The sequence below is a fragment of the Ambystoma mexicanum genome, chromosome 10, assembly GCF_040938575.1.
Source record: "Ambystoma mexicanum isolate Mex_15411 chromosome 10, UKY_AmexF1_1, whole genome shotgun sequence".
In the NCBI taxonomy this organism is placed as follows: domain Eukaryota; kingdom Metazoa; phylum Chordata; class Amphibia; order Caudata; family Ambystomatidae; genus Ambystoma; species Ambystoma mexicanum.
The window spans coordinates 32,384,351-32,454,643 of NC_090932.1; positions in this window are offsets into that span (position 1 = coordinate 32,384,351).

Below are 70,293 nucleotides of genomic sequence, written 5' to 3' on the forward strand. Positions count from 1 at the left end.
GATTGGAGTCAGGAATTATTGGTGGGGTTGGGCTGGGGTGTGGGGAAGGCCCTTTGGTGGCCACGAGGGGCAGGGGGTGCAAACAAAACATAATTTGTGCGGTTTTTTATGCAAAAAAACCGTGTTCAACAAGATTAATACTACGAACAATAAACTCCCTTCTTCCAGGTGACGCTTGTTAGGAGACCCCTCGATCACACCTGGGCTTCATGATACAGTGCCTGGCACTCTAGGCAAATCCAAACTGTATGATACATGTACCCTTTAAACCAGTCTCCCCACATACCAACTAAATGCCCCTCAGCACCTGCACCATGCAAGAAAGAGGCTCAACGCAAGCCCAATATACCTAGGCCCAGTGGGGTCGATGCTGGAAGACGCTCACTGGTTCCCCAGGAGCATGAGATCAAGTTCCAAACCTTGTACCTCACCGGCACGACAGTGGCCAATGTCGCTGTTCCCCAGCCTCTATACCAGGCTTGCCAGGTGCATTGCAGAGGTCAAACAGCACCCACCCGCCCACACATCCTCCCACAAGAGGCTGATGCCTCTCCACGTTAGCTCCCAAACTATGGAAAATCAAAGACCCCACCCAAACCTCTTCTTACTTAGAAGAGACCTGAACTACAGGCAGTTCTCTCTCCCTAGAAGAGTGTGACTTCACCCCCTCCTCTCCGCTCCAGCTAGCGCCCAGGCCGCAAGAATTGAATAGCGCCAACTAGCGTGCCCTGGGGGGTATTGAGTCCGCAGAGTGCACGCAATGTCAACATTGCACACAGGAATGGCTAACCTGGTGTGGCTTAGAGTATATGTTCAAGCTTACAGGGTTTGGAAGGGAACGGCAGAAATAAAGGAAGCGTCACGTCAGTTCTGAGAGCTGCCAAGCACTGAAGAAAGAGGACTGTTTGCCTTGGCGAGGCCCCGCTGGGGAGTCTGAGTTCAGAGAGGAGCGGTCACCAAGACCGACTAGTGCCTGATCCATGACTGTAGGGTGCAACTGCAGTCACTTTCACACCCTCTGCGCCTTCTGGGTCTCGATCCATGTGTGGAAAAAAGACCTCCATGTGTTGTGGTCCTGGGTGTAAGGACAGCAGGCCCACCAGCACTTACCGGGCCTAGGGTTAGGTCATGCAAAAATAATGCACAGGAGCCAGCCTTCAGAACAACCTCTACTATTTCCCTCTACTTTGATTCTGCCCAGGCTCTGGTAGCCCCTCCTCTTCCTTCCTCGACCCTGACCCCAGTCCTTCTTTCTCCTCTCTTAAGGTCGTCCTTGATTTAAGGAGGCCCAACCTTGTTTGCTCTCCAACATCTTCCCCCTGCTTATCATCTCGGGGAGTCGGTGGCTTTTGCTACATTCTAGTGACGTCTCGAGGTGAGTGGTATCTTCCTGCTGGCTAAAGTGTCTTCTCTTCAGTGCCACACGTTCGCATCCCTCTCCTGTCTGCTCAGTGGCCAAGGGTTTACGCGGTAACTGTCATCTGGCGGATCCTTCTTCCTTCGGTCCACCCACAGATGAAAGTCTCCTCTCACTCTTAGGCTCCTCAGGCTGCCCGCATCTGGTTTGATGGGAAGGGAATCCCTTCCATGCACACTTGTTCAAAGTCATCTCTTCGCCCACATCTGGCGCACTGATGCCCTATTGCTGGGCACGGTCCGCTGTGGGGGAATTGCAGCCCGCATCTGTTGCACATCCTCTCCATCCCACCCACCTGCGCCATGTTGTCTTGCGGTATTCTATCATAGCTGTCTTGTTCACCTGGCCACAGTGCAGAATGAGTGGCTATGGCCGCTACCTGTTCACTTCCATTTGGCTTTTCCATCTCCGCGTCTTGGTGTTCGACCCTTTTCTATACTCGGGCTGGGTCCAGGATGGCCGCAAAAGGCGGGGGCTCCACCAGGAGATGTTTCCTGAATATGGGTGAGGTGCACCCCTCTATTATCCGTAGACTTATGGCCTCTTTGTCATGTAAAGTCACAGTGTAAGCTCATCTTTTGCAACCTGATGACGAAGGTGTCTATTGATTCCTGGGGAAGCTGCTGGCACTTGTTGAACACGTATCTTTCATAGTCTTTGTTTGGTTTGGCGAGCAGCTTCTTGTTGAGAGCAGTGATGGCCATCGCATAAGTCGCTCTCTCTTCTGGTGGGAATGTCTTGAGGATTCCTCTGATCTCACTCCCGCGATGTTTGTGAAAACCCCCAGGAGCGTCGTGGGATCATCTTCCCCTAGTGCTTTCATGTAGTCCTTAAAGTCGTCTAGCCACTCTTTCCATCTGGGTCATTGGTCTTGTTGCGTCTGCAGTTGAAATGGTTGCGGTCGTCTGAGGAATGCTGCTCTTGCCGTCTTCGCACCACTGTCCATGCTTGGGATTCTCTGTCCTTCCCCCATTCCGTGCTGTCGGCCAACATCTAGTTTGTCCCACGTCACCTTTGTGTTGCTTCCTTCTCTTCCTTCCTCTTTCCACAGTCCCCTTGGCCCTTCCTATGAGTTCTGCTCCCTCCTTGACAGTGCCCGCTCGCACCCCTGGTGGTCTTTTGCGTCCACTTCATTAATGTCCTCTGGGCGTGCTTTCCTTCCCCCACATGTGGGCCACTCACCCTCTGTTCTCTACTCACAGAGGGATTGCCCTACTATGCCAGGGTCAGCCTCTCTGTGGGGCCGAGTACCCTACCTCTGATGCACTGGCTGGACTGCCCTTGCCCTACAGCTGGGAGCAGCCTATCCAACTTGCGGCTGGGCGCAGTGCCCTTCCTCCACTCCAATGGGCGGATTGCCCTGGACCTGGGGCTGGGATCAGCCTGTCTGATTTTGGGCTGGAATCAGCCTGTCGGATTACGGGCTGAGATCATCCTCTGTGCGGGGCGGAATGCCCTTCCTCCACTGCACAGGTCGAATTGCCCTTGTTCTGAGGATGGGATCAGCCTGTCCTCCCTCGGGCTGGGATCAGCCTCTCTGCAGGGCAGAATGAACTTCCTCCACGGCGCTGGGCGGATTGCCCTTTACCTGAGGCTGGGATCAGCCTGTCGTGTTCCAGGCTGGAATCAGCTTCTCTGTAGAGTGGAATGCCGCTCCTCCATGTCACTGGGAGGGTTGTCCTTCCTCCCTGGCATCTACTGGGCTGCTACGCGAGGCGGCACCCTGCCACCATCCGTCTCCCTTCTGCGCGGTCCCCTTCGGTGCAGGATGGCTAATGTGGGGGTCCGGGCTTCAGCCGAGCGCTGTGCTGCTCACCTGTTTGTCTCAGAGCAGGGGGACACCACCTTTAATGCTCCACATGGCTAGGCAGCTCTGCCGCGGCTCTCATTTACTCCATGGCGTGCCACGTCCCCAATGCAGGCGCTCCTGTAGGCGTATCTAATTACGGCGGCCAGTCGGATGGACTGCATGGCCGGATCCTCCACTCGTCGCCAGTTGTTGTGGCCTCCAACTGGACCATTGTATAATGACAGCAGGCCAACCAGCCCTTACAGGCCCTAGGGTTAAGCAATAATCCACAGGAGCCAGCCTTCAGTACCTCTTCTATTTCCCTTTGCACCGTTTCTGACCAGGCTCTGGTAGTCCCTCCTCTTCCTCCCTCGACCCTCGTCACCAGTCCTTCTTTCTCCTCTCTTAAGGTCGTCCTTGATTTAAGGAGATCCAACCTTGTTTGCTCTCCAACACCATGGCATTTTGCCGCAAAGTTTGACACGAGCACTCGGCTTAAGACATTCTTTGGGCCCTATACCACACGCTGCATATTGACCATGCATTTACTCTCTGGCTAACGTTTGCAGCCACCTGCACCGTCTAAGATTCCCCTTCACCCAGAACCCCCTGCACGGCTCTCTTGGCATGCCTCTCGATAGATATTGAAAGACCCTCCTTCCCCCATGACCCACTGCTCTGCTCTCCTGGCATGTCTCCCAATAGACATCAGAAGACTCTTTCTCCTGCCCCCATGACCCGCTGCTCTGCTCTCCCGGTATGTCTCTGGATCTTTACACTACAACCCTTTCATCTTCACCCATGACCACCTGTGAAGAATTCGAGCATCCGTACGGTGGGTGTGCGCTCCTCTGGGCTTTTTAAAAAATGTTAAATGTAGTTGAATGATGGTAGATCAACCTCTGTAAAATGTGTGGGACTAATCCGCACAAATGTTCCTATGCTTACCGAACAACATACCCATAGACACATGTACTGTGAGTGGTGGACACACCCTACAGGTGCAGGCCACCTTATCATATCTAGGTGGGATATGTCAGCCAGGAGTACACCATTTCATTTCAGAAGGGAGAGGGCCAAACCTTCCCCCTGCCATGGCCAGCCTAATTAACTAACCAATGTTCCAAGGATCCACCATATCCTTTTGTTGAGCCATGTAACTCGTGGCAGCATGCACATACTAATCAGAGTTCAATCAAACAGGCCCACATGGGTCCTGGCTGCAGAGGCTAACAAAGGAGACAGGAAACCCAACACCCTTTCATATGCACTTTGTCAACCTGATGCCTGCTCCCGCCCTCACTATCGATTGGCAGTGAAATGTCATGTCTTGGACTGTGTGGTTACAGTTGTCAATCCCGCATGGAGACCCCAATCCATTCAAAAGGTACGAGTATGTGGATTAATGGAGCAAGAAAGTCTGGTCTCGCCACAGCTTCAAGGGAGACCTGCCGCTTTAATCAGGAACCACAGAGTGTTCAATTAACCAGAGGGACCCTTTGATCCACAACAGACAGGACGATGGGTGGGGCTTAGTATTACATGTTTTAACCCCTTTAACTTGTTCTGTTGCAAAGCACTCTGGTTATGACCTCATGCAAGCAGGAGATGGTTGTTGGGGACCCATGATTGTTTAATTAAGGCAGGCTTACATACACCAATCCCTGGTGTTCATTTAGCTTTAAAAGAGGACTGAGCCCCTCCTTTGGCAGATAATCTGAAGACTTGACCGGAAGCAGAAGCAAGAACTCATCAATTGACCCTGGCTGACGGCATAGTCTGCATTACATCTTCTGACAGTGAAGTAAGGCCAGGCCCTCCAAGACGAAAGCAAGATGCCTCCCCTAACATCTCCCAGGAAACAGAGTGAGATACTGAATCCAGAGGACCCTCCATCAGCTCCAGAACTGGTACCCAGCCAGTACACAGTGTGCCCTGCTAGGCTCTGCAAGCAAGCTTCCTAGGTGGGAAGTGCCAGAGAGTCTCTGAACCTAACCAAGGGAGCTTCCTGCAACACTCCCCTCAGCTCTGGGCCGTGCACTTGAAAGGACGACAGAACCCCAGTGAAGGAGTTAGGAGTGCATCAAAAAGCATCCACCGACGTCAGCCTTAAAGAACATTTTTGAGCCAATCAAGCCCCTCCACCTGCAACCGATTCAGCATCTCCCTCTGTTCCCTGGGAGATTTTTAGGGAGGGATCTTGCTTCCCTCTTTGGAAATCCTGGGCTTCCTCTACAGGCGGACGATGTAAGGCAGCCAGGGTCCAAATTAGATCTTCTTGTTACTCTTTGTGAAGTCTTCCGATGATCTGCCCAAAAGAGGGGCTCAGTCCCCTTTTAAAGCCAAATGGGCCACATTGATTGGTGTATGCTAAGCCTACCTTATTTTTATTTTTTTATTGGCATTTTAGTTTATTACAAACTTTTTAACCATCTTCATGTATCTAATCCTTTACTAACACGTTTCAAAGAACAGCCAGCTTTCCTTAATTTCTGAAAAGAAGAGAAAAGAAAGAAAAGGGGGCAGATAAAAAGAAAGAAAGCCCTCGTCCATATTTAGACTATTCCTTGATGTCCAAACCAGAGAAGAATGAAAGGGAGAAGAAGGAACCCTTACGCTTGGGTGGTCCATTTCTTTACGCAGGATTCAGGCCCCCATTATTCTTTGTATTTAGATTTCCCAATGGTTGCCTCGAGGAACTTTACGAGGGCATATATCACTGTTTGTTTTTTTCCCCCATAGAACACTTCTCACCAGCTTTCAGCATCCAGCCCATGCTTTTCGTTCATGGGTTCATAGAGATGGATTGTTCTCAGATCTCTCAATTCTGGGCAGAACAAAATTAGATGTCGCAGAGACTCTGTTGATGTATCACAGAAACGACACTTGTCGCTGTCCGTGTTATTTCCATATCTCCTTAGGACGACTTTAGTATGTTATACATTCAACCAAAATCTTGGGAAGAGATCTTGCTGTTTTCTATTAGGAAATCTTCTTAAATACTGGTGGGTGATGTTTGGTGCCACAAATATGTTCTTTAAGAGCATGTAGCCGAGTTTGATCTCCGCTGTTCCATTTCTCGCCAGTCATCTGCCCACAGAAGTTTTTTCACATGCATTGGGTTATTATTAATGTTTCTGTGGTGGTCCCTAGGTTTAGTAGAATGGTTCAGAACTGATTCAACCACATGTTTTATACCCAATCGTTCATATTTGTCCTCTTTACTTTAATCACCTTGAACATGAGTAACCTTCTGAAAAAGGGACAGAGCATTCCAAACTACTCTGGCAAATAAAGATATCAAACCCACCTCAAGTCAGATGACCACCATGGGGATTGATGTCTGGAGGTGCAGTACCCTCGGGGTCATCTTCGACTCCACACTCTCCTTCTCTCCTCATATATCTGACGTCTCTAAGAAGTCACACTACCAGCTGCACCTCCTCAGAGGTATTCTTCCCTTCCTCTCCTTCCCCCAGAAGCTCACTGTCTCCCGAGCCCTGGTTCTCTCAAGGCTGGACTACTGTAACAGCCTCTATCTTAATCTGCCTGCCTCCACTCTCCGCCCTCTGCAACGTATCCAGAACAGAACTGCGAGACTTGTCCTTGGCCTCAAGCCCAGGGACCGTATCTCTCCAGGACTGAAATCTCTTCACTGGCTCCCAGTGGCTGCGAGGATTAAGTTCAAAACCCTCTGCATTGTCCACAAGGCCTTCTGGGGCCTGGGGCCTAAATACCTTCAACTCTCTCTTCCTAAATATCTTCCTTCACGAGCCCTTCGCTCATCCGTCTCCAACTCCCTCATGGTCAGCCGCTTCTTGAAGCAATGAGCTGGGGGTAGATCTCTCTCCGCAGCAGGGGCTTCCCTCTGGAACAGCCTTCCTGCCTCCCTGAAACTTGAGGAGAACCATCTCCGGTTCCGGAAGCACCTCAAAACCTTCCTCTTCGCTTCTGCCTTCTCTCTCCCTCTCCCCTGCTAAACCTGCTTAACTCCCCACTGAATTTCTGCACTAAACCTGCATCTGGGCCACTCTCAGCGACCTCGGTCAGGGCCCAGCCACTCTCCACTTGCACTGCCTCCCTGGCTCCCCCTGCACTGTGGGACTGTCACTGTATCCCTACAGCCCCCCTCCCAGCACTTGCTCTGCACTTACCTCGCACTTGCCACCAGCTGGCCCTTTTATTTATTATCTATTATTTATTATTTTTTTTACGCTACTTACCTTGTACTGCACTTTCCCCCCCCACCTCCCCCCCCCCAGCACTTTCTCCTTTTCCCCTTACCTCTGCACTTGCGCGATCTGAATGACACCTGGCCTAGTAGGATCGTTTGTCTGTCTTCCCCTTGTTTCCCTCCCTCCCTGCCTCGTCGCGCCTTGAAACACTTGTGTATAGGCGCGTTACAAATACCATATCATATCATATCATATCATATCATATCATACCAGCCTTCCAGATACTCCCAGGTCCCCCACTTAAGTCCCAAGCATGCCTCCGCTCATTAGGTGAGGGCTGATACCACTTTTGGGTTGTAATAACTTATAGTTGACAAAAGTGAGAATGTCCCGAACTTGCGCTCTATCAATTTCCCTTGGTTAGTTAGATGTTTCATATTTTTCTTTAAACAGTGCAACCAAGGGGTTTCTCCTTTGATAACATTTATTGTAAGCCAAGGTATTTTATTTCATTTGTCTGCCAAAGACGCTTCCCATTCAGTTCCCAGCTTATCTTTTTAAGGCAGACTCTACCTTCAGCCAGAGTCCAAATGAGTTCTTCTTGTTACTCCTCGCAAAGTCTTCAGATGATCTGCCAAAAGAGGGGATCAACCCTCTTTTACAGCCAAATGTGCCACAGTGATTGGTGTAGGATAAATCTACCTTAATAAACCAATCCTGGTCCCCCAACTACAATCTACTGTATGCATGATGTCATAACCAGAGTGATTTGCAACAGAAAAGGTAAAGTGGTGAAAAAATGTAATACTAAGTACCCCCCATCTTCTTGTCTGTTGTGGATCAAAGGGTCTAACGGATCACTCTGTGCTTCCTGATTAAAGCGGCAGGGCTCCCTTGAAGATGCGGCACGAACAGACTTCCTTGCGCCACTAATACACATACTCTCACCTTTTGAATGGGGTCCCCATGTGGGGGTGACTACTGTAAATACATAGTTCCACACATGACAGTTCGCTGCCCTTGATACTGAGAGGCGCGAGCTGGCTTCAGGTTGACACAGTACATATCAAAGGGGTGTTGGGGTTTGCTTTCTCCTTTGTTAACCTCTGCAGCCAGGCCCCAAGAGGGCCTGTTTGAAGTATACTCTATTAGGATGTTAATAATGTTCATTGCTGCACCATCTGCAGAGGGTAAACAAACGGACAGGGTGGATCCATGAAGCCTTTGATATTAAATTAGGCTGGTCATGGCAGGAGGAAGGTTTTGGCCCTCCCCCTTCTGAGATGCATCATGTTCCCCACCTGTCGGATCACAATTACATATGACAGGGAAGACTGTACCTGTAGGCTGTGTCCACCAGAGTACAGAGGCCTATGTGTTTGTCGTGCAGTGAGCATAGGAAAATGTGTGCGGATTAGCCCCACACATTTTCCAGAGGTTGATCTACCATCATTCAATTTCATATACAATTTCAAAAATGCCCAGGGGACCGCACACCCACCATACGGATGGTCGAATTACTCACATGCCCACCAGCCTCAACATGTGAACCACTGCACTACTGAGGTTTTGGTTTGTCATCAAGGCGAAAGTACCGGCTGAGGCTATCTGCATTTCCTTGCTGGGAGCCTGTCTTGTGCTGGATGTCCATCCAAAAGTAAAGACCCTAGGTGTGTATCTTCAAGCCTCTCTTGGCGCTGAAGCACACACAAGCTACCTTAAAAAAAACTGCCAGTACCACCAAATTCTCCTAAAAAAGATCAGGCCACTGTTAGACCAAAAGAACAGCACCATCATTGCTAGGGCCACTATATTATCTAGATTGGACTACGGAAACTCCCTACTCTTGGGAGCCAACAGCAAGTGCCTGAAAAGATGCCAAACCATCCAAAACAACGCCATCAGAACGATCACTGGAAAATCATGGAGAGAACACATCTCCGGAGAAAGGAAAGCCCTCCACTGGTTGGCTATGGAGGAGAGAATTTCTTTCAAGTCTCTCACCATAGTACATCGTTGTCTTTATGGCACAGCCCCGGCCTACCTCAAGAAACAGTTTAAATGGTACGAACCATCCAGGAGCCTCAGATCATCAAATATAGGCAAATTACAAACCATTACCACTAAAAAACAACATGGCCTCGGCAAGGCTTTCCCGACAATAGTCATCGGTAAATGGAATGACCTACCCACTTCACTAAAACTTGAACCTAACTATCTCATCTTCAGGAAAAAACTGAAAACCTTACTTTTTAAGTAAATCCTGGAAACACACTGTACCACGTTGAATTAATTCAGGCCTCTTCCGCCTAGTCCCGTCTTCATTCTTTGTTGTCCTGTCTATATGTAAGCGTTCTGATGCCCGTGGGCTTTAACGCTATATAAACAAATAAATAAATAATCCCTGTAGGGATATGGCCCAATGCAAAAGCTTAGGGTTCTCCCCTTGCATGGCCATGAACCATCAAAAAGGGCGGTCATCTGTCTGGATGTTAAAGTGTGACCCAAAGATGTAGGGTTTCAGCTTTTTTACCGCCCACATGACAGCCCAGTTCCTTTCCCTTTTTGTCAATCACCTGTAATGTTGGAAAAAGGTTGCTCTACCTCTTGAGAGTTCAGAAGAGCCAACACTGCTCCAATCCCAAAATCACAGGCCTCTGTTTGGATAATGAACACTGTCTGGCACTTTCAGAACTGGTGTCCTGCACAATCCATTCTTTAAATCCTGAAAGGAGGGTTGACAGGTGGGTGTCCAAGTTATCTTCGTCAGACTTTTCTTGGAAGTTACATAATTCAGGGGCATGGCAATGTTCTCATATCCCTTGATGAATGACCGGTAGTGCCCGGTGAGACCTAGGAAGGCTCTTGTCTGTGTGGTGGTGATGTCCCACTCCTTCACAGCCTGTACCTTTGCTTCGAGAGGTTGTTTCTTACCTCCACCGACCAGGTGGCCTAGGTAAGTCACTGTGCCCTGAGCTATCTGGCACTTTGTGGCCTTGACAGTCAGACCTGCATTCTTCAGCACCAAAAGTACTTGTTTCAGGTGGGATAAGTGATCCACAGAGGTGTGGTTGTACACAGCAATGTTGTCTAAATAGGCAACACTGAAGTTTTCCAGACCAGACAAAAACTGGTTAACCATCTGCTGAAAAGTGGCAGGGGCATTTTTCAATCCGAAGGGCATCACAGTGAATGGATAATGTCCTTCTGGTATTGAGAATTCTGACCTCTCTCTCGCTCTATCTGTCATGCCGACCTGCGTAAACCCTGCCATGAGTTCGAAGGTACTCATGTACTTGGCACTGCCAAGCTTGTCAATGAGTTCACCTGCCCGAGGAATGGAGTGAGCATGTGTCTTCATGACAGAATTGAGCCCCCTGTAGTTCACACAAAAGCAGACTTCAGACTGTACAGGAGCAGAAGTACACATCAACCAGAGATCCTATGCCCCTACATCGCCAGCATTGGAGACATGAGACTGTGCCCTATCTAACACCAGCTATTGTACCAATACCACAGCAAGTATTTGGAAGAAGGTATCCACTAAGACAACCATATTGAATATACCCTTGAGTTAATGACGGCCTGCAGGAGGAAATTCCTGAAGGAATATGAGAAAAAGCAAGGAAACCGAACTGATGACGTCATAGGAAAGAGTGCACACCGTCCTGAAATACTGAATGAAGACAATGTACGGATCCTAGAGGGGAAATGATGAAGTGAAGAATCGAGTGAACCTCAAAAGTATAAAAGAAGAAAATTACATGTTAGAAAAGTGCTGCAGAAATCAGACATATAATGAATGTACAGACGGAGAAACTCAAGATAGATCAAGTCATCGTATATGTTTGTTACAAGTAGCAAATAGAATGCAGGCGGAGCCGCCATTGCACAGCAACTGGACATTGTTATCATGAAATAATTAAGCCAAAGAACCATGGAGAAAAGGTGAAAGTCTGTGTCGCAGTAGAATAGCAGGTTGTTGGAGCTGCATTGAGAGGCTGTCTGGCCTGAAGCTAAGATATGAGGAATCGAGGTCAGCTATCTACGCTGAAGAGACACACGTGTGCGGATGAATCCTCTCACATTAAGGTGCAAGAAAGAACACCGAAGTTGGCAAGTCTTAATTCATTTAAAATGTTTAAAAGCTTGCAGAATGAACAGAATCATGGTCTCTTGTCACGTGAGTGGAGGCTGAAAATAGGGCTTGAACTAGGAGTTCCAGACACAATGGCGAGTGCCCTCACTCCCGTTGCAACCCTAGGACAAGAATATTCTGCAAGGCCAAGTACAAAGAGAATTTCATGGCAGAAAGCATGGGTGATGAGAAATGTTGGGCTAATTGGTTGGTACGGTAGATTCATGTCCTAGCTAATTTCATCTGGGGCATGGCTTGTGTGCTGCTAATTGAACCGAATGTTCCAGACATGGCACAAGCGTGCCAACCAATTGTATTAGTCCATATAATAAAGGACCTTATAGCTTGAGAAACCAATGAAACACTGCGTAACTGATTTTTCTTAAAGTTACACATTTGAGGAGGTAGTCATGAGTTCTATCTTCAGTGTGCAGGAGGTCTGGTAGGGGATTGATCTCCTCAGTCTCTCCGTCTGTCACTAATTACATGACCAAGTCATCCCGGCTATAATGGGGTTTTATCCAGTTGATGTAAAAGACCATGCACATCTGTTTAGGTCCCTTCACGTCAATGAGATAAAATATCTCACTGACGTTTTCCAGCACACAGTAAGGCCCAGTCCACTTGTCCTGAAGGGCACTGGGTTTGACATGCTCCATAATCCACACCCACTGGCCTGGAGAATAGACTGTCACTGTGGCCTTCTGGTCGTGCCAGTGCCTCATCAGCTCCTTCCTGGTATTTATGTTTTTTTGTTGACTGTTCCATGTACTTTGCCATTCTAGACCGTAGGCCGAGTACATAGTCCAACTCATCTAGTGTAGGGGATTATGGGTTGCCCTCCCATCCCTCTTTCACTAGACTGAGGGGACCTCATACAGGGTTTCCAAACAGAAGCTCAAAGGGGCTAAACTCTACTCGGTTCTGTGGCACCTCCCTGTGAGCCAATAGAAGGCATGGCAGAAGAATATCCCATTTTCTCCTCAGGTGCTCTTCCAAGTCACCTATCATGCCTTTCAGGGTCTTTTTGAACCACTCAACAAGCCCATTTGTTTGTGGATGTAAGGATGTAGAGAACCGGTAGGCGACTCTACACTCTTCCCCCTTAGCCTCCATATGCTGGTATGAAGTTTGATCACCTCTCAGAAACAACTTCCCTGGGGAATCCAACATGGGAGAATATGACAATCAGAGCCTTCGCAACTATGGGGGATTTGATGCTCCTCAGAGTGACAGCCTCAGGCTACTTGTGGGATGGATGTGAGGAATTTGACCAGCCACACGGGTGCAGTGCGCTTGCCTGTGCTTTTTTGACTTTTAATAATGAAAATGAAAGATGGGATATCAGCCTTCAAGAAATGTGCGTTGCCATTCCGCACCCATTTCATCTGCTTCCCGCACAAAATGCATAGTCACTTGAACTCTGGCAAGACACAGGCTACAGGCGCTGTCTTCCCCTGTCATATTCAGCTGGAATGTGACAGCGACTGGTATATCAAAGCATTCCTAGAAGGGGGAAGGCACACCTTCCTCCAGCCATGAGCAGCTGTAACGCTCACCTTGTATCCACAGGGATGCCACCCGCCTTGGCTGTATTGCTTCTGAGTTGGATTCACCTCCCCCAGGTACTCGTTCTGCCGTGGATTTATTCTGGAATCAGGAGTTTTGTTTTAGCCACAATCTCCTTCTCTCGGGGCCCATCTCCCAAGTGCTTCCCAGCAACCCCCTTAGAGTCTTTCTCACCTTGTGTTTCGATAAGGTGCGCTCTTCGTCCTGCTGTTCTGTACAGGGGCGCGTTGTGGCTGTGCACCTTACTGCGAAGTTACTTCACTAGCGTGGGCCCTGGAGTCCAGTCCTGCTGCAACTCTGCTGTTGAGGTAATTCTTTAGTTCTCACAGAGTTTGTGTCCATAATAGTAGTCGCCCTGTTAATCTCCTCCTTCTCTCATAGGTGCAGAAAGGATGATGAAGGTGTCGAGCTGATGGAGATGGCGGTGCTCGAGATGGTAAGTGAATGCGCAGATAACCTGTGTTGATCTTCCTTTACAGGTCGCCAAGAAGTTCCTGGAAGAATTGCGATCAGATGGAAGTGGAACGTAGAGTGGAAGATGTCCGGACCGCCATCGAATACCAGGAGAGCTTCACTAGATAAGCGTGAGTCTGAGCGGCGCTGGAATCAGAAGACAAACGCTTACTAAAATTGTCCTCTTCTCTCTTCTCCCTAAAATGCTGCTGGCAGGCGAGGACGGGCTCCAGAGAAGACACTGGAGCAATCGAGGAGCTGGATTGCCGAACAGCTAAGGAGGACTAATGGTGTTCTTCTTCTCTCCTTATAGATGCAGGCATGGGATGCTGCGAACAGGTCACGGTGAACGTCACGCTGTGAGTGCAGAGCAACACGAAGCGTGTGCTCAGCTTGGGTGTGGCTTAAATAGCCTACAGGTATCCCAGATGCCTCCAGGGCAGACCACGCCCTAGATGCTAGACTCCATGGTTCAATTCCGAACTGAACCTTGTGGGGGCCGCCATTGTGTTCCATTACCCAATGGGAACCCCATCTGCCATATAAGCCTGGAGCCAAAGGTGCTAGGACTGGCTCCAGGACATCTGAGAGGGGCATGATTGGGCCCTTGGGGCCTTGCAGGAACACTGTGGCGTGGCCCAGAGACCCGAGTCCCGAGGCCAGGGGCTATGGCCGTGACAGCACTCCCCCCTATGGCCCCTCTCAAGGTGGTTCTTCTGTCCGGTCCCAGCTTGGTGGGGTACTCCTGATAAAAACATCGTATTAGACGTGGTGCATGAATGTAATCACTGGGTTCCCATTTTCTGTCCTGTGGGTCATACCATTTCCAGTCTACTAGATAGTAAAGTTTTGTTCTAACATACTTTGAATCTAGAATGTCCTTGACTTCAAATTCTGGCTCTCCGTGGATCATCACAGGCCCTGGTGGAGTTGTTACTCGTGTCCCAGGCTGAACTGGTTTCAAGAGGGATACATGAAACACTGGGTGTATCCGCATGTTGGTCGGCAACGTCAGTTTAACTGCTGCTGGATTTATGATGGACTCAATAGGAAACGGCCCAAGGAATCATAGGCGGAATGTCCGGATTCCCTTTAGAGGCACATGCTTGGATGCTAGCCACACCTTGTCCGCTACTTGGTAGTCAGGGGCCTTTTCACGATGCAGGTCAGCGTATTTCTTCTGGTGAATTTTGGCTTGGCGCAAATACTCAATGGCTTTTGTGAAAGCCTGCGAAAGGGTAGCATGTAGGGTCTTGATGGCTGCCATTTCGAAAGTCGTAGGAATGTCCAGTTCTGACGTGCGTGGATGTCTGCCATACACAGTAAAAAATGGAGTCTGCCCGGTACTGATGTGTAGTGAATTGTTATAGGCATATTCGAGATCCACAATAAGTCTTTCCAATCCCCTTTCACTTGGTGAAGCATGCAGCGCAAGTGTTGTTCGAGCGTCCGGTTTGTCCTCTCAGTTTGACCATCTGTTGGGGGGTGATGGCTAGTGGATAGTCGAATGTCTATTTGTGCCATTGAACAACACTTCCTCCAGAAGTTGGATACAAATTGGGTACCCCGATCCGAGATCAAGACTGACGGGAACCCATGGAGCCATACCACGTGTTCAAGGAAGGTTTTAGCCAGACTGGATGCGTTTGGTAGTCCTTAAAATGGTAAGAAATGGGCCATCTTGGAGAACAGGTCTACGATCACTAGGATGGTGTTATAACTTTGATAAGAGGGTAGGTCGGTGATGAAGTCAAGTGACAACATTTCCATGGAGCCGTTGGGATGTCCAGTGATTGCAGGAGCGCAGCTGGTCTTTGTTTTGACAATTTATTCTGAGCACAAATACCACAGGAGGTGATAAACTGAAAAACGTCTCTGCGTCACGTCGGCCACCAGTAACTTCGTTTCACCTTGGCCAGGGTTTTAGCAATTCCCGGGTGGCCTTCCATGAGGGAGTCATGATACTCCAAGATTACTTGTTCTTGAAGCTCTTTTTCAGACACGAATAGCCGATCCCTTTAGTAAGGTAATTGGTCCTCAACCCTATAGTGTTCTCCTCTCGAATTCCATTCACGTAGTTGTTCCTGAGTCATTACTTGTCAGATTTCTTGCAGCAACTCGTCTTGAGTCATGGTGGTTGTAATGCCTAAGAGCCTGTCACCCAGAATGATGGCCATGGGATCAGGAGGTATATAAACCCTCTTGTCGGTGCCCATGCGTGAAAGGGCATCAGCTTTGCCATTTCTGACTCTAGGCCTGAACATGATCACATAGTCGTACTCCGCGAAGAAAAGGGCCCAGCGTAGTTGTCGAGAGGATTGAGCCTTTGCACTCTTCAGATATTGTAGATTTCGGTGGTCGGTTATCACAGTGATAGTGTGTCTGGCTCCCAACAAATAATGTCACCAGGCCTTGAAGGCCGCTTTTATGGCCAGGAGCACTTTATCAGTGATGGCATGAGTGAGCTCAGGTGGTGAGAATTTACGTGACCAGAAGGCCACAGGATGTAGGTTGCCGGTGTGTGGGTCCCTTTGCGATAGCACAGCACCCATAGCCATGCTGGAAGCGTCTGTTTCCACCACATACGGAAGGTCTGGGCGAGAATGTCGTAAGATTGGAGCGGTAGTGAATTTTGGCTTGAGTTCTTGAAAGACCTTTTCAGCCTCTTCAGTCCATTGGAATGTCTTGTTGCACTTCCTTAACAACGAGGTGATCGGGTGTACTATTTGCGAGAATCGTGGGATGAATCGGCGGTAAAAGTTTGTGAAACCTAGCATGCTCTGGACTCCTTTGAATGAACTTGGAGCTGGCCAATTCTGGACGGCATAGACCTTGTGCATATCCATTCGTATTCCTTTTGGAGTGACGATTAACCCCAGGAACTCTACTTCTGTAACGTGGTATGAACATTTCTCAAGTTTGGCATAGAGATGGTGTTGGCGGAGCTTGGCAAGGACGGACCGTACATTCTTAACATGATCTTGCTCTGAGGCCGAGTATACTAGGATGTCGTCTATATAGACTAAGGCGCAGATGTCAATTAGCTCTCTCAGCACATCGTTCATGAAATATTGGAATGCAGCAGGGGCATTGCACAGGCCAAATGGCATTACTTGATATTCATATAAGCCATATTTGGTACGGAATGCTGTTTTCCATTTGTCCCCTTTTTTAATGCATACAAGATGGTAATAAGCCATATTTGATACGGAATGCTGTTTTCCATTTGTCCCCTTTTTTAATGCGTACAAGATGGTAGACCCCTCTAAGGTCCAATTTTGTGTAGATTTGGGCATCTTTGACTTGGTCTAACAATTCCGGGATCAAGGGTAGGGGGTAGCGATTCTTAACAGGGAATTGGTTTAATGCACGGTAGTCAATGCAGGTCCTCAATTCTCCTTCCTTATTCGGCACAAAGAAAAAGGGAGATGCTGCTGGTGACTTTGAAGGGCGGATGAAACCGTTGGCCAGATATTGTTTCAGATAAGACTTCAAATGTTGGTTCTCAAGTTCAGTGAGTGCGTAGATACGGCCACAAGGAATTTGGGCACCAGGTATCAGATCAATCTGGCAATCATAGGATCTGTGGGGCGACAAAGTCTTAGCTTGTTCTTTTTGGAACACATCTTGAAAGTCCTGATATTGGATTGGTAGGGTAGCAACCACACCTAGGACACTTGTTGCCCCTTCCTGAACTGATGAGCCAGTATTCTTACTCTTCCTTCCTTTGGGATAGCAGGTGTGTGTGTAGTCCTGGGAAAAAAAACAACTCTCGAGCAGGCCAGTTGATCCTTGGATTATGTGTGACCAGCCACGGCATCCCTAGGATTAATCAGAACTGCGGTGCTTTGATGAGGTCAAAAGTGATTGATTCTCGGTGACCATCCTGACATAAGAGGGTGAGATCAGTGGTACATTTGGACACGGGACCATCTAGAGTGGTTACAGTCTCTGTGGTGGCCTTAGAGCAGAGTGGGAGCCCCATCTTTGCTGCAATATCCTGATCCACGTATTTCCCCACGGCCCCGCTATCAATGTAAGCTTATAACTAATGCATATTTGATGGCTGTTGATGGGTGATCAGGATCACAGGTAAAGCAAAATGGGAGGTCTGTAATTGGATATCTTCGCTCGACAATTGGACCCCTACAATTGCCGGGCTTGGTATTTTTCCGACTCATCGCTTGGTTTCTCCGTGTCTGTGGCTCCTACAGTTCTTCTTGGTGGTTTTACCGGGCACTCTTTGAGGAAATGGCCTGCCTTTCCGCAGTACAAGCATAACTGCTGTTCCCTCCTCTTGTCCCTTTCTGCTTTGGATAGAAGGGGTCCAACCCCTCCTGGTTGCATTGGTTCCACAGAACTTTCTGTTCCTTGCTGGGCATGATCTTTGGGACGCACGAACATGGGGCGTGCATCCGGTTTACTTCAATCCATTCTCCGATCTTGCAACCTATGGTCAAGTTGAACTACCAGATTAATGAACTCAGCACAGTCCTTGGGTGGATCCACTACTGGGGCAAGTACATCCTTTAACTCCCCTCGCAAGCCACGGTGGAACAAGGTGGTTCTTTTGTCCTCTGGCCATTCTGCTTCGACCACAAGCCTATTGAAGGTAGCTATGTATGTCAACAGATCTTGGTTTCCTTGACGGAGGGACAAGAGTTCGTTGTCCAATGCCTGTCCATGAGAACGACGGGCGAAGAGCTTTTCCAACTCCTGTTGAAAGCCCTCAAAATTGTGTAGCAGCGGATCATTCTGGCTAATGAACGGTACCAACCAATCTGCAGCACTGCCGCTCAAGTAGGACTACACAAAAGCCACTCGCGACTGGTCATTGGGAAACGCCCCAGGTCGGCACAAAAAGTGGAGGCGACACTTTTTCATAAAGGTCGCATATCTTCGAGAATCCCATGAGAAACGCTCCAGTGGAGCTAGTGGTACTGCCCCAGGAAGGGTAATCTGTATCGGGTTGCTTGTGGGTGTTGGCATTGATGGGCTAATTCCAGGAAAAGGGGCTTGTCCAGCCGGTGATTGAAGGAGTTGTCTGCCAAGATCATCAGTTTGTTGTTTGGTCACAATTAGTTCTCTCTGCAAGGCATAGGTTTCTTGTCGGGCTGAATGTACCTCTGTGTGTAACTTCCCCAACAATTGAGCCAACTGGTCGATTTCCGAGGTTTCCATGCTGGGCGCCTGGGTGTATTATTATGTTTGGTCTTCGCGTTCTATAACGCTCACCTTGTGTCCACAGGGATGCCACCTGCCTTGGCTGGATTGCTTCTGACTTGGATTTACCTCCCCCCGGTACTCGTTCTGCCGTGGATATATTCTGAAGACAGGAGTTCTCTTTTAACCACAATCTCCTTCTCTCAGGGCCCACCTCCCAAGTGCTTCCCAGCGACCCACTTAGAGTCTTTCTCACCTTGTGTTTCGATAAGGTGCGCTCTCTGTCCTGCTGTTCTGTGCAGGGGCATGTCGTGGCTGGGCACCTTACTACAAAGTTACCTCACTGGCGTGGGCCCTGGAGTCCAGTCCTGCTGCGACTCCGCTGTTGAGGTAAGTCTTTAGTTCTCACAGAGTGTGTGTCCGTAATTGTAGTTGCCCTGTTTATCTCCTCCTTCTCTCGTAGATGCAGAAAGGATGATGAAGGCGTCGAGCTGATAGAGATGGAGGTGCCCGAGATGGTAAGTAAATGCGCAGATAGCCTGTGTTGATCTTCCTTTACAGGTCGCCAAGAAGTTCCTGGAAGAATTGCAATCAGATGGAAGTGGAACGTAGAATGGAAGATGTCTGGACTGCCGTCGAATACCAGGAGAGCTTCATTAGGTAAGCGTGAGTCTGAGCGGCGCTGGAATCAGAAGACAAACGCTTACTAAAATTGTCCTCCTCCTTCTCTTGTAGATGCAGAAAGGATGATGAAGGCGTCAAGCTGATGGAGTTGGCGGTGCTCGAGATGGTAAGTGAATGCACAGAGCCCGGCGCTAGGAACGTCTTTGTAATTGAGCTAAACAGTGTTGATCTTCCTTTACAGGTTGCCGAGAAGTTCCTGGAAGAATTGCGTTCAGATGGAAGTGGGACGTAGAGTGGAAGATGTCTGGACCGCCGTCGAATACCAGGAGAGCTTCACTAAGTAAGCGCGAGTGTGAGAGGCGTTGGAATCCGAAGACGAACGCTTACAAAAATTGTCCTCTTCTCTCTTCTCCCTATGATGTTGCTGGAAGGCGAGGACGGGCTCCAGAGAAGACACCAGAGAAATCGAGGAGCTGGATTGCAGAACAGATAAGGAGGACTAATGGTGTTCTTCTTCTTTCCTTATAGATGCAGGCCTGGGATGCTGCAAACAGGTCACAGTGAACGTCACGCTGCGAGTTCAGAGCAAAGCAAAGTGCGTGCTACAGCTCGGGCATGGCTTAAATCCTACAGGTATCCCAGATGCCTCCAGGGCGGACCACACCCTAGATGCTAGACTGCATGTTTCAGTTACGAACGGAACCTTGTGGGGGAAGCCATGTTGATCCATTCCCCAATTGGAACCCCTTCTGCCATATGAACCTGGCGCCAAAGGCGGCAGGACTGGCTCCAGGACAGCCAAGAGGGTCATGATTGGGCCCTTGGGGCCTTGCAGGAACACTGTGGTGAGGCCCAGAGACCCAGAGACCCCGAGTCCCTAGGCCAGGGGCCATGGCCGTGACAGCAGCCTAATTTAAATATCAAAGACTCCATGGATCTGCATTATTTTTGTCTACTCTGGCTATTGTCAGTGCATACTAATGAGATAATTGGGGCAAGCCTGAGAGGCTTGGTTGCTGGAAGAGACACCATGAAGATAGGACTAACAACCCTTTGGTATGCAATGTGTCAACTTGAAGCTGGTTCCCACCTCTCTGTATAAAAGGCAGTTAATGGTCTGTCTGGGTCCAACAGCTACCACAGATGTCCCTGCAGAGCAAACCCCTTTCAGAAGGATGAAGGATGTGATTTAGGGGAGACAGGATGTCTGCTCCCAGCACACACTTCAAGGGAGACCTGCACTTTATTCAAGAGTCACAGAGGGCTCAGTTAACCAGAGACACTTTGATCTACAACAAACAGGAAGATGGCTGGGACTTAGGTATATTTTGTCAGCCCTTGTCTGTCCTGTTGCAGAGCACTCTGGTCCTGACCTCATTCATAACAGAAGATTTTTGGTGGGGATCCAGGATTGGTTCATTAAGATGGGCTTAGCACCAATCACTTGGGACCATTTGGCTTTAAAAGAGGGCTGCACCCCTCACTTAGCAGATCATCTGACGACTTTGAAAGGAGTAAGAAGAAGGACTCATTTGGACCCATGCTGAAGGTACAGTCTACCTTACATCTTCTGCCAGTGAAAGAAGGCCAGGAGTTCCAAGAGGGAAGCAAGATCCCTACCCTAAACATCTCCCCGGGAACACGGAGCAGATGGAGGTACCGGACTCAGATGATCCATCCAGCAGCTCCAGAACTGGTACCGAGCCAGCACACAGTGTGCCCTGCTACGCCAGCAAGCTTCCTAGGTGGGAAGTGCCGGAGAGTCTCTAGACAAAGGACAAGGCTGTTGCCTGCAAACACTCTCCTGAGCTTTGGGCCGTTTGCCTTGAAAGGACGCGAGCCCTGCAAAAAAGGTAGGAGGAGTGCCACACAAGCATTATCCAGAATCCATCTTTTAATGACATTTTTGAGACAGTCGAGCCCTCGAACCACATCTGGCTACACTGCTGACTGTTGTCATGCCCCAGTCGCAAGAGCCGTCCAAGCCACCCCGACCAGCATTCCAAATCTGCCAACCAGCACAAAGACAACAATTCTTGACCCCGAGCCACAGCGCCAGAGAGCCTGCAGACATCCGTCCAGCCTCGCTGGCCGAACTGCCTGATGCCTGGTACCCACAGCTGTCTCCTGCCACTAACTCTCACTCAAGTGCTGCAAAGTGCCCTGGAACTGCCTCAATGCTGCCAAGCACCAAGAACTTCTTCAGCACTAGCTATAATGTGGTTCCGTCCCCATGGTCCTTCTTCAAAGGTCCCTAGAGACAGTTAAGACCCTTTGCCCCCTTGGTGCTGCAACCGAATAACCTTGAACAGTAAGACTGATTACTTTACCATCTACCCTCCTGTCAGTATCCAGAGTGCATCCCTTTCCTTCATGAAACTTTATGTCCTCTGTGTTCCTTTACAGAGCGGTTATATGTAGTGTGCCAGAACTGTCTGTTGTAGTAATAATAAAGTAGATATTTTCATATAACCTTGACTGGACAGTCCCTTTAATCAGTGGGTAATAGTTGTATTTTTGCTGTGTTGCAACTAACCAACGAGTGAAAACCTTGCAGAGATAAGCCTGCTGTTCCGTCCACAACATCACCAAAAATTGGACAAGGAGGTTTTATAATTCACTTGTGCTCCAATCTGTTTAGATCCCTTCTGGTGATTGATGGTGTAGAAACTGATATTCATCCCTGGACCACTGGTGCCCCAGGAGTTGATTTGTCACAGTGGTCTACCACTCCCTGAGCTGGTTTGAGAATCCAAAGGACACACAATATCCATGCCTATTCTCTCGAAAGGTTGCCCAACCACAGGTAGTGGAATTATGTGGGCCTTTGTGCCACTGCCTGACTTGCCAGAAGCTTGACAAGTCAGGTAGGACCAGACAAATTCCTTAACCTTTACGCTGAAATGTGGACAATACAAGTTTGCAGACAACCATTGTGATGTCTTAGTCGCTCACAAGTGACCCACTAAAGGAATTTGGTGAGCAAAATCCCAAAGCAACTTTCTGTGGCACTGGGGAATCACCAACCTTCTGGTGCCCTCGCCCTCAGAGTCTTTTGGCTCACTGTACAGGTGTCCATCCTCCAGTACACTTTGAACAGTCCAGGGGCCTTACCTTTAGCCTGCTCCCCAGGCTGCTTCTGCAGGCCCGCCAGAGTGGGACACTCTTTCTGGGCTTTAAAGATGTCAGTCTTATCTGAGCTACCAGCTGATGCAAACCCATCCAGCTTGGGCAGGCCCTTCAGATCTGAGCCCACCTGGTCCTCAGGTTCCTGCGCTACGCTGGCAACTCTGAAGTCACTGAGTCCCCAGCTACCAAAGTAGGGTCCCAAGTGGCCACTGGTGCCTCTCCTGCAGTAGTAGGCCACTTGGCAGTCCGTGGAACTGGGCTAGGGGCTACCAGCCACACCAGTCCCTCCAACAAGCACTCTGGAAGCACTCCAGGCCCTAAGGCTCTGAGAGTGTTCAATCTGGCGATCTCTTTGGCCCTCGATTGGGTAGCTGCTGCGTCTATCTCGGCTTCAGGAAGATCATTACCTGAAACACATGGGACAGGGATTGAGTCTTTCACCGCTACATGGTGCTGGGCCATTAAACTTTGCCAGATGAACTCTACTATTTCTAAGGGGCACTTACTCTTTCTGTCAAACCCACTGGCACTACATTCAGGCCCATCAATATATTGGCCTGGCTGTACCCACTGCTGGGTGACAAGAGTGATGCTAGCCGTGCTGTCTCGAACCGCAGGAGTTTTGTGTCATTTGATATAGACATGTTCTAAATAGAGTTCATTATTATTGGGAACTGGGATCTCTTCTGGAGACCCGGTACCATTCCTACTCAGTGTAACCATTACACATTGGGCCGCTCCCTGGCCTGGTGGCACGTCATCATCTAGGAGGCCCACACTAATGATACCCTCTTCCATGAGGTGTCCAGTCAAAGGGTCGAATGAAAAAGGGTTGAATACAATACGTTCGACTCAAAAGGATTGAAAAAAAAGGATCAAATGCCTTTTTTAAAAATGTATTTTCTTTTTTGGGGCCTGGTATAGGTAAAAAATTGTGGTTTTTGGGCAACAAAACAGAGAGAAATGCATTCTATTTTTTGGTTTTCGGTCCTTTTGATTCGAAACTATTGTATTTCACATCTTTTCATTCGACCCTTTCACCTACAACCCTCATGAGTCCAACATTAATTATGGCGTGCTTGGGGACGCCCATTCAAGCAGGATCCCCTATCCTATGGCCCAGATCCTCACACACAAAACAACCTTTGGGTGGTGAGAACGCAGGTGTCTCATTGTTAGGGGTGTGTGCGCTCTTCTGTTCAGTTTGTACAGCAAAACTTAAGTTTGCGGATTTCCCTTCATTCTTTTGGGGACCTGCCTTTGAAGACGAGTGGGTTGGACCTTTGTCCTTCCCATACGTGTTTACTTTTTCGTCTGAAATTTCTCTTTCGATTTGGGTGTGCTCGTCTGAGACTTTTTCTGGACTCGAGTGCTCAAAAACCTGTCGGCAGTCTTTGCAAGCTCCCTAGGGTCTGTGATAGTCTTGTCCACAAGATGCTGGTGTAGGTCAACCTCAGAATTATTCAATTCATCCTCACACGTAATCAAATTGTAGATTCCTTTAAATGGGTCAACGTGGTTACCAGCCGCCCACCCGCTCAGATATTTCAATGACAAGTGTGTGACCACTTCAAATGTCTGTCCACTTTTCTTTACGAGCTCTCTGAAGCTCTTGAGATGTTGTCCTGATATTGCTGTGTTGCAACTAACCAACGATCCACAACCTTGTGGAGATAAGCCTGCCGTTCTGTCCACGTCATCAAAATTGGACATGGATGTTTGTAATTTACTTGTGTTCAATCTGTTTGGATACCTTCTGGTGTACTAGAGGGGCAGGGTTGATTGATGGTTTAGAAGCCGATGTTCATCCCTGGACCACGGTGTCCCGAAAGTTGATTCGTCACACCGTCTGCTCTGCTTTCCTGGTATGTATCTTGATGGATATTGAAAGACTCTTTCTCCTTCACCCATGGCTCTCTGCTCTACTCTCCTGCATGTCTCTGGATGTATATAGTAAAACTCCTTCTCCTCCCCACATGACCCCCGCCGCTCTGTGCTCCCGATATGTCTCTGGATGGATGCAGTATAACTATTTGCTGTCGCCCTCGGAGAGATCTGCTGTGTGTCCCCTCTTAAGCGACTGTCCATCCTGTACTGAGTTTGTTTTCCAGGTGTTCTAATATATGCCACCTTTCCGTGGCCTTCCCTAGTTCACTAGAGCTGGTTCCTAGTGGCCCAGTTGGGCAGGAGCCCACCACAAGGCGGGTTGCCCATGTGCTACCCATGTTTTATGCCTGTAGAACCCCTGAAGGCCTTTGCTTCTGCCTTCTGCATTCCTGCTACCTGATGTGTGCGTGCCCCACGTAAACCTGGAACCACCCCTGGCAGAGGCAGCTGCCCTTCACTCCAGAGGTCACTGAATAGTGGTGTATGGTGCCAGGCTCGTGGCCAGCTCTCTGTCTCATAAGCAGGTTAAAAGGTGCAACTGGCAGGGCAGTTCTGGGCGTCAGAGCTGCGGTAATGCTGTCCTTATTTCCGTGCTGACCCGGAACCTACCTTTGTTTACCAGCCAATGTGCCGTTGATTCGGAATGTGGCGCGCAAGCGCCAATCTGAGGCACAAGAGACTGTAATCTTCGGCAAACAGTTGTCGACCTACTTGGCCTGTTTGCTTTTGCGTTTGATTGTTTGGATGGTTTATGGACTTTTTGATAACCTGTTGCGTTGTGAATGGCCGAGCCCCTTTTGTACTGTTGCAGCTAAACACAATTCTTAATGTTTGCACAGCTAAAATAGGTGCAGGAACCACAATTGTTATTAATTCACCGCAGGTTTGCCATTTCAGGAGAGACTGGCCTCCTTTAAATACAATGGCCCTCATTACGACCCTGGCGGAGATCCATGGTGCAATTTGCACCATGGACCATGGCGCAAAGCTGCCAACACTGCCATGGGGGTTGGCGGATTTACCGCCCCATTCCGACCTTGGCGGGGCGGTAAATCCCCAATCCCCATTTTGCCCTTCCCCATTCCCATTTTTGCCCCATAGGGTATAATGGGAGTGGGGAAGGCGTTAATTACGCCACCGTAAATTACGGTGGCGTAATTAACATCAAGGGCCCTCATTACGACCCTGGCGGAGATCATGGTGCAATATGCACCATGGAGCATGGCGGAAAGCTGCCAATACCGCCATGGGGGTTGGCGGATTTACCGCCCCATTCCGACCTTGGCGGGGCGGTAAATCCCCAATCCCCATTTTACCCTTCCCCATTCCCATTTTTGCCCCATAGGGTATAATGGGAGTGGGGAAGGCGTTAATTACGCCACCGTAAATTACGGTGGCGTAATTAACATCAAAGTCCCGTAGCGCCATGGATTTCTCCGCCCGGAAAAACCAGGCGGAAAAAGGCTCCATGGCGCTACGGGAACTCGTAGTAAGGCGGAAGGGTCCGCCACGATTACCGCTGGCGTAAACCCACTCCGCCAGGGTCGTAATGAGGGCCAAGGTCCCGTAGCGCCATGGATTTTTCCGCCCGGAAAAAGCAGGCGGAAAAAGGCTCCATGGCGCTACGGGAACTCGTAGTAAGGCGGAAGGGTACGCCATGATTTACGCTGGCGTAAACCCTCTCCGCCAGGGTCGTAATGAGGGCCAATGTGCCAGAGATGAAGGAGATCCTGTACTGAGCAAATGCCTGCAGGTGTGATGCAGTGTAGGGCAAGCGTTAGCCTAGGGTTCTGCACTGAATAAAGGCCTGCAGGTGTGATGCAGTGTAGGGCAAGCGTTAGCCTAGGGGTCTGCCTGCAGCTATGATACAGTGTACGGCCAGTTTAGCCTAGTGGGTCTGCATTGACTAAATGCCTGCAGGTGCGATGCAGTGTAGGGCACGCTTTAGCCTAGTGGGTCTGCACTGAGTAAATGCATGCAGGTGTGATGCAGTGCAGGGCAAGCTTCAGCCTAGTGGGTCTGCACTGAGTAAAGCCCTGCAGGTGTGATGCAGTGTAGGGCAAGCTTTAGCCTAGTGGGTCTGCACTGAGTAAATGCCTGCAGGTGCGATGCTGTGTAGGGCAAGCTTTAGCCAACGGGTCTGTCCTGCGTAAATGCCTGCAGGTGCGATGCTGTGTAGGGCAAGATTTAGCCTAGTGGGTCAGCCTGCAGGTGTGATGCAGTGGAGAGCCAGTTTAGCCTAGTGGGTCCGCACTGAGTAAAGGCCTGCAGTTGTAATGCAGTGTAGGGCTAGCTTTAGCCTAGTGGTCTGCACTGAGTAATGGCCTGCTGGTGCGATGCAGTGGTGGGCAAGCTTTAGCCTAGTGGGTCTGCACTGAGCAAATGCCTGCAGGTACGATACAGTGTAGGGCAAGCTTTAGCCTAGGGGTCTACACTGAGCAAATGCCTGCAGGTGCGATGCAGTGTGTGCACTGAATAAATGTCTGCCGGTGTGATTCAGTGTGTGCACTAAGTAAATGCCTGCAGGTGCGATGCAGTGTATGGCAAGCTTTATCTTAAGAGTCTGCACTGAGCAAAGGCCTGCAGGTGTGATGCAATGTAGGGCAAGCTTTAGCCTAGTGGGTCTGCACTGAGTACATGCCTGCAGGTGTGATGCAGTGTAGGGCCAGCTTTAGCCTAGGGGTCTGCAGTGAGCAAATGCCTGCAGGTACGATGCAGTGTAGGGCAAGATTTTGCCCAGGGTCTGCACTGACTACATGCTTGCAGGTGCGATGCAGTGTACAGCAAACTTTAACCTAAGGGTCTGCACTCAGTAAATGCCTGAGGTGTGATGCAGCCTAGGGCTCTGCACTGAGTAAATGCCACCAGGTGTGATGCAGTGTAGGGCAAGCTTTAACCTAGTGGGTCTGCAATGAGTAAATGCCTGCAGGTGCAATGTCGTGAAGGGCAAGCTTTAGCATAGGGGTCTGCACTGAGTAAATTCCTGCAGGTGTGATGCAATGTAGGGCAAGCTTTAGCCTAGGGGTCTGCACTGAGTAAATGCCTGCAGGTGCGATGCTGTGTAGGGCAAGCTTTAGCCTAGTGGGTCTGCACTGAGCAAATGCCTGCAGATGCGATGCAGTGTAGGACAAGCTTTAGCCTAGCGGTCTGAACTGAGTAAAGGATTGCAGGTTTGATGCAGTGTAGGGCAAGATTTAGCCCAGTGGGTCTGCACTGAGTAAATGCCTGCAGGTGCGATGCAGTGTAGGTCAAGCTTTAGCCTAGTGGTCTGCACTGAGTAAATGCGTGCAGGTGCGATGCTGTGTAGGGCAAACTTTAGCCTAGTAGGTCTGCACTGAGTAAATGCCTGCAGGTGCGATGCTGTGTAGGGCAAGCTTTAGCCTAGGCTTCTGCACTGAGTAAAAGCCTGCAGGTGCGATGCAGTGTAGGGCAACCTTTAGCCTAGGGGTCTGCACTGAGCAAATGCCTGCATGTGCAATAAAGTGTAGGGCAAACTTTAACCTTGGGGTCTGCCCTGAGTAAATGCCTGCAGGTGCGATGCAGTGTAGGGCAAACTTTAGCCTAGGGGTCTGCACTGAGTAAATGCCTGCAGGTGCGATGCAGTGTAGGACCAGCTTTAGCCTAGGGGTTTGCACTGATTAAATGCCTGTAGATGTGATGCAGTGTATGGCAAACTTTAGCCTAGTGGGTCTGCACTGAGTAAATGCCGGCAGGTGCGATGCAGTGTAGGGGAAGCTTTAGCCTAGTGGGTCTGCACCCAGTAAATGCCTGCTGGTGCGATGCAGTGTAGGGCAAGCTTTAGCCTAGGGGTCTGCACTGAGTAAATGCCTGCAGGTGTGATGCAGTGTAGGGCAAGCTTTAGCCTAGGCGTCTGCACTGAGTAAAGGCCTGCATGTGTGATGCAGTGTAAGGCAAGCTTTAGCCTAGGGGTTTGCCTGAATGTGCGAAGCAGTGTAGGGCCAGTTTTAGCCTAGGGATCTGCACCGGGTAAATGCCTGTGGGTGCGATGCAGTGTAGGGCAAGCTTTAGCCCATTGGGTCTGCAGTCAGAAAATCCCTGCAGGTGTGATGCAGTGTAGGTCGAACTTTAGCCTGGGGGTCTGCACTGAGTAAATGCCTGCAGGTGTGATGCAGTGTAGGGCAAGCTTTTGCCTAGGGGTCTGCACTGAGTAAATGCCTGCAGGTACGATGCAGTGTCTGCCAAACTTTATCCTTGGGGTCTGCCCTGAGTAAATGCCTGCAGGTGCGATGCAGTGTAGGACAAACTTTAGCCTAGGGGTCTGCACTGAGTAAATGTATGCAGGTGTGATGCAGTGTAGGACCAGCTTTAGCCTAGAGATTTGCACTGAGTAAATGCCTGTAGATGTGATGCAGTGTAGGGCAAACTTTAGCCTAGTGGGTCTGCACTGAGTAAATGCCTGCAGGTGCGATGCAGTGTAGGGGAAGCTTTAGCCTAGTGGGTCTGCACCCAGTAAATGCCTGCTGGTGCGATGCAGTGTAGGGCAAGCTTTAGCCTAGGGGTCTGCACTGAGTAAATGCCTGCAGGTGTGATGCAGTGTAGGGCAAGCTTTAGCCTAGGCATCTGCACTGAGTAAATGCCTGCAGGTGCGATGCTGTGTAGGGCAAGCTTTAGCCTAGTGGGTCTGCACTGAATAAATGCCCTCAGGTGCGGTGCTGTGTAGGGCAAGCTTTAGCCTAGTGGGTCTGCACTGAGTAAATGCCTGCAGGTGCGATGCAGTGTATGGCAAGCTTTAGTCTAGGGGTCTGCAATGAGTAAATGCATGCATGTGCGATGCAGTGTTGGGAAAGCTTTAGCCTAGTGGGTCTGCATTGAGTAAATGACTGCGGGTGCGATGCAGTGTAGGGCCAGCTTTAGCCTAGGGATCTGCACTGAGTAAATGCATGGAGGTGCGATGCAGTGTAGGGAAAGCTTTAGCCTAGTGGGTCTGCACTCAGTTAATGTCTGTAGGTGTGATGCAGAGTAGGGCCAGCGTTAGCCTAGTGGGTCTGCACTGAGTAAATGCCTGCTTGTGCGATGCAGTGTAGGGCAAGCTTTAGCCTAGGAGTCTGCACTGAGTAAATGCCTGCAGGTGTGATGCAGTGTAGGGCAAGCTTTAGCCTAGGCTTCTGCACTGAGTAAAAGCCTGCAGGTGCGATGCAGTGTAGGGCAACCTTTAGCCTAGGGGTCTGCACTGAGCAAATGCCTGCATGTGCAATAAAGTGTAGGGCAAACTTTAGCCTAGGTGTCTGCACTGAGTAAATTCCTGCAGGTGTGATGCAGTTTAGGGCAAGCTTTAGCCTACTGGGTCTGCAATGACTAAATGCCTGCAGGTGCGATGCAGTGTAGGGAAAGCTTTAGCCTAGTGGGTCTGCAATCAGTTAATATCTGTAGGTGTGATGCAGAGTAGGGCCAGCGTTCGCCTAGTGGGTCTGCACTGAGTAAATGCCTGCTTGTGCGATCCAGTGTAGGACAAGCTTTAGCCTAGAGGTCTGCACTGAGTAAATGCCTGCAGGTGTGATGCACTGTAGGGCAAGCTTTAGCCTAGGCTTCAGCACTGAGTAAAAGCCTGTAGGTGTGATGCAGTGTAGGGCAACCTTTAGCCTAGGGGTCTGCACTGAGTAAATGCTTACATGTGCGATAAAGTGAAGGGAAAACTTTAGCCTAGGTGTCTGCACTGAGTAAATTCCTGCAGGTGTGATACAGTGTAGGGCAAGCTTTAGCCTAGTGGGCCTGCACTGAGTAAATGCCTGCAGGTCCGATACAATGTAGGGCACGCTTTAGCCTAGGGGTCTTCACTGAGCAAATGCCTGCAGGTGTGATGCAGTGTGTGCACTGAGTAAATGTCTGCTGGTGTGATGCAGTGTGTGCACTGAGTAAATGCCTGCAGGTGTCATGCAGTGTAGGGAAAGCTTTAGCCTAGGGGTCTGCACTGAGTAAATGCCTACAGGTGTGATGCAGAGTGGGCCAAGTTTTAGCATAGGGCTCTGCACTGTGTAAATACCTGTAGGTGTGATGCAGTGTAGGGCAAGCTTTAGCCGAGGGGTCTGCACTGAGTAAATGCCTGCAGGTGCGATGCTGTGTAGGGCAAGCTTTTGCCTAGGGGTCTGCACTGAGTAAATACATGCAGGTGCAATGCAGTGTATGGGAAGCTTTAGCCTAGTGGGTCTGCACTGAGTAAATGCCTGCAGGTGTGATGCAGTGTAGGGCAAGTGCTAGCCTAGTGGGTCTGCACTGAGTAAAGCCCTGCAGGTGTGATGCAGCGTAGGGCAAGCGTTAGCCTAGTGGGTCTGCACTGAGTAAATGCCTGCAGGTGCAATGCTGTGTAGGGCAAGCTTTAGCCACGGGGTCTGCACTGAGTAAATGCCTGCAGGTGCGATGCTGTGTAGGGCAAGTTTTAGCTTAGGGTTCTTCATTGAGTAAATGCCGGCAGGTGCAATGCAGTGTAGGGCAAGCTTTAGCCTAGTGGGTCTGCCTGCAGGTGTCATGCAGTGGAAGGCCAGTTTAGCCTAGTGGGTCCGCACTGAGTAAAGGCCGGCAGGTGCGTTGCAGTGTAGGGCAAGCTTTAGCCTAGCGATCGGCACTGAGTAAATGCCTGCAGGTGCGATGCAGTGTTTGGCAAGCTTTAGCCTAGTGGGTCTGCACAGAGTAAATGCCTGTAGGTGCGATACCGTGTAGGGCAAGCTTTAGCCTAGGGGTCTGCACTGAGCAAATGCCTGCAGGTGTGATGCAGTGTAGGGCAAGCTTTAGCCTAGGCGTCTGCACTGAGTAAAGGCCTGCATGTGTGATGCAGTATAAGGCAAGCTTTAGCCTAGGGGTTTGCCTGAATGTGCGAAGCAGTGTAGGGCCAGCTTTAGCCTAGGGATCTGCACCGGGTAAATGCCTGTGGGTGCGATGCAGTGTAGGGCAAGCTTTAGCCCATTGGGTCTGCAGTCAGAAAATCCCTGCAGGTGTGATGCAGTGTAGGTCGAACTTTAGCCTGGGGGTCTACACTGAGTAAATGCCTGCAGGTGTGATGCAGTGTAGGGCAAGCTTTTGCCTAGGGGTCTGCACTGAGTAAATGCCTGCAGGTGTGATGCAGTGTAGGTCGAACTTTAGCCTGGGGGTCTGCACTGAGTAAATGCCTGCAGGTGTGATGCAGTGTAGGTCGAACTTTAGCCTGGGGGTCTGCACTGAGTAAATGCCTGCAGGTGCGATGCAGTGTAGGGCAAACTTTAGCCTAGGGGTCTGCACTGAGTAAATGTATGCAGGTGTGATGCAGTGTAGGACCAGCTTTAGCCTAGAGATTTGCACTGAGTAAATGCCTGTAGATGTGATGCAGTGTAGGGCAAACTTTAGCCTAGTGGGTCTGCACTGAGTAAATGCCTGCAGGTGCGATGCAGTGTAGGGGAAGCTTTAGCCTAGTGGGTCTGCACCCAGTAAATGCCTGCTGGTGCGATGCAGTGTAGGGCAAGCTTTAGCCTAGGGGTCTGCACTGAGTAAATGCCTGCAGGTGTGATGCATTGTAGGGCAAGCTTTAGCCTAGGCGTCTGCATTGAGTAAATGCCTGCAGGTGCGATGCTGTGTAGGGCAAGCTTTAGCCTAGTGGGTCTGCACTGAATAAATGCCCTCAGGTGCGGTGCTGTGTAGGGCAAGCTTTAGCCTAGTGGGTCTGCACTGAGTAAATGCCTGCAGGTGCGATGCAGTGTAAGGCAAGCTTTAGTCTAGGGGTCTGCAATGAGTAAATGCATGCATGTGCGATGCAGTGTTGGGAAAGCTTTAGCCTAGTGGGTCTGCATTGAGTAAATGACTGCGGGTGCGATGCAGTGTAGGGCCAGCTTTAGCCTAGGGATCTGCACTGAGTAAATGCATGGAGGTGCGATGCAGTGTAGGGAAAGCTTTAGCCTAGTGGGTCTGCACTCAGTTAATGTCTGTAGATGTGATGCAGAGTAGGGCCAGCGTTAGCCTAGTGGGTCTGCACTGAGTAAATGCCTGCTTGTGCGATGCAGTGTAGGGCAAGCTTTAGCCTAGGAGTCTGCACTGAGTAAATGCCTGCAGGTGTGATGCAGTGTAGGGCAAGCTTTAGCCTAGGCTTCTGCACTGAGTAAAAGCCTGCAGGTGCGATGCAGTGTAGGGCAACCTTTAGCCTAGGGGTCTGCACTGAGTAAATGCTTACATGTGCGATAAAGTGAAGGGCAAACTTTAGCCTAGGTGTCTGCACTGAGTAAATTCCTGCAGGTGTGATACAGTGTAGGGCAAGCTTTAGCCTAGTGGGCCTGCACTGAGTAAATGCCTGCAGGTACGATACAGTGTAGGGCACGCTTTAGCCTAGGGGTCTTCACTGAGCAAATGCCTGCAGGTGTGATGCAGTGTGTGCACTGAGTAAATGTCTGCTGGTGTGATGCAGTGTGTGCACTGAGTAAATGCCTGCAGGTGTCATGCAGTGTAGGGAAAGCTTTAGCCTAGGGGTCTGCACTGAGTAAATGCCTACAGGTGTGATGCAGAGTGGGCCAAGTTTTAGCATAGGGCTCTGCACTGAGTAAATACCTGTAGGTGTGATGCAGTGTAGGGCAAGCTTTAGCCGAGGGGTCTGCACTGAGTAAATGCCTGCAGGTGCGATGCTGTGTAGGGCAAGCTTTTGCCTAGGGGTCTGCACTGAGTAAATACATGCAGGTGCAATGCAGTGTAGGGCAAGCTTTAGCCTAGGGGTCTGCACTGAGTAAATGCCTGCAGGTGTGATGCAGTGTAGGGCAAGCTTTAGCCTAGGCGTCTGCATTGAGTAAATGCCTGCAGGTGCGATGCTGTGTAGGGCAAGCTTTAGCCTAGTGGGTCTGCACTGAATAAATGCCCTCAGGTGCGGTGCTGTGTAGGGCAAGCTTTAGCCTAGTGGGTCTGCACTGAGTAAATGCCTGCAGGTGCGATGCAGTGTAAGGCAAGCTTTAGTCTAGGGGTCTGTAATGAGTAAATGCATGCATGTGCGATGCAGTGTTGGGAAAGCTTTAGCCTAGTGGGTCTGCATTGAGTAAATGACTGCGGGTGCGATGCAGTGTAGGGCCAGCTTTAGCCTAGGGATCTGCACTGAGTAAATGCATGGAGGTGCGATGCAGTGTAGGGAAAGCTTTAGCCTAGTGGGTCTGCACTCAGTTAATGTCTGTAGGTGTGATGCAGAGTAGGGCAACCTTTAGCCTAGGGGTCTGCACTGAGCAAATGCCTGCATGTGCAATAAAGTGTAGGGCAAACTTTAGCCTAGGTGTCTGCAATGAGTAAATTCCTGCAGGTGTGATGCAGTGTAGGGCAAGCTTTAGCCTAGTGGGTCTGCAATGACTAAATGCCTGCAGGTGCGATGCAGTGTAGGGAAAGCTTTAGCCTAGTGGGTCTGCAATCAGTTAATATCTGTAGGTGTGATGCAGAGTAGGGCCAGCGTTCGCCTAGTGGGTCTGCACTGAGTAAATGCCTGCTTGTGCGATCCAGTGTAGGACAAGCTTTAGCCTAGAGGTCTGCACTGAGTAAATGCCTGCAGGTGTGATGCACTGTAGGGCAAGCTTTAGCCTAGGCTTCTGCACTGAGTAAAAGCCTGTAGGTGTGATGCAGTGTAGGGCAACCTTTAGCCTAGGGGTCTGCACTGAGTAAATGCTTACATGTGCGATAAAGTGAAGGGCAAACTTTAGCCTAGGTGTCTGTACTAAGTAAATTCCTGCAGGTGTGATACAGTGTAGGGCAAGCTTTAGCCTAGTGGGCCTGCACTGAGTAAATGCCTGCAGGTACGATACAGTGTAGGGCACGCTTTAGCCTAGGGGTCTTCACTGAGCAAATGCCTGCAGGTGTGATGCAGTGTGTGCACTGAGTAAATGTCTGCTGGTGTGATGCAGTGTGTGCACTGAGTAAATGCCTGCAGGTGTCATGCAGTGTAAGGAAAGCTTTAGCCTAGGGGTCTGCACTGAGTAAATGCCTACAGGTGTGATGCAGAGTGGGCCAAGTTTTAGCATAGGGCTCTGCACTGAGTAAATACCTGTAGGTGTGATGCAGTGTAGGGCAAGCTTTAGCCGAGGGGTCTGCACTGAGTAAATGCCTGCAGGTGCGATGCTGTGTAGGGCAAGCTTTTGCCTAGGGGTCTGCACTGAGTAAATACATGCAGGTGCAATGCAGTGTATGGGAAGCTTTAGCCTGAGTAAATGCCTGCAGGTGTGATGCAGTGTAGGGCAAGTGCTAGCCTAGTGGGTCTGCATTGAGTAAAGCCCTGCAGGTGTGATGCAGCGTAGGGCAAGCGTTAGCCTAGTGGGTCTGCACTGAGTAAATGCCTGCAGGTGCAATGCTGTGTAGGGCAAGCTTTAGCCACGGGGTCTGCACTGAGTAAATGCCTGCAGGTGCGATGCTGTGTAGGGCAAGTTTTAGCTTAGGGTTCTTCATTGAGTAAATGCCGGCAGGTGCAATGCAGTGTAGGGCAAGCTTTAGCCTAGTGGGTCTGCCTGCAGGTGTCATGCAGTGGAAGGCCAGTTTAGCCTAGTGGGTCCGCACTGAGTAAAGGCCGGCAGGTGCGTTGCAGTGTAGGGCAAGCTTTAGCCTAGTGATCGGCACTGAGTAAATGCCTGCAGGTGCGATGCAGTGTTTGGCAAGCTTTAGCCTAGTGGGTCTGCACAGAGTAAATGCCTGCAGGTACGATACCGTGTAGGGCAAGCTTTAGCCTAGGGGTCTGCACTGAGCAAATGCCTGCAGGTACGATACAGTGTAGGGCAAGCTTTAGCCTAGGGTTCTTCACTGAGCAAGTGCCTGCAGCTGCGATGCAATGTGTGCACTGAGTAAATGTCTGCCGGTGTGATGCAGTGTGTGCACTGAGTAAATGCCTGCAGGTGCAATGCAGTGTAGGGCAAGCTTTAGTCTAGGGGTCTGCACTGAGCAAAGGCCTGCAGGTGTGATGCAGTGTAGGGCAAGCTTTAGCCTAGCGGGTCTGCACTGAGTACATGACTGCAGGTGTGATGCAGTGTAGGGCCAGCTTTAGCGTAGGGGTCTGCAGTGAGTAAATGCCTGCAGGTGCGATGCAGTGTAGGGCAAGATTTGCCCAGGGGTCTGAACTGAATACATGCTTGGAGTTACTATGCAGTGTAGGGCAATCTTTAGCCTAGGGGGTCTGCGCTCAGTAAATACCTGCAGGTGTGATGCAGTATGGGGGAAACTTTAACCTAGGGCTCTGCACTGAGTAAATGCCTACAGGTGTGATGCAGTGTAGGACAGGCTTTAATCTAGTGGGTCTGCACTGAGTAAATGCCTTCAGGTGTGATGTAGTGTAGGGCAAGCTTTAGCCTAGGGGTCTCCACTGAGTAAATGCCTACAGGTGTGATTCAGTGTAGGGCAAGTTTTAGCCTTGGGATCTGCACTGAGTATATGCCTGCAGGTGCGAAGCTGTGAAGGGCAAGCTTTAGCCTAGTGGGTCTGCACTGAGAAAATGCCTGCAGGTGCGATGCAGCGTAGAGCAAGCTTTAGCCTAGGGGTCTGAACTGAGTAAAGGCCTGCAAATTTGATGCAGTGTAGGGCAAGCTTTAGGCCAGTGGGTCTGCACTGAGTAAATGCCTGTAGGTTTGATGCAGTGTAGGGCAAGCTTTAGCCTAGTGGGTCTGCAGGTGCGTTGCAGTGTAGGGCAAGCTTTAGCCTAGTGGGTCTGCACTGAGTAAATGCCCGCAGGTGTGATGCAGTGTAGGGAAAGCTGTAGCCTAGGGGTCTGCACTGAGTAAATGACTGCAGGTGAGATGCAGTCTAGGGCAAGCATTAGCCCAGTGGGTCTGCACTCAGCAAATCCCTGCCGGTATGATGCAGTGTAGGGCAAGCTTTAGCCTAGTGGGTCTGCACTGAGTAAATGCCTGCAGTTACGATACAGTGTAGGGCAAGCTTTAGCCTAGGGGTTTTCACTGAGCAAATGCCTGCAGGTGTGATGCAGTGTGTGCACTGAGTAAATGTCTGCTGGTGTGATGCAGTGTGTGCACTGATTAAATGCCTGCAGGTGAGATGCAGTGTAGGGCAAGCTTTAGCCTAGGGGTCTGCACTGAGTAAATGCCTACAGGTGTAATGCAGAGTGGGCCAAGCTTTAGCATAGGGGTCTGCACTGAGTAAATGCCTGTAGGTGTGATGCAGTGTAGGGCAAGCTTTAGCCGAGGGGTCTGCACTGATTAAATGCCTACAGGTGTGATGCAGAGTGGGGCAAGCTTTAGCGTAGAGGTCTGCACTGAGTAAATGCCTACAGGTGTGATGCAGAGTAGGGCAAGATTTAGCCTAGTGGGTCTGCCTGCAGTTACGATGCAGTGTAGGGCCATCTTTAGCCTAGTGGGTCTGCATTGAGTAAATGCCTGCAGGTGCGATGCAGTGTAGGGCAAGCTTTAGCCTAGGGTTCTGTACTGAGTAAATGTCTGCAGGTGCAATGCAGTGTAGGGCAAGCTTTAGCCTAGTGGGTCTGCACTGAGTAAATGCCCGCAGGTGTGATGCAGTGTAGGGAAAGCTGTAGCCTAGGGGTCTGCACTAAGTAAATGACTGCAGGTGTGATGCAGTGAAGGGCAAGCTTTAGCCCAGTGGGTCTGCACTCAGCAAATCCCTGCCGGTACGATGCAATGTAGGTCAAGCTTTATCCTAGGGGTCTGCACTGAGTAAATGCCTGCAGGTGCAATGCAGTGTATGGGAAGCTTTAGCCTAGTGGATCCACACTGAGTAAATGCCTACATGTGTGATGCAATGTAGGGCAAGTGTTAGCCTAGTGGGTCTGCACTGAGTAAAGCCCTGCAGGTGCGATGCAGTGTAGGGCAAGCTTTAGCCAAGGGGTCTGCACTGGGAAAATGCCTGCAGGTGCGATGCTGTGTAGGGCAAGCTTTAGCCTAGTGGATCTGCCTGCAGGTGTGATGCAGTGTAGGGCAAGCTTTAGCATAGGGGTCTGCACTGAGTAAATGCCTACAGGTGTGATGCAGAGTGGGCCAAGCTTTAGCATAGGGGTCTGCACTGAGTAAATACCTACAGGTGTGATGCAGAGTAGGGCACGCTTTAGCGTAGGGGTCTGCACTGAGTAAATGCCTGTAGGTGTGATGCTGTGTAGGGCAAGCTTTAGCCGAGGGGTCTGCACTGAGTAAAGGCCTGCAGGTGTGATGCAGTGTAGGGCAAGCTTTAGCCTAGGTATCTGCACTGAGTAAAGGCCTGCAGGTGTGATGCAGTGTAAGGCAAGCTTTAGCCTAGGGGTCTTCCTGAAGGTGTGATGCAGTGTAGGGCCATCTTTAGCCTAGGGGTCTGCACCGAGTTAATGCCTGCAGGTGCGATGCAGTGTAGGGCAAGCTTTAGCCCAGTGGGTCTGCACTCAGCAAATCCATGCAGGTGTGATGCAGTGTAGGTCGAGCTTTAGCCTGGGGGTCTGCACTGAGCAAATACCTGCAGGTGTGATGCAGTATAGGGCAAGCTTTAGCCTAGGGGTCTGCACTGAGTAAATGCCTGCAGGTGCGATGCTGTGTAGGGCAAGCTTTTGCCTAGGGGTCTGCCCTGAGTAAATGACTGCAGGTTCGATGCTGTATAGGGCAAGCTTTAGCCCAGTGGGTCTGCACTCAGCAAATCCCTGCAGGTGTGATGCAGTGTAGGTCAAGCTTTAGCCTAGGGGTCTGCACTGAATAAATACATGCTGGTGCAATGCAGTGTATGGGAAGCTTTAGCCTAGTGGGTCTGCACTGAGTAAATGCCTGCAGGTACGATACGTGTAGGGCAAGCTTTAGCCTAGGGGTCTGCACTGAGCAAATGCCTGCAGGTATGATACAGTGTAGGGCAAGCTTTAGCCTAGGGGTCTTCACTGAGCAAGAGCCTGCAGCTGCGATGCAATGTGTGCACTGAGTAAATGTCTGCCGGTGTGATGCAGTGTGTGCACTGAGTAAATGCCTGCAGGTGCGATGCAGTGTAGGGCAAGCTTTAGTCTAGGGGTCTGCACTGAGCAAAGGCCTGCAGGTGTGATGCAGTGTAGGGCAAGCTTTAGCCTAGTGGGTCTGAACTGAGTACATGACTGCAGGTGTGATGCAGTGTAGGGCCAGCTTTAGCCTAGGGGTCTGCAGTGAGTAAATGCCTGCAGGTGCGATGCAGTGTAGGGCAAGATTTGCCCAGGGGTCTGCACTGAATACATGCTTGGAGTTACGATGCAGTGTAGGGCAATCTTTAGCCTAGGGGGTCTGCGCTCAGTAAATACCTGCAGGTGTGATGCAGTATGGGGGAAGCTTTAACCTAGGGCTCTGCACTGAGTAAATGCCTTTAGGTGTGATGTAGTGTAGGGCAACTTTAGCCTAGGGGTCTCCACTGAGTAAATGCCTACAGGTGTGATTCAGTGTAGGGCAAGTTTTAGCCTTGGGGTCTGCACTGAGTAAATGCCTGCAGGTGCGAAGCTGTGAAGGGCAAGCTTTAGAATAGTGGGTCTGCACTGAGAAAATGCCTGCAGGTGTGATGCAGTGTAGAGCAAGCTTTAGCCTAGGGGTCTGAACTGAGTAAAGGCCTGCAGGTTTGATGCAGTGTAGGGCAAGCTTTAGGCCAGTGGGTCTGCACTGAGTAAATGCCTGTAGGTTTGATGCAATGTAGGGCAAGCTTTAGCCTAGTGGGTCTGCAGGTGTGTTGCAGTGTAGGGCAAGCTTTAGCCTAGTGGGTCTGCACTGAGTAAATGCCTGCAGGTGTTATGCAGTGTAGGGCAAGCTTTAGCCCAGTGGGGTGCACTCAGCAACTCCCTGTCGGTATGATGCAGTGTAGGGCAAGCTTTAGCCTAGTGGGTCTGCACTGAGTAAAAGCCTGCAGGTACGATACAGTGTAGGGCAAACTTTAGCCTAGGGGTTTTCACTGAGCAAATGCCTGCAGGTGTGATGCAGTGTAGGGCAAGCTTTAGCCTAGGGTCTGCACTGAGTAAATGCCTACAGGTGTGATGCAGAGTGGGCCAAGCTTTAGCATAGGGGTCTGCACTGAGTAAATGCCTGTAGGTGTGATGCAGTGTAGGTCGAGCTTTAGCCTGGGGGTCTGCACTGAGTAAATGCCTGCAGGTGTGATGCAGTATAGGGAAAGCTTTAGCCTAGGGGTCTGCACTGAGTAAATGCCTGCAGGTACGATGCTGTGTAGGGCAAGCTTTAGCCTAGTGGGCCTGCACTGAGTAAATGCTTGCAGGTGCGATGCTGTGTAGGGCAAGCTTTAGCCTAGTGGGTCTGCACTGACTGAGTAAATTCCTGCAGGTGCGATGCAGTGTAGGGCAAGCTTTAGCCTAGTGGGTCTGCACTGAGGAAATGCATGCAGGTGCAATGCTGTATAGGGGAAACTTTTGCCTAGGGGTCTGCACTGAGTAAATGCTTACAAGTGCGATGCAGTGTAGGGCAAGTTTTAAACTAGTGGGTCTGCACTGAGTAAATGCCTACAGGTGCGATGCAGTGTCTGCCAAACTTTAGCCTTGGGGTCTGCACTCAGCAAATCCCTGCAGGTGTGATGCAGTGTAGGTCAAGATTCAGCCTAGGGGTCTGCACTGAGTAAATACCTGCAGGTGCAATGCAGTGTATGGGAAGCTTTAGCCTAGTGGGTTTGCACTGAGTAAATGCCTGCAGGTGTGATGCAATGTAGGTCAAGCTTTAGCCTAGGGGTCTGCACTGAGTAAATACCTGCAGGTGCAATGCAGTGCATGGGAAGCTTTAGCCTAGTGGGTCTGCACTGAATAAAGCCCTGCAGGTGTGATGCAGTGTAGGGCAAGCATTAGCCTAGTGGGTCTGCACTGAGTAAATGCCTGCAGGTGCAATGCTGTGTAGGGCAAGCTTTAGCCACGGGGTCTGCACTTAATAAATGCCTGCAGGTGGATTGCTGTGTAGGGCAGGTTTTAGCCTAGGGGTCTGCATTGAGTAAATGCCTGCAGGTGCGATGCAGTGTAGGGCAAGTTTTAGCCTAGTTGATCTGCCTGCAGGTGTGATGCAGTGTAGGTCCAGTTTAGCCTAGTGTGTCCACACTGAGTAAAGGCCGGCAGGTGTGATGCACTGTAGGACAAGCTTTAGCCTAGTGGTCTGCACTGAGTAAATGCCTGCAGGTACGATTCAGTGTAGGGCAAGCTTTAGCCTAGGGGTCTTCACTGAGCAAATGCCTGCAGGTTTGATGCAGTGTAGGGCAAGCTTTAGCCTAGTGGGTCTGCACTGAGTAAATGCCTGAAGGTACGATACAGTGTAGGGCAAGCTTTAGCCTAGGGGTCTTCACTGAGCAAATGCCTGCAGGTGTGATGCAGTGTGTGCACTGATTAAATGCCTGCAGGTATGATGCAGTGTAGGGCAAGCTTTAGCCTAGGGTCTGCACTGAGTAAATGCCTACAGGTGTGATGCAGAATGGGCCAAGCTTTAGCATAGGGGTCTGTACTGACTAAATGCCTGTAGGTGTGATGCAGTGTAGGGCAAGCTTTAGCCGAGGGGTCGGCACTGAGTAAATGCCTACAGGTGTGATGCAGTGCCTGCCAAACTTTAGCCTTGGGGTCTGCACTGAGTAAATGCCTGCAGGTGTGATGCAGTGTAGGGAAAGCTTTACCCTAGGGGTCTGCACTGAGTAAATGCCTGCGGGTGCGATGCAGGGTACGGCAAGCTTTAGCCTAGGGGTCTGCACTGATTAAATGCCTTTAGGTGTGATGCAGTGTAGGGGAAGCTTTAGCCTAGTTTGTCTGCACTCGGTAAATGCCTGTAGGTGTGATGCAGTGAAGGCCCAGCTTTAGCCTAGTGGGTCTGCACTGAGTAAATGCCTGCAGATGTGATGCAGTGTAGGGCAAGCTTTAGCCTAGGCGTCTGCACTGAGTAAAGGCCTGCAGGTGTGATGCAGTGTAGGGCAAGCTTTAGCCTAGGTGTCTGCACTGAGTAAAGGCCTGCAGGTGTGATGCAGTGTAAGGCAAGCTTTAGCCTAGGGGTCTGCCTGAAGGTGTGATGCAGTGTAGGGCCATCTTTAGCCTAGGGGTCTGCACCGAGTAAATGCCTGTGGGTACAATGCAGCGTAGGGCAGGCTTTGGCCCAGTGGGTCTGCACTAAGCAAAACCCTGCAGGTGTGATGCAGTGTAGGTCGAGCTTTAGCCTGGGGGTCTGCACTGAGTAAATGCCTGCAGGTGTGATGCAGTATAGGGCAAGCTTTAGCCTAGGGGTCTGCACTGAGTAAATGCCTTCAGGTGCGATGCTGTGTAGGGCAAGCTTTTGCCTAGGGGTCTGCACTGAGTAAATGACTGCAGGTGCGATGCTGTGTAGGGCAAGCTTTAGCCTAGTGGGTCTGCACTGAGTAAATGCCTGCAGGTGTGATGCAGTGTAGGGCAAGTGCTAGCCTAGTGGGTCTGCACTGAGTAAAGCCCTGCAGGTGTGATGCAGTGTAGGGCAAGCGTTAGCCTAGTGGGTCTGCACTGAGTAGATGCCTGCAGGTGCAATGCTGTGTAGGGCAAGCTTTAGCCTAGGGGTCTGCACTTATTAAATGCCTGCAGGTGGATTGCTGTGTAGGGCAAGTTTTAGCCTAGGGGTCTGCATTGAGTAAATGCCTGCAGGTGCGATGCAGTGTAGGGCAAGTTTTAGCCTAGTTGATCTGCCTGCAGGTGTGATGCAGTGTAGGGCCAGTTTAGCCTAGTGTGTCCACACTGAGTAAAGGCCGGCAGGTGTGATGCACTGTAGGGCAAGCTTTAGTGTAGTGGTCTGCACTGAGTAAATGCCTGCAGGTACGATACAGTGTAGGGCAAGCTTTAGCCTAAGGGTCTTCACTGAGCAAATTCCTGCAGGTTTGATGCAGTGTAGGGCAAGCTTTAGCCTAGTGGGTCTGCACTGATTAAATGCCTGCAGGTACGATACAGTGTAGGGCAAGCTTTAGCCTAGGGGTCTTCACTGAGCAAATGCCTGCAGGTGTGATGCAGTGTGTGCACTGATTAAATGCCTGCAGGTATGATGCAGTGTAGGGCAAGCTTTAGCCTAGGGTCTGCACTGAGTAAATGCCTACAGGTGTGATGCAGAGTGGGCCAAGCTTAAGCATAGGGGTCTGCACTGACTAAATGCCTGTAGGTGTGATGCAGTGTAGGGCAAGCTTTAGCCGAGGGGTCGGCACTGAGTAAATGCCTACAGGTGTGATGCAGAGTGGGGCAAGCTTTAGCATAGAGGTCTGCACTGAGTAAATGCCTACAGGTATGATGCAGAGTAGGGCAAGATTTAGCCTAGTGGGTCTGCCTGCAGGTACGATGCAGTGTAGGGCCATCTTTAGCCTAGTGGGTCTGCATTGAGTAAATGCCTGCAGGTGCGATGCAGTGTAGGGCAAGCTTTAGCCTAGGCTTCTGTACTGAGTAAATGTCTGCAGGTGCAATGCAGTGTAGGGCAAGCTTTAGCCTAGTGGGTCTGCACTGAGTAAATGCCTGCAGGTGTGATGCAGTGTAAGGAAAGCTGTAGCCTAGGGGTCTGCACTAAGTAAATGACTACAGGTGCGATGCAGTGTAGGGCAAGCTTTAGCCCAGTGGGTCTGCACTCAGCAAATCCATGCCGGTACGATGCAATGTAGGTCAAGCTTTAGCCTAGGGGTCTGCACTGAGTAAATGCCTGCTGGTGCAATGCACTGTATGGGAAGCTTTAGCCTAGTGGATCCACACTGAGTAAATGCCTACATGTGTTGCAATGTAGGGCAAGTGTTAGCCTAGTGGGTCTGCACTGAGTAAAGCCCTGCAGGTGCGATGCTGTGTAGGGAACTCTTTAGCCAAGGAGACTGCACTGGGAAAATGCCTGCATGTGCGATGCTGTGTAGGGCAAGCTTTAGCCAAGTGGATCTGCCTGCAGGTGTGATGCAGTGTAGGGCCAGTTTAGCCTAGTGGGTCCGCACTGAGTAAATGCCTGCAGGTGTGATGCAGTGTAGGGTAAGCTTTAGCCTAGTGGGTCTGCACTGAGTAAATGCCTGCAGGTACGATACAGTGTAGGGCACGCTTTAGCCTAGGGGTCTTCACTGAGCAAATGCCTGCAGGTGTGATGCAGTGTGTGCACTGAGTAAATGTCTGCTGGTGTGATGCAGTGTGTGCACTGAGAAAATGCTTGCAGGTGTGATGCAGTGTAGGGCAAGCTTTAGCCTAGGGGTCTGCACTGAGTAAATGCCTACAGGTGTGATGCAGAGTGGGCGAAGCTTTAGCATAGGGGTCTGCACTGAGTAAATACCTACAGGTGTGATGCAGAGTAGGGCACACTTTAGCCTAGGGGTCTGCACTGAGTAAATGCCTGTAGGTGTGATGCAGTGTAGGGCAAGCTTTAGCCGAGGGGTCTGCACTGAGTAAAAACCTGCAGGTGTGATGCAGTGTAGGGCAAGCTTTAGCCTAGGTGTCTGCACTGAGTAAATGCCTGCAGGTGCGATGCAGTGTAGGGTAAGCTTTAGCCTAGTGGGTCTGCACTGAGTAAATGCCTGCCGGTACGATACAGTGTAGGGAACGCTTTAGCCTAGGAGTCTTCACTGAGCAAATGCCTGCAGGTGTGCTGCAGTGTGTGCACCGAGTAAATGTCTGCTGGTGTGATGCAGTGTGTGCACTGAGTAAATGCCTGCAGGTGTGATGCAGTGTAGGGCAAGCTTTAGCCTAGGGGTCTGCACTGTGTAAATGCCTACAGGAGTGATGCAGAGTGGGCCAAGCTTTAGCATAGGTGTCTGCACTTAAATACCTACAGGTGTGATGCAGAGTAGGGCACGCTTTAGCCTAGGGGTCTGCACTGAGTAAATGCCTGTAGGTGTGATGCAGTGTAGGGCAAGCTTTAGCCGAGGGGTCTGCACTGAGTAAAGGCCTGCAGGTGTGATGCAGTGTAGGGCACGCTTTAGCCTAGGGGTCTGCACTGAGTAAATGCCTGTAGGTGTGATGCAGTGTAGGGCAAGCTTTAGCCGAGTGGTCTGCACTGAGTAAATGCCTGTAGGTGTGATGCAGTGTAGGGCAAGCTTTAGCCGAGGGGTCTGCACTGAGTAAAGGCCTGCAGGTGTGATGCAGTGTAGGGCAAGCTTTAGCCTAGGTGTCTGCACTGAGTAAATGCCTGTAGGTGTGATGCAGTGTAGGGCAAGCTTTAGCCGAGGGGTCTGCACTGAGTAAAGGCCTGCAGGTGTGATGCAGTGTAAGGCAAGCTTTAGCCTAGGGGTCTGCCTGAAGGTGTGATGCAGTGTAAGGCCATCTTTAGCCTAGGGGTCTGCACCGAGTAAATGCCTGCAGGTGCGATGCAGTGTAGGGCAAGCTTTAGCCCAGTGGGTCTGCACTCAGCAAATCCCTGCAGGTGTGATGCAGTATAGGTCGAGCTCTAGCCTGGGGGTCTGCACTGAGTAAATGCCTGCAGGTGTGATGCAGTATAGGGCAAGCTTTAGCCTAGGGGTCTGCACTGAGTAAATGCCTGCAGGTACGATACAGTGTAGGGCACGCTTTAGCCTAGGGGTCTTCACTGAGCAAATGCCTGCAGGTGTGATGCAGTGTGTGCACTGAGTAAATGTCTGCTGGTGTGATGCAGTGTGTGCACTGAGTAAATGCCTGCAGGTGTCATGCAGTGTAGGGAAAGCTTTAGCCTAGGGGTCTGCACTGAGTAAATGCCTACAGGTGTGATGCAGAGTGGGCCAAGTTTTAGCATAGGGCTCTGCACTGAGTAAATACCTGTAGGTGTGATGCAGTGTAGGGCAAGCTTTAGCCGAGGGGTCTGCACTGAGTAAATGCCTGCAGGTGCGATGATGTGTAGGGCAAGCTTTTGCCTAGGGGTCTGCACTGAGTAAATACATGCAGGTGCAATGCAGTGTAGGGCAAGCTTTAGCATAGGGGTCTGCACTGAGTAAATGCCTGCAGGTGTGATGCAGTGTAGGGTAAGCTTTAGCCTAGGCGTCTGCATTGAGTAAATGCCTGCAGGTGCGATGCTGTGTAGAGCAAGCTTTAGCCTAGTGGGTCTGCACTGAATAAATGCCCTCAGGTGCGGTGCTGTGTAGGGCAAGCTTTAGCCTAGTGGGTCTGCACTGAGTAAATGCCTGCAGGTGCGATGCAGTGTAAGGCAAGCTTTAGTCTAGGGGTCTGCAATGAGTAAATGCATGCATGTGCGATGCAGTGTTGGGAAAGCTTTAGCCTAGTGGGTCTGCATTGAGTAAATGACTGCGGGTGCGATGCAGTGTAGGGCCAGCTTTAGCCTAGGGATCTGCACTGAGTAAATGCATGGAGGTGCGATGCAGTGTAGGGAAAGCTTTAGCCTAGTGGGTCTGCACTCAGTTAATGTCTGTAGGTGTGATGCAGAGTAGGGCCAGCGTTAGCCTAGTGGGTCTGCACTGAGTAAATGCCTGCCGGTACGATACAGTGTAGGGAACGCTTTAGCCTAGGAGTCTTCACTGAGCAAATGCCTGCAGGTGTGCTGCAGTGTGTGCACTGAGTAAATGTCTGCTGGTGTGATGCAGTGTGTGCACTGAGTAAATGCCTGCAGGTGTGATGCAGTGTAGGGCAAGCTTTAGCCTAGGGGTCTGCACTGTGTAAATGCCTACAGGTGTGATGCAGAGTGGGCCAAGCTTTAGCATAGGTGTCTGCACTTAAATACCTACAGGTGTGATGCAGAGTAGGGCACGCTTTAGCCTAGGGGTCTGCACTGAGTAAATGCCTGTAGGTGTGATGCAGTGTAGGGCAAGCTTTAGCCGAGGGGTCTGCACTGAGTAAAGGCCTGCAGGTGTGATGCAGTGTAGGGCACGCTTTAGCCTAGGGGTCTGCACTGAGTAAATGCCTGTAGGTGTGATGCAGTGTAGGGCAAGCTTTAGCCGAGGGGTCTGCACTGAGTAAATGCCTGTAGGTGTGATGCAGTGTAGGGCAAGCTTTAGCCGAGGGGTCTGCACTGAGTAAAGGCCTGCAGGTGTGATGCAGTGTAGGGCAAGCTTTAGCCTAGGTGTCTGCACTGAGTAAATGCCTGTAGGTGTGATGCAGTGTAGGGCAAGCTTTAGCCGAGGGGTCTGCACTGAGTAAAGGCCTGCAGGTGTGATGCAGTGTAGGGCAAGCTTTAGCCTAGGTGTCTGCACTGAGTAAAGGCCTGCAGGTGTGATGCAGTGTAAGGCAAGCTTTAGCCTAGGGGTCTGCCTGAAGGTGTGATGCAGTGTAAGGCCATCTTTAGCCTAGGGGTCTGCACCGAGTAAATGCCTGCAGGTGCGATGCAGTGTAGGGCAAGCTTTAGCCCAGTGGGTCTGCACTCAGCAAATCCCTGCAGGTGTGATGCAGTATAGGTCGAGCTCTAGCCTGGGGGTCTGCACTGAGTAAATGCCTGCAGGTGTGATGCAGTATAGGGCAAGCTTTAGCCTAGGGGTCTGCACTGAGTAAATGCCTGCAGGTACGATACAGTGTAGGGCACGCTTTAGCCTAGGGGTCTTCACTGAGCAAATGCCTGCAGGTGTGATGCAGTGTGTGCACTGAGTAAATGTCTGCTGGTGTGATGCAGTGTGTGCACTGAGTAAATGCCTGCATGTGTCATGCAGTGTAGGGAAAGCTTTAGCCTAGGGGTCTGCACTGAGTAAATGCCTACAGGTGCGATGCTGTGTAGGGCAAGCTTTTGCCTAGGGGTCTGCACTGAGTAAATACATGCAGGTGCAATGCAGTGTAGGGCAAGCTTTAGCCTAGGGGTCTGCACTGAGTAAATGCCTGCAGGTGTGATGCAGTGTAGGGCAAGCTTTAGCCTAGGCGTCTGCATTGAGTAAATGCCTGCAGGTGCGATGCTGTGTAGGGCAAGCTTTAGCCTAGTGGGTCTGCACTGAATAAATGCCCTCAGGTGCGGTGCTGTGTAGGGCAAGCTTTAGCCTAGTGGGTCTGCACTGAGTAAATGCCTGCAGGTGCGATGCAGTGTAAGGCAAGCTTTAGTCTAGGGGTCTGCAATGAGTAAATGCATGCATGTGCGATGCAGTGTTGGGAAAGCTTTAGCCTAGTGGGTCTGCATTGAGTAAATGACTGCGGGTGCGATGCAGTGTAGGGCCAGCTTTAGCCTAGGGATCTGCACTGAGTAAATGCATGGAGGTGCGATGCAGTGTAGGGAAAGCTTTAGCCTAGTGGGTCTGCAGTCAGTTAATGTCTGTAGGTGTGATGCAGAGTAGGGCCAGCGTTAGCCTAGTGGGTCTGCACTGAGTAAATGCCTGCTTGTGCGATGCAGTGTAGGGCAAGCTTTAGCCTAGGAGTCTGCACTGAGTAAATGCCTGCAGGTGTGATGCAGTGTAGGGCAAGCTTTAGCCTAGGCTTCTGCACTGAGTAAAAGCCTGCAGGTGCGATGCAGTGTAGGGCAACCTTTAGCCTAGGGGTCTGCACTGAGCAAATGCCTGCATGTGCAATAAAGTGTAGGGCAAACTTTAGCCTAGGTGTCTGCAATGAGTAAATTCCTGCAGGTGTGATGCAGTGTAGGGCAAGCTTTAGCCTAGTGGGTCTGCAATGACTAAATGCCTGCAGGTGCGATGCATTGTAGGGAAAGCTTTAGCCTAGTGGGTCTGCAATCAGTTAATATCTGTAGGTGTGATGCAGAGTAGGGCCAGCGTTCGCCTAGTGGGTCTGCACTGAGTAAATGCCTGCTTGTGCGATCCAGTGTAGGACAAGCTTTAGCCTAGAGGTCTGCACTGAGTAAATGCCTGCAGGTGTGATGTACTGTAGGGCAAGCTTTAGCCTAGGCTTCTGCACTGAGTAAAAGCCTGTAGGTGTGATGCAGTGTAGGGCAACCTTTAGCCTAGGGGTCTGCACTGAGTAAATGCTTACATGTGCGATAAAGTGAAGGGCAAACTTTAGCCTAGGTGTCTGCACTGAGTAAATTCCTGCAGGTGTGATACAGTGTAGGGCAAGCTTTAGCCTAGTGGGCCTGCACTGAGTAAATGCCTGCAGGTACGATACAGTGTAGGGCACGCTTTAGCCTAGGGGTCTTCACTGAGCAAATGCCTGCAGGTGTGATGCAGTGTGTGCACTGAGTAAATGTCTGCTGGTGTGATGCAGTGTGTGCACTGAGTAAATGCCTGCAGGTGTCATGCAGTGTAAGGAAAGCTTTAGCCTAGGGGTCTGCACTGAGTAAATGCCTACAGGTGTGATGCAGAGTGGGCCAAGTTTTAGCATAGGGCTCTGCACTGAGTAAATACCTGTAGGTGTGATGCAGTGTAGGGCAAGCTTTAGCTGAGGGGTCTGCACTGAGTAAATGCCTGCAGGTGCGATGCTGTGTAGGGCAAGCTTTTGCCTAGGGGTCTGCACTGAGTAAATACATGCAGGTGCAATGCAGTGTATGGGAAGCTTTAGCCTAGTGGGTCTGCACTTAGTAAATGCCTGCAGGTGTGATACAGTGTAGGGCAAGTGCTAGCCTAGTGGGTCTGCACTGAGTAAAGCCCTGCAGGTGTGATGCAGCATAGGGCAAGCTTTAGCCTAGTGGGTCTGCACAGAGTAAATGCCTGCAGGTACGATACCGTGTAGGGCAAGCTTTAGCCTAGGGGTCTGCACTGAGCAAATGCCTGCAGGTACGATACAGTGTAGGGCAAGCTTTAGCCTAGGGTTCTTCACTGAGCAAGTGCCTGCAGCTGCGATGCAATGTGTGCACTGAGTAAATGTCTGCCGGTGTGATGCAGTGTGTGCACTGAGTAAATGCCTGCAGGTGCAATGCAGTGTAGGGCAAGCTTTAGTCTAGGGGTCTGCACTGAGCAAAGGCCTGCAGGTGTGATGCAGTGTAGGGCAAGCTTTAGCCTAGCGGGTCTGCACTGAGTACATGACTGCAGGTGTGATGCAGTGTAGGGCCAGCTTTAGCGTAGGGGTCTGCAGTGAGTAAATGCCTGCAGGTGCGATGCAGTGTAGGGCAAGATTTGCCCAGGGGTCTGAACTGAATACATGCTTGGAGTTACTATGCAGTGTAGGGCAATCTTTAGCCTAGGGGGTCTGCGCTCAGTAAATACCTGCAGGTGTGATGCAGTATGGGGGAAACTTTAACCTAGGGCTCTGCACTGAGTAAATGCCTACAGGTGTGATGCAGTGTAGGACAGGCTTTAATCTAGTGGGTCTGCACTGAGTAAATGCCTTCAGGTGTGATGTAGTGTAGGGCAAGCTTTAGCCTAGGGGTCTCCACTGAGTAAATGCCTACAGGTGTGATTCAGTGTAGGGCAAGTTTAAGCCTTGGGATCTCCACTGAGTATATGCCTGCAGGTGCGAAGCTGTGAAGGGCAAGCTTTAGCCTAGTGGGTCTGCACTGAGAAAATGCCTGCAGGTGCGATGCAGCGTAGAGCAAGCTTTAGCCTAGGGGTCTGAACTGAGTAAAGGCCTGCAAATTTGATGCAGTGTAGGGCAAGCTTTAGGCCAGTGGGTCTGCACTGAGTAAATGCCTGTAGGTTTGATGCAGTGTAGGGCAAGCTTTAGCCTAGTGGGTCTGCAGGTGCGTTGCAGTGTAGGGCAAGCTTTAGCCTAGTGGGTCTGCACTGAGTAAATGCCCGCAGGTGTGATGCAGTGTAGGGAAAGCTGTAGCCTAGGGGTCTGCACTGAGTAAATGACTGCAGGTGAGATGCAGTCTAGGGCAAGCATTAGCCCAGTGGGTCTGCACTCAGCAAATCCCTGCCGGTATGATGCAGTGTAGGGCAAGCTTTAGCCTAGTGGGTCTGCACTGAGTAAATGCCTGCAGTTATGATACAGTGTAGGGCAAGCTTTAGCCTAGGGGTTTTCACTGAGCAAATGCCTGCAGGTGTGATGCAGTGTGTGCACTGAGTAAATGTCTGCTGGTGTGATTCAGTGTGTGCACTGATTAAATGCCTGCAGGTACGATACAGTGTAGGGCAAGCTTTAGCCTAGGGTTCTTCACTGAGCAAGTGCCTGCAGCTGCGATGCAATGTGTGCACTGAGTAAATGTCTGCCGGTGTGATGCAGTGTGTGCACTGAGTAAATGCCTGCAGGTGCAATGCAGTGTAGGGCAAGCTTTAGTCTAGGGGTCTGCACTGAGCAAAGGCCTGCAGGTGTGATGCAGTGTAGGGCAAGCTTTAGCCTAGCGGGTCTGCACTGAGTACATGACTGCAGGTGTGATGCAGTGTAGGGCCAGCTTTAGCGTAGGGGTCTGCAGTGAGTAAATGCCTGCAGGTGCGATGCAGTGTAGGGCAAGATTTGCCCAGGGGTCTGAACTGAATACATGCTTGGAGTTACTATGCAGTGTAGGGCAATCTTTAGCCTAGGGGGTCTGCGCTCAGTAAATACCTGCAGGTGTGATGCAGTATGGGGGAAACTTTAACCTAGGGCTCTGCACTGAGTAAATGCCTACAGGTGTGATGCAGTGTAGGACAGGCTTTAATCTAGTGGGTCTGCACTGACTAAATGCCTTCAGGTGTGATGTAGTGTAGGGCAAGCTTTAGCCTAGGGGTCTCCACTGAGTAAATGCCTACAGGTGTGATTCAGTGTAGGGCAAGTTTAAGCCTTGGGATCTGCACTGAGTATATGCCTGCAGGTGCGAAGCTGTGAAGGGCAAGCTTTAGCCTAGTGGGTCTGCACTGAGAAAATGCCTGCAGGTGCGATGCAGCGTAGAGCAAGCTTTAGCCTAGGGGTCTGAACTGAGTAAAGGCCTGCAAATTTGATGCAGTGTAGGGCAAGCTTTAGGCCAGTGGGTCTGCACTGAGTAAATGCCTGTAGGTTTGATGCAGTGTAGGGCAAGCTTTAGCCTAGTGGGTCTGCAGGTGCGTTGCAGTGTAGGGCAAGCTTTAGCCTAGTGGGTCTGCACTGAGTAAATGCCCGCAGGTGTGATGCAGTGTAGGGAAAGCTGTAGCCTAGGGGTCTGCACTGAGTAAATGACTGCAGGTGAGATGCAGTCTAGGGCAAGCATTAGCCCAGTGGGTCTGCACTCAGCAAATCCCTGCCGGTATGATGCAGTGTAGGGCAAGCTTTAGCCTAGTGGGTCTGCACTGAGTAAATGCCTGCAGTTATGATACAGTGTAGGGCAAGCTTTAGCCTAGGGGTTTTCACTGAGCAAATGCCTGCAGGTGTGATGCAGTGTGTGCACTGAGTAAATGTCTGCTGGTGTGATTCAGTGTGTGCACTGATTAAATGCCTGCAGGTGAGATGCAGTGTAGGGCAAGCTTTAGCCTAGGGGTCTGCACTGAGTAAATGCCTACAGGTGTAATGCAGAGTGGGCCAAGCTTTAGCATAGGGGTCTGCACTGAGTAAATGCCTGTAGGTGTGATGCAGTGTAGGGCAAGCTTTAGCCGAGGGGTCTGCACTGACTAAATGCCTACAGGTGTGATGCAGAGTGGGGCAAGCTTTAGCGTAGAGGTCTGCACTGAGTAAATGCCTACAGGTGTGATGCAGAGTAGGGCAAGATTTAGCCTAGTGGGTCTGCCTGCAGTTACGATGCAGTGTAGGGCCATCTTTAGCCTAGTGGGTCTGCATTGAGTAAATGCCTGCAGGTGCGATGCAGTGTAGGGCAAGCTTTAGCCTAGGGTTCTGTACTGAGTAAATGTCTGCAGGTGCAATGCAGTGTAGGGCAAGCTTTAGCCTAGTGGGTCTGCACTGAGTAAATGCCCGCAGGTGTGATGCAGTGTAGGGAAAGCTGTAGCCTAGGGGTCTGCACTAAGTAAATGACTGCAGGTGTGATGCAGTGTAGGGCAAGCTTTAGCCCAGTGGGTCTGCACTCAGCAAATCCCTGCCGGTATGATGCAATGTAGGTCAAGCTTTATCCTAGGGGTCTGCACTGAGTAAATGCCTGCAGGTGCAATGCAGTGTATGGGAAGCTTTAGCCTAGTGGATCCACACTGAGTAAATGCCTACATGTGTGATGCAATGTAGGGCAAGTGTTAGCCTAGTGGGTCTGTACTGAGTAAAGCCCTGCAGGTGCGATGCAGTGTAGGGCAAGCTTTAGCCAAGGGGTCTGCACTGGGAAAATGCCTGCAGGTGCGATGCTGTGTAGGGCAAGCTTTAGCCTAGTGGATCTGCCTGCAGGTGTGATGCAGTGTAGGGCAAGCTTTAGCATAGGGGTCTGCACTGAGTAAATGCCTACAGGTGTGATGCAGAGTGGGCCAAGCTTTAGCATAGGGGTCTGCACTGAGTAAATACCTACAGGTGTGATGCAGAGTAGGGCACGCTTTAGCGTAGGGGTCTGCACTGAGTAAATGCCTGTAGGTGTGATGCTGTGTAGGGCAAGCTTTAGCCGAGGGGTCTGCACTGAGTAAAGGCCTGCAGGTGTGATGCAGTGTAGGGCAAGCTTTAGCCTAGGTATCTGCACTGAGTAAAGGCCTGCAGGTGTGATGCAGTGTAAGGCAAGCTTTAGCCTAGGGGTCTTCCTGAAGGTGTGATGCAGTGTAGGGCCATCTTTAGCCTAGGGGTCTGCACCGAGTTAATGCCTGCAGGTGCGATGCAGTGTAGGGCAAGCTTTAGCCCAGTGGGTCTGCACTCAGCAAATCCATGCAGGTGTGATGCAGTGTAGGTCGAGCTTTAGCCTGGGGGTCTGCACTGAGCAAATACCTGCAGGTGTGATGCAGTATAGGGCAAGCTTTAGCCTAGGGGTCTGCACTGAGTAAATGCCTGCAGGTGCGATGCTGTGTAGGGCAAGCTTTTGCCTAGGGGTCTGCCCTGAGTAAATGACTGCAGGTTCGATGCTGTATAGGGCAAGCTTTAGCCCAGTGGGTCTGCACTCTGCAAATCCCTGCAGGTGTGATGCAGTGTAGGTCAAGCTTTAGCCTAGGGGTCTGCACTGAGTAAATACATGCTGGTGCAATGCAGTGTATGGGAAGCTTTAGCCTAGTGGGTCTGCACTGAGTAAATGCCTGCAGGTACTATACGTGTAGGGCAAGCTTTAGCCTAGGGGTCTGCACTGAGCAAATGCCTGCAGGTATGATACAGTGTAGGGCAAGCTTTAGCCTAGGGGTCTTCACTGAGCAAGAGCCTGCAGCTGCGATGCAATGTGTGCACTGAGTAAATGTCTGCCGGTGTGATGCAGTGTGTGCACTGAATAAATGCCTGCAGGTGCGATGCAGTGTAGGGCAAACTTTAGTCTAGGGGTCTGCACTGAGCAAAGGCCTGCAGGTGTGATGCAGTGTAGGGCAAGCTTTAGCCTAGTGGGTCTGAACTGAGTACATGACTGCAGGTGTGATGCAGTGTAGGGCCAGCTTTAGCCTAGGGGTCTGCAGTGAGTAAATGCCTGCAGGTGCGATGCAGTGTAGGGCAAGATTTGCCCAGGGGTCAGCACTGAATACATGCTTGGAGTTACGATGCAGTGTAGGGCAATCTTTAGCCTAGGGGGTCTGCGCTCAGTAAATACCTGCAGGTGTGATGCAGTATGGGGGAAGCTTTAACCTAGGGCTCTGCACTGAGTAAATGCCTTTAGGTGTGATGTAGTGTAGGGCAACTTTAGCCTAGGGGTCTCCACTGAGTAAATGCCTATAGGTGTGATTCAGTGTAGGGCAAGTTTTAGCCTTGGGGTCTGCACTGAGTAAATGCCTGCAGGTGCGAAGCTGTGAAGGGCAAGCTTTAGCATAGTGGGTCTGCACTGAGAAAATGCCTGCAGGTGTGATGCAGTGTAGAGCAAGCTTTAGCCTAGGGGTCTGAACTGAGTAAAGGCCTGCAGGTTTGATGCAGTGTAGGGCAAGCTTTAGGCCAGTGGGTCTGCACTGAGTAAATGCCTGTAGGTTTGATGCAATGTAGGGCAAGCTTTAGCCTAGTGGGTCTGCAGGTGTGTTGCAGTGTAGGGCAAGCTTTAGCCTAGTGGGTCTGCACTGAGTAAATGCCTGCAGGTGTGATGCAGTGTAGGGCAAGCTTTAGCCCAGTGGGGTGCACTCAGCAACTCCCTGCCGGTATGATGCAGTGTAGGGCAAGCTTTAGCCTAGTGGGTCTGCACTGAGTAAAAGCCTGCAGGTACGATACAGTGTAGGGCAAACTTTAGCCTAGGGGTTTTCACTGAGCAAATGCCTGCAGGTGTGATGCAGTGTGTGCACTGATTAAATGCCTGCAGGTGTGATGCAGTGTAGGGCAAGCTTTAGCCTAGGGTCTGCACTGAGTAAATGCCTACAGGTGTGATGCAGAGTGGGCCAATCTTTAGCATAGGGGTCTGCACTGAGTAAATGCCTGTAGGTGTGATGCAGTGTAGGGCAAGCTTTAGCCTAGTGGGCCTGCACTGAGTAAATGCTTGCAGGTGCGATGCTGTGTAGGGCAAGCTTTAGCCTTGTGGGTCTGCACTGAGTAAATGCCGGCAGGTGCGATGCAGTGTAGGGCAAGCTTTAGCCTAGTGGGCCTGCACTGAGTAAATGCTTGCAGGTGCGATGCTGTGTAGGGCAAGCTTTAGCCTAGTGGGTCTGCACTGACTGAGTAAATTCCTGCAGGTGCGATGCAGTGTAGGGCAAGCTTTAGCCTAGTGGGTCTGCACTGAGGAAATGCATGCAGGTGCAATGCTGTATAGGGGCAACTTTTGCCTAGGGGTCTGCACTGAGTAAATGCTTACAAGTGCGATGCAGTGTAGGGCAAGTTTTAAACTCGTGGGTCTGCACTGAGTAAATGCCTACAGGTGCGATGCAGTGTCTGCCAAACTTTAGCCTTGGGGTCTGCACTGAGTAAATGCCTGCAGGTGCGATGCAGTGTAGGGCAAGCTTTAGCCTAGGGGTCTGCACTGAGTAAAGCCCTGCAGGTGTGATGCAGTGTAGGGCAAGCGTTAGCCTAGTGGGTTTGCACTGACTAAATGCCTGCATGTGTGGTGCTGAGTAGGGCAAACTTTAGCCAATGGGTCTGCACTGAGTAAATGCCTGCAGGTGCGATGTAGTGTAGGGCAAGCTTTAGCCTAGGGGTCCGAACACTGAGTAAAGGCCTGCAGGTGGGATGCAGTGTAGGGCATGCTTTAGCCTAGGGGTCTACACTGAGTAAATGCCTACAGGTGTGATGCAGAGTAGGGTAAGATTTAGCCTAGTGGGTCTGCCTGCAGATACAAGTCAGTGTAGGGCCAGATTTAGCATAGTGGGTCTGCACTAAGTAAAGGCCTGCAGGTGCGTTGCAGTGTAGGGCAAGCTTTAGCCTATGGGTCTGCACTGAGCAAATGCCTGCAGGTGTGATGCAGTGTAGGGCAAACTTTAGCCTAGGGGTCTGCACTGAGTAAATGCCTGCATGTGCGATAAAGTGTAGGGCAAGCTTTAGCCTAGGGGTCTGCACTGAGTAAATGCCTGCAGGCGTGATGCAGTGTAGGGCAAGCTTTAGCCTAGTGGGTCTGAACTTAGTAACTGCCTGCAGGTGCGATGCAGTGTAGGGTAAGTTGTATCCTAGTGGGTCTGCACTGAGTAAAGCCCTGCAGGTGCATTGCAGTGTAGGGCAAGCTTTAACCTAGTGGGTCTGCAGCTGTGTTTCAGTGTAGGGCAAGCTTTAGCCTGGTGGGTCTGCACTGAGTAAATGCCCACAGGTGCGATGCAGTGTAGGGCAAGCTTTAGCCTAGTGGGTCTGCACTGAGTAAATGCCTGCAAGTGTGATGCTGTGTAGGGCAAGCTTTAGCCTAGTGGGTCTGCACTGAGTAAATGCCTGCAGGTGCGAAGCTGTGTAGGGCAAGATTTAGCCTAGTGGGTCTGGACTGAGTAAATGTCTGCAGGTGCAATGCTGTTTTGGGCCAACTTTTGCCTAGGGATCTGCACTGATTAAATGCATGCAGGTGCGATGCAGTGTTGGGCAAGCTTTAGCCTAGTGGGTTTGCACTGAGTAAATGCCTGCGGATGCGATGCAGTGTAGGGCACGCTTTAGCCTAGGGGTCTGCACTGAGTAAAGCCCTGCAGGTGTGATGCAGTGTAGGGCAAGCGTTAGCCTAGTGGGTTTGCACTGACTAAATGCCTGCAGGTGTGGTGCTGAGTAGGGCAAACTTTAGCCAAGGGGTCTGCACTGAGTAAATGCCTGCAGGTGGAATGCTGTGTAGGGCAAGCTTTAGCCTAGTGCGTCTGCCTGCAGGTGTGATGCAGTGTAGTGCCAGATTATCCTAGTGGGTCCACACTGAGTAAAGGACGGCAGATGTGATGCAGTGTAGGGCTACCTTTAGCCTAGGGTTCTGCTCTGAGCAAATGCCTCCAGGTATGATACTCCAGGTATGATACAGTGTAGGGCAAGCTTTAGCCTAGAGGTCTTCATTCAGCAAATGCCTGCAGGTGCGATACAGTGTGTGCACTTAGTAAATGTCTGCCGGTGTGATGCAGTGTGTGCACTGAGTAAATGCCTGCAGGTGCGATGTAGTGTAGGGCAAGCTTTAGCCTATGGGTCTGAACACTGAGTAAAGGCCTGCAGGTGTGATGCAGTGTAGGGCAAGCTTTAGCCTAGGGGTCTGCACTGAGCAAATGCCTGCAGGTGTGATGCAGTGTAGGGCAAACTTTAGCCTAGGGGTCTGCACTGAGTAAATGCCTGCATGTGCGATAAAGTGTAGGGCAAACTTTAGCCTAGGGGTCTGCACTGAGTAAATGCCTGCAGGCATGATGCAGTGTAGGGCAAGCTTTAGCCTAGTGGGTCTGAACTTAGTAAATGTCTGCAGGTGTGATGCAGTGTAGGGCAAGTTTTATCCTAGTGGGTCTGCACTGAGTAAAGCCCTGCAGGTGCATTGCAGTGTAGGGCAAGCTTTAGCCTAGTGGGTCTGCAGGTATGTTTCAGTGTAGGGCAAGCTTTAGCCTGGTGGGTCTGCACTGAGTAAATGCCCACAGGTGCGATGCAGTGTAGGGCAAGCTTTAGCCTAGTGGGTCCGCACTGAGTAAATGCCTGCAGGTGCGAAGCTGTGTAGGGCAAGATTTAGCCTAGTGGGTCTGGACTGAGTAAATGTCTGCAGGTGCAATGCTGTTTTGGGCCAACTTTTGCCTAGGGATCTGCACTGATTAAATGCTTACAGGTGCGATGCAGTGTAGGGCAATCTTTAAACTAGTGGATCTGAACTAAGTAAATGCCAACAGGTGCGATGCAGTGTAGGGCAAGCTGCTTTAAACTAGTGGATCTGAACTAAGTAAATGCCCGCAGGTGCGATGCAGTGTAGGTCAAGCTTTAGCCTGGTGGGTCTGCACTGAATAAATGCCCAGAGGTGCTATGCAGTGTAGGTCAAGCTTTAGCCTGGTGGGTCTGCACTGAATAAATGCCCACAGGTCCGATGCAGTGTAGGGCAAGCTTAAGCCTAGTGGGTCTGCACTGAGTAAATGGCTGCAGATGCGAGGCTGTGTAGGGGAAGATTTAGCCTAGTGGGTCTGCACTGAGTAAATACCTGCAGGTGCAATGCTGTTTAGGGTCAACTTTTGCCTAGGGGTCTGCACTGATTAAAAGCTTACAGGTGCGATGCAATGTAGGGCAAGCTTTAAACAAGTGGGTCTGAACTAAGTAAATGCCTGCAGGTGCGATGCAGTGCCTGCCAAATTTTTGCCTTGGGGTCTGCACTGAGTAAATGCCTGCAGGTGCGATGCAGTGTAGAGATAGCTTTAGCCTAGGGGTCTGCACTGAGTAAATGCATGCATGTGCGATGCAGTCTTGGGCAAGCTTTAGCCTAGTGGGTCTGCACTGAGAAATGCCTGCGGGTGCGATGCAGTGTAGGGCAAGCTTTAGCCTAGGGGTCTGCACTGAGTAAATGCATGCAGGTGTGATGCAGTGTAGGGCCATATTTAGCCTAGGGGTCTGCACTGAGTAAATGCATGCAGGTGCGATGCAGTGTAGGGCCAGCTTTAGCCTAGGGGCTTGCACTCAGTAAATGCCTGTAGGTGTGATGCAGTGTAGGGCAGGCTTTAGCCTAGCCGTCTGCACTGAGTAAAGGCATGTAGGTGTGATGCAGTGTAGGGCAAGCTTTAAACTAGTGGGTCTGCACTGAGTAAATGCCTGCAGGTGTGATGCAGTGTAGGGAAAGCTTTACCCTAGGGGTCTGCACTGAGTAAATGCCTGCGGGTGCAATGCAGTGTACGGCAAGCTTTAGCCTAGGGGTCTGCACTGATTAAATGCCTTTAGGTGTGATGCAGTGTAGGGGAAGCTTTAGCCTAGTTTGTCTGCACTCAGTAAATGCCTGTAGGTGTGATGCAGTGAAGGGCCAGCTTTAGCCTAGTGGGTCTGCACTGAGTAAATGCCTGCAGGTGTGATGCAGTGTAGGGCAAGTTTTAGCCTAGGCGTCTGCACTGAGTAAAGGCCTGCAGGTGTGATGCAGTGTAGGGCAAGCTTTAGCCTAGGTGTCTGCACTGAGTAAAGGCCTGCAGGTGTGATGCAGTGTAAGGCAAGCTTTAGCGTAGGGGTCTGCCTGAAGGTGTAATGCAGTGTAGGGCCATCTTTAGCCTAGGGGTCTGCACCGAGTAAATGCCTGTGGGTACGATGCAGCGTAGGGCAAGCTTTAGCCCAGTGGGTCTGCACTCAGCAAAACCCTGCAGGTGTGATGCAGTGTAGGTCGAGCTTTAGCCTGGGGGTCTGCACTGAGTAAATGCCTGCAGGTGTGATGCAGTATAGGGAAAGCTTTAGCCTAGGGGTCTGCACTGAGTAAATGCCTGCAGGTACGATGCTGTGTAGGGCAAGCTTTTGCCTAGGGGTCTGCACTGAGTAAATTACTACAGGTGCGATGCTGTGTAGGGCAAGCTTTAGCCCAGTGGGTCTGCACTCAGCAAATCCCTGCAGGTGTGATGCAGTGTAGGTCAAGATTCAGCCTAGGGGTCTGCACTGAGTAAATACCTGCAGGTGCAATGCAGTGTATGGGAAGCTTTAGCCTAGTGGGTTTGCACTGAGTAAATGCCTGCAGGTGTGATGCAATGTAGGTCAAGCTTTAGCCTAGGGGTCTGCACTGAGTAAATACCTGCAGGTGCAATGCAGTGCATGGGAAGCTTTAGCCTAGTGGGTCTGCACTGAATAAAGCCCTGCAGGTGTGATGCAGTGTAGGGCAAGCGTTAGCCTAGTGGGTCTGCACTGAGTAAATGCCTGCAGGTGCAATGCTGTGTAGGGCAAGCTTTAGCCACGGGGTCTGCACTTAATAAATGCCTGCAGGTGGATTGCTGTGTAGGGCAAGTTTTAGCCTAGGGGTCTGCATTGAGTAAATGCCTGCAGGTGCGATGCAGTGTAGGGCAAGTTTTAGCCTAGTTGATCTGCCTGCAGGTGTGATGCAGTGTAGGGCCAGTTTAGCCTAGTGTGTCCACACTGAGTAAAGGCCGGCAGGTGTGATGCACTGTAGGGCAAGCTTTAGCCTAGTGGTCTGCACTGAGTAAATGCCTGCAGGTACGATTCAGTGTAGGGCAAGCTTTAGCCTAGGGGTCTTCACTGAGCAAATGCCTGCAGGTTTGATGCAGTGTAGGGCAAGCCTTAGCCTAGTGGGTCTGCACTGAGTAAATGCCTGAAGGTACGATACAGTGTAGGGCAAGCTTTAGCCTAGGGGTCTTCACTGAGCAAATGCCTGCAGGTGTGATGCAGTGTGTGCACTGATTAAATGCCTGCAGGTATGATGCAGTGTAGGGCAAGCTTTAGCCTAGGGTCTGCACTGAGTAAATGCCTACAGGTGTGATGCAGAGTGGGCCAAGCTTTAGCATAGGGGTCTGTACTGACTAAATGCCTGTAGGTGTGATGCAGTGTAGGGCAAGCTTTAGCCGAGGGGTCGGCACTGAGTAAATGCCTACAGGTGTGATGCAGTGCCTGCCAAACTTTAGCCTTGGGGTCTGCACTGAGTAAATGCCTGCAGGTGTGATGCAGTGTAGGGAAAGCTTTACCCTAGGGGTCTGCACTGAGTAAATGCCTGCGGGTGCGATGCAGGGTACGGCAAGCTTTAGCCTAGGGGTCTGCACTGATTAAATGCCTTTAGGTGTGATGCAGTGTAGGGGAAGCTTTAGCCTAGTTTGTCTGCACTCGGTAAATGCCTGTAGGTGTGATGCAGTGAAGGCCCAGCTTTAGCCTAGTGGGTCTGTACTGAGTAAATGCCTGCAGATGTGATGCAGTGTAGGGCAAGCTTTAGCCTAGGCGTCTGCACTGAGTAAAGGCCTGCAGGTGTGATGCAGTGTAGGGCAAGCTTTAGCCTAGGTGTCTGCACTGAGTAAAGGCCTGCAGGTGTGATGCAGTGTAAGGCAAGCTTTAGCCTAGGGGTCTGCCTGAAGGTGTGATGCAGTGTAGGGCCATCTTTAGCCTAGGGGTCTGCACCGAGTAAATGCCTGTGGGTACAATGCAGCGTATGGCAAGCTTTGGCCCAGTGGGTCTGCACTCAGCAAAACCCTGCAGGTGTGATGCAGTGTAGGTCGAGCTTTAGCCTGGGGGTCTGCACTGAGTAAATGCCTGCAGGTGTGATGCAGTATAGGGCAAGCTTTAGCCTAGGGGTCTGCACTGAGTAAATGCCTGCAGGTGCGATGCTGTGTAGGGCAAGCTTTTGCCTAGGGGTCTGCACTGAGTAAATGACTGCAGGTGCGATGCTGTGTAGGGCAAGCTTTAGCCTAGTGGGTCTGCACTGAGTAAATGCCTGCAGGTGTGATGCAGTGTAGGGCAAGTGCTAGCCTAGTGGGTCTGCACTGAGTAAAGCCCTGCAGGTGTGATGCAGTGTAGGGCAAGCGTTAGCCTAGTGGGTCTGCACTGAGTAAATGCCTGCAGGTGCAATGCTGTGTAGGGCAAGCTTTAGCCACGGGGTCTGCACTTAATAAATGCCTGCAGGTGGATTGCTGTGTAGGGCAAGTTTTAGCCTAGGGGTCTGCATTGAGTAAATGCCTGCAGGTGCGATGCAGTGTAGGGCAAGTTTTAGCCTAGTTGATCTGCCTGCAGGTGTGATGCAGTGTAGGGCCAGTTTAGCCTAGTGTGTCCACACTGAGTAAAGGCCGGCAGGTGTGATGCACTGTAGGGCAAGCTTTAGTGTAGTGGTCTGCACTGAGTAAATGCCTGCAGGTACGATACAGTGTAGGGCAAGCTTTAGCCTAAGGGTCTTCACTGAGCAAATGCCTGCAGGTTTAATGCAGTGTAGGGCAAGCTTTAGCCTAGTGGGTCTGCACTGATTAAATGCCTGCAGGTACGATACAGTGTAGGGCAAGCTTTAGCCTAGGGGTCTTCACTGAGCAAATGCCTGCAGGTGTGATGCAGTGTGTGCACTGATTAAATGCCTGCAGGTATGATGCAGTGTAGGGCAAGCTTTAGCCTAGGGTCTGCACTGAGTAAATGCCTACAGGTGTGATGCAGAGTGGACCAAGCTTAAGCATAGGGGTCTGCACTGACTAAATGCCTGTAGGTGTGATGCAGTGTAGGGCAAGCTTTAGCCGAGGGGTCGGCACTGAGTAAATGCCTACAGGTGTGATGCAGAGTGGGGCAAGCTTTAGCATAGAGGTCTGCACTGAGTAAATGCCTACAGGTATGATGCAGAGTAGGGCAAGATTTAGCCTAGTGGGTCTGCCTGCAGGTACGATGCAGTGTAGGGCCATCTTTAGCCTAGTGGGTCTGCATTGAGTAAATGCCTGCAGGTGCGATGCAGTGTAGGGCAAGCTTTAGCCTAGGCTTCTGTACTGAGTAAATGTCTGCAGGTGCAATGCAGTGTAGGGCAAGCTTTAGCCTAGTGGGTCTGCACTGAGTAAATGCCTGCAGGTGTGATGCAGTGTAAGGAAAGCTGTAGCCTAGGGGTCTGCACTAAGTAAATGACTACAGGTGCGATGCAGTGTAGGGCAAGCTTTAGCCCAGTGGGTCTGCACTCAGCAAATCCATGCCGGTACGATGCAATGTAGGTCAAGCTTTAGCCTAGGGGTCTGCACTGAGTAAATGCCTGCTGGTGCAATGCACTGTATGGGAAGCTTTAGCCTAGTGGATCCACACTGAGTAAATGCCTACATGTGTTGCAATGTAGGGCAAGTGTTAGCCTAGTGGGTCTGCACTGAGTAAAGCCCTGCAGGTGCGATGCTGTGTAGGGAACTCTTTAGCCAAGGAGACTGCACTGGGAAAATGCCTGCAGGTGCGATGCTGTGTAGGGAAAGCTTTAGCCAAGTGGATCTGCCTGCAGGTGTGATGCAGTGTAGGGCCGGTTTAGCCTAGTGGGTCCGCACTGAGTAAATGCCTGCAGGTGTGATGCAGTGTAGGGTAAGCTTTAGCCTAGTGGGTCTGCACTGAGTAAATGCCTGCAGGTACGATACAGTGTAGGGCACGCTTTAGCCTAGGGGTCTTCACTGAGCAAATGCCTGCAGGTGTGATGCAGTGTGTGCACTGAGTAAATGTCTGCTGGTGTGATGCAGTGTGTGCACTGAGAAAATGCTTGCAGGTGTGATGCAGTGTAGGGCAAGCTTTAGCCTAGGGGTCTGCACTGAGTAAATGCCTACAGGTGTGATGCAGAGTGGGCGAAGCTTTAGCATAGGGGTCTGCACTGAGTAAATACCTACAGGTGTGATGCAGAGTAGGGCACACTTTAGCCTAGGGGTCTGCACTGAGTAAATGCCTGTAGGTGTGATGCAGTGTAGGGCAAGCTTTAGCCGAGGGGTCTGCACTGAGTAAAAACCTGCAGGTGTGATGCAGTGTAGGGCAAGCGTTAGCCTAGGTGTCTGCACTGAGTAAATGCCTGCAGGTGCGATGCAGTGTAGGGTAAGCTTTAGCCTAGTGGGTCTGCACTGAGTAAATGCCTGCAGGTACGATACAGTGTAGGGAACGCTTTAGCCTAGGAGTCTTCACTGAGCAAATGCCTGCAGGTGTGCTGCAGTGTGTGCACTGAGTAAATGTCTGCTGGTGTGATGCAGTGTGTGCACTGAGTAAATGCCTGCAGGTGTGATGCAGTGTAGGGCAAGCTTTAGCCTAGGGGTCTGCACTGCGTAAATGCCTACAGGTGTGATGCAGAGTGGGCCAAGCTTTAGCATAGGTGTCTGCACTTAAATACCTACAGGTGTGATGCAGAGTAGGGCACGCTTTAGCCTAGGGGTCTGCACTGAGTAAATGCCTGTAGGTGTGATGCAGTGTAGGGCAAGCTTTAGCCGAGGGGTCTGCACTGAGTAAAGGCCTGCAGGTGTGATGCAGTGTAGGGCACGCTTTAGCCTAGGGGTCTGCACTGAGTAAATGCCTGTAGGTGTGATGCAGTGTAAGGCAAGCTTTAGCCTAGGGGTCTGCCTGAAGGTGTGATGCAGTGTAGGGCCATCTTTAGCCTAGGGGTCTGCACCGAGTAAATGCCTGTGGGTACAATGCAGCGTAGGGCAAGCTTTGGCCCAGTGGGTCTGCACTCAGCAAAACCCTGCAGGTGTGATGCAGTGTAGGTCGAGCTTTAGCCTGGGGGTCTGCACTGAGTAAATGCCTGCAGGTGTGATGCAGTATAGGGCAAGCTTTAGCCTAGGGGTCTGCACTGAGTAAATGCCTGCAGGTGCGATGCTGTGTAGGGCAAGCTTTTGCCTAGGGGTCTGCACTGAGTAAATGACTGCAGGTGCGATGCTGTGTAGGGCAAGCTTTAGCCTAGTGAGTCTGCACTGAGTAAATGCCTGCAGGTGTGATGCAGTGTAGGGCAAGTGCTAGCCTAGTGGGTCTGCACTGAGTAAAGCCCTGCAGGTGTGATGCAGTGTAGGGCAAGCGTTAGCCTAGTGGGTCTGCACTGAGTAAATGCCTGCAGGTGCAATGCTGTGTAGGGCAAGCTTTAGCCACGGGGTCTGCACTTATTAAATGCCTGCAGGTGGATTGCTGTGTAGGGCAAGTTTTAGCCTAGGGGTCTGCATTGAGTAAATGCCTGCAGGTGCGATGCAGTGTAGGGCAAGTTTTAGCCTAGTTGATCTGCCTGCAGGTGTGATGCAGTGTAGGGCCAGTTTAGCCTAGTGTGTCCACACTGAGTAAAGGCCGGCAGGTGTGATGCACTGTAGGGCAAGCTTTAGTGTAGTGGTCTGCACTGAGTAAATGCCTGCAGGTACGATACAGTGTAGGGCAAGCTTTAGCCTAAGGGTCTTCACTGAGCAAATGCCTGCAGGTTTGATGCAGTGTAGGGCAAGCTTTAGCCTAGTGGGTCTGCACTGATTAAATGCCTGCAGGTACGATACAGTGTAGGGCAAGCTTTAGCCTAGGGGTCTTCACTGAGCAAATGCCTGCAGGTGTGATGCAGTGTGTGCACTGATTAAATGCCTGCAGGTATGATGCAGTGTAGGGCAAGCTTTAGCCTAGGGTCTGCACTGAGTAAATGCCTACAGGTGTGATGCAGAGTGGGCCAAGCTTAAGCATAGGGGTCTGCACTGACTAAATGCCTGTAGGTGTGATGCAGTGTAGGGCAAGCTTTAGCCGAGGGGTCGGCACTGAGTAAATGCCTACAGGTGTGATGCAGAGTGGGGCAAGCTTTAGCATAGAGGTCTGCACTGAGTAAATGCCTACAGGTATGATGCAGAGTAGGGCAAGATTTAGCCTAGTGGGTCTGCCTGCAGGTACGATGCAGTGTAGGGCCATCTTTAGCCTAGTGGGTCTGCATTGAGTAAATGCCTGCAGGTGCGATGCAGTGTAGGGCAAGCTTTAGCCTAGGCTTCTGTACTGAGTAAATGTCTGCAGGTGCAATGCAGTGTAGGGCAAGCTTTAGCCTAGTGGGTCTGCACTGAGTAAATGCCTGCAGGTGTGATGCAGTGTAAGGAAAGCTGTAGCCTAGGGGTCTGCACTAAGTAAATGACTACAGGTGCGATGCAGTGTAGGGCAAGCTTTAGCCCAGTGGGTCTGCACTCAGCAAATCCATGCCGGTACGATGCAATGTAGGTCAAGCTTTAGCCTAGGGGTCTGCACTGAGTAAATGCCTGCTGGTGCAATGCACTGTATGGGAAGCTTTAGCCTAGTGGATCCACACTGAGTAAATGCCTACATGTGTTGCAATGTAGGGCAAGTGTTAGCCTAGTGGGTCTGCACTGAGTAAAGCCCTGCAGGTGCGATGCTGTGTAGGGAACTCTTTAGCCAAGGAGACTGCACTGGGAAAATGCCTGCAGGTGCGATGCTGTGTAGGGCAAGCTTTAGCCAAGTGGATCTGCCTGCAGGTGTGATGCAGTGTAGGGCCAGTTTAGCCTAGTGGGTCCGCACTGAGTAAATGCCTGCAGGTGTGATGCAGTGTAGGGTAAGCTTTAGCCTAGTGGGTCTGCACTGAGTAAATGCCTGCAGGTACGATACAGTGTAGGGCACGCTTTAGCCTAGGGGTCTTCACTGAGCAAATGCCTGCAGGTTTGATGCAGTGTGTGCACTGAGTAAATGTCTGCTGGTGTGATGCAGTGTGTGCACTGAGAAAATGCTTGCAGGTGTGATGCAGTGTAGGGCAAGCTTTAGCCTAGGGGTCTGCACTGAGTAAATGCCTACAGGTGTGATGCAGAGTGGGCGAAGCTTTAGCATAGGGGTCTGCACTGAGTAAATACCTACAGGTGTGATGCAGAGTAGGGCACACTTTAGCCTAGGGGTCTGCACTGAGTAAATGCCTGTAGGTGTGATGCAGTGTAGGGCAAGCTTTAGCCGAGGGGTCTGCACTGAGTAAAAACCTGCAGGTGTGATGCAGTGTAGGGCAAGCTTTAGCCTAGGTGTCTGTACTGAGTAAATGCCTGCAGGTGCGATGCAGTGTAGGGTAAGCTTTAGCCTAGTGGGTCTGCACTGAGTAAATGCCTGCAGGTACGATACAGTGTAGGGAACGCTTTAGCCTAGGAGTCTTCACTGAGCAAATGCCTGCAGGTGTGCTGCAGTGTGTGCACTGAGTAAATGTATGCTGGTGTGATGCAGTGTGTGCACTGAGTAAATGCCTGCAGGTGTGATGCAGTGTAGGGCAAGCTTTAACCTAGGGGTCTGCACTGTGTAAATGCCTACAGGTGTGATGCAGAGTGGGCCAAGCTTTAGCATAGGTGTCTGCACTTAAATACCTACAGGTGTGATGCAGAGTAGGGCACACTTTAGCCTAGGGGTCTGCACTGAGTAAATGCCTGTAGGTGTGATGCAGTGTAGGGCAAGCTTTAGCCGAGGGGTCTGCACTGAGTAAAGGCCTGCAGGTGTGATGCAGTGTAGGGCACGCTTTAGCCTAGGGGTCTGCACTGAGTAAATGCCTGTAGGTGTGATGCAGTGTAGGGCAAGCTTTAGCCGAGGGGTCTGCACTGAGTAAATGCCTGTAGGTGTGATGCAGTGTAGGGCAAGCTTTAGCCGAGGGGTCTGCACTGAGTAAAGGCCTGCAGGTGTGATGCAGTGTAGGGCAAGCTTTAGCAAAGGTGTCTGCACTGAGCAAATGCCTGTAGGTGTGATGCAGTGTAGGGCAAGCTTTAGCCGAGGGGTCTGCACTGAGTAAAGGCCTGCAGGTGTGATGCAGTGTAAGGCAAGCTTTAGCCTAGGGGTCTGCCTGAAGGTGTGATGCAGTGTAGGGCCATCTTTAGCCTAGGGGTCTGCACCGAGTAAATGCCTGCAGGTGCGATGCAGTGTAGGGCAAGCTTTAGCCCAGTGGGTCTGCACTCAGCAAATCCCTGCAGGTGTGATGCAGTATAGGTCGAGCTCTAGCCTGGGGGTCTGCACTGAGTAAATGCCTGCAGGTGTGATGCAGTATAGGGCAAGCTTTAGCCTAGGGGTCTGCACTGAGTAAATGCCTGCAGGTGCGATGCTGTGTAGGGCAAGCTTTTGCCTAGGGGTCTGCACTGAGTAAATGACTGCAGGTGCGATGCTGTATAGGGCAAGCTTTAGCCCAGTGGGTCTGCACTCAGCAAATCCCTGCAGATGTGATGCAGTGTAGGTCAATCTTTAGCCTAGGGGTCTGCACTGAGTAAATACATGCAGGTGCAATGCAGTGTATGGGTAGCTTTAGCCTAGTGGGTCTGCACTGAGTAAATGCCTGCAGGTCTGATGCAGTGTAGGGCAAGTGCTAGCCTAGTGGGTCTGCACTGAGTAAAGCCCTGCAGGTGTGATGCAGCGTAGGGCAAGCGTTAGCCTAGTGGGTCTGCACTGAGTAAATGCCTGCAGGTGCAATGCTGTGTAGGGCAAGTTTTAGCTTAGGGTTCTTCATTGAGTAAATGCCTGCAGGTGCAATGCAGTGTAGGGCAAGCTTTAGCCTAGTGGGTCTGCCTGCAGGTGTCATGCAGTGGAAGGCCAGTTTAGCCTAGTGGGTCCGCACTGAGTAAAGGCCGCCAGGTGCGTTGCAGTGTAGGGCAAGCTTTAGCCTAGTGATCGGCACTGAGTAAATGCCTACAGGTGCGATGCAGTGTATGGCAAGCTTTAGCCTAGTGGGTCTGCACAGAGTAAATGCCTGAAGGTACGATACCGTGTAGGGCAAGCTTTAGCCTAGGGGTCTGCACTGAGCAAATGCCTGCAGGTACGATACAGTGTAGGGCAAGCTTTAGCCTAGGGGTCTTCACTGAGCAAGTGCCTGCAGCTGCGATGCAATGTGTGCACTGAGTAAATGTCTGCCGGTGTGATGCAGTGTGTGCACTGAGTAAATGCCTGCAGGTGCAATGCAGTGTAGGGCAAGCTTTAGTCTAGGGGTCTGCACTGAGCAAAGGCCTGCAGGTGTGATGCAGTGTAGGGCAAGCTTTAGCCTAGCTGGTCTGCACTGAGTACATGACTGCAGGTGTGATGCAGTGTAGGGCAGGCTTTAATCTAGTGGGTCTGCACTGAGTAAATGCCTTCAGGTGTGATGTAGTGTAGGGCAAGCTTTAGCATAGGGGTTTCCACTGAGTAAATGCATACAGGTGTGATTCAGTGTAGGGCAAGTTTTAGCCTTGGGGTCTGCACTGAGTATATGCCTGCAGGTGTGATTCAGTGTAGGGCAAGTTTTAGCCTTGGGGTCTGCACTGAGTATATGCCTGCAGGTGCGAAGCTGTGAAGGGCAAGCTTTAGCCTAGTGGGTCTGCACTGAGAAAATGCCTGCAGGTGCGATGCAGTGTAGAGCAAGCTTTAGCCTAGGGGTCTGAACTGAGTAAAGGCCTGCAGTTCTGATGCAGTGTAGGGCAAGTCTTAGGCCAGTGGGTCTGCACTGAGTAAATGCCTGTAGGTTTGATCCAGTGTAGGGCAAGCTTTAGCCTAGTGGGTCTGCAGGTGCATTGCAGTGTAGGGCAAGCTTTAGCCCAGTGGGTCTGCACTGAGTAAATGCCTGCAGGTGTGATGCAGTGTAGGGAAAGCTGTAGCCTAGGGGTCTGCACTGAGTAAATGACTGCAGGTGAGATGCAGTGTAGGGCAAGCATTAGCCCAGTGGGTCTGCACTCAGCAAATCCCTGCCGGTATGATGCAGTGTAGGGCAAGCTTTAGCCTAGTGGGTCTGCACTGAGTAAATGCCTGCAGGTACGATACAGTGTAGGGCAAGCTTTAGCCTAGGGGTTTTCACTGAGAAAATGCCTGCAGGTGTGATGCAGTGTGTGCACTGAGTAAATATCTGCTGGTGTGATGCAGTGTGTGCACTGATTAAATGCCTGCAGGTGTGATGCAGTGTAGGGCAAGCTTTAGCCTAGGGGTCTGCACTGAGTAAATGCCTACAGGTGTGATGCAGAGTGGGCCAAGCTTTAGCATAGGGGTCTGCACTGAGTAAATGCCTGTAGGTGTGATGCAGTGTAGGGCAAGCTTTAGCCGAGGGGTCTGCACTGAGTAAATGCCTACAGGTGTGATGCAGAGCGGGGCAAGCTTTAGCGTAGAGGTCTGCACTGAGTAAATGCCTACAGGTGTGATGCAGAGTAGGGCAATATTTAGCCTATTGGGTCTGCCTGCAGTTACGATGCAGTGTAGGGCCATCTTTAGCCTAGTGGGTCTGCATTGAGTAAATGCCTGCAGGTGCGATGCAGTGTAGGGCAAGCTTTAGCCTAGGCTTCTGTACTGAGTAAATGTCTGCAGGTGCAATGCAGTGTAGGGCAAGCTTTAGCCTAGTGGGTCTGCACTGAGTAAATGCCCGCAGGTGTGATGCAGTGTAGGAAAAGCTGTAGCCTAGGGGTCTGCACTAAGTAAATAACTGCAGGTGTGATGCAGTGTAGGGCAAGCTTTAGCCCAGTGGGTCTGCACTCAGCAAATCCCTGCCGGTACGATGCAATGTAGGTCAAGCTTTAGCCTAGGGGTCTGCACTGAGTAAATGCCTGCAGGTGCAATGCAGTGTATGGGAAGCTTTAGCCTAGTGGATCCACACTGAGTAAATGCCTACATGTGTGATGCAATGTAGGGCAAGTGTTAGCCTAGTGGGTCTGCACTGAGTAAAGCCCTGCAGGTCCAATGCTGTATAGGGCAAGCTTTAGCCAAAGGGTCTGCACTGGGAAAATGCCTGCAGGTGCGATGCTGTGTAGGGCAAGCTTTAGCCTAGTGGATCTGCCTGCAGGTGTAATGCAGTGTAGGGCCAGTTTAGCCTAGTGGGTCTGCACTGAGTAAAGGCCTGCAGGTACGATACAGTGTAGGGCACGCTTTAGTCTAGTGGTCTTCACTGAGCAAATTCCTGCAGGTGTGATGCAGTGTGTGCACTGAGTAAATGTCTGCTGGTATGATGCAGTGTGTGCACTGAGTAAATGCCTACAGGTGTGATGCAGAGTGGGCCAAGCTTTAGCATAGGGGTCTGCACTGAGTAAATACCTACAGGTGTGATGCAGAGTAGGGCACGCTTTAGCGTAGGGGTCTGCACTGAGTAAATGCCTGTAGGTGTGATGCTGTGTAGGGCAAGCTTTAGCCGAGGGGTCTGCACTGAGTAAAGGCCTGCAGGTGTGATGCAGTGTAGGGCAAGCTTTAGCCTAGGTATCTGCACTGAGTAAAGGCCTGCAGGTGTGATGCAGTGTAAGGCAAGCTTTAGCCTAGGGGTCTGCCTGAAGGTGTGATGCAGTGTAGGGCCATGTTTAGCCTAGGGGTCTGCACCGAGTAAATGCCTGCAGGTGCGATGCAGTGTAGGGCAAGCTTTAGCCCAGTGGGTCTGCACTCAGCACATCCCTGCAGGTGTGATGCAGTGTAGGTCGAGCTTTAGCCTGGGGGTCTGCACTGAGTAAATACCTGCAGGTGTGATGCAGTATAGGGCAAGCTTTAGCCTAGGGGTCTGCACTGAGTAAATGCCTGCAGGTGCGATGCTGTGTAGGGCAAGCTTTTGCCTAGGGCTCTGCCCTGAGTAAATGGCTGCAGGTTCGATGCTGTATAGGGCAAGCTTTAGCCCAGTGGGTCTGCACTCAGCAAATCCCTGCAGGTGTGATGCAGTGTAGGTCAAGCTTTAGCCTAGGGGTCTGCACTGAGTAAATACATGCAGGTGCAATGCAGTGTATG